Genomic DNA, 54,735 nt, shown 5'->3' with positions numbered 1-54,735 from the left:
AGTTGGATATAACCCTTTCACCCTGTGGGTAAAATTGTAGTATTTCCAGAATATCTCACCTGGCTTTAGTACATCTGCATGTCAGTAGGTGGAAAGAAGTACGGCTTTAGTGCATTTGAATCATTCCTCAGCGGCAGAGAGAAGCTCATCTCCATATCAGTGGGTAATGACCTGGGCAAGGAGGGCTTAGCTATACCTGAGAGGGGAGGGGAGGGCTGGTTTTGCTGCTGCTGGAGCAGGAAAGAGAGGCCTGGGCTGCAGTTTGTAAGCAATAAACAGATTTTAAACTTTATTTCTCCCATTGACTGATTTCGGTTTTCAGAGGTATTTTGCCCCAGAATTTCCTCTCCCAGACTTACACTCCCCAAGAATGTCCTACTGTCATTCCTTTGGTCGCACTGAATCCACAGTGAACTTGCCCGGGGCTGAAGCCCATTGGCAGGACCCTTCCCCTTCCTCCCACCCGCTGATCTGCGCAGGGCTCTTCTCGTTCTTGGAACCTGCCAAGCTCATTCTGCCCATTCTGTTGCTGGGTGGCTGCGGCTGGGGAGCTCTCTCCCTGCACAACAGGCAAAACTTCAGCTTGGGCGGGGGTGGGTTCTTGACTCTGAACGGGAAAGAATTCTCGACCGGGTCGGACAGGTGTAGGTAAGGAAGGAGTTCATTAAAGCGAGCGTGCTGGTGAATGGCGGCAGCCGCGCAGCAGCAGAGAGCCAGGACGTGCAGCGGCAAAGAGGGAGAGTTCACTGAACTCTCTCAGCCTAGGGCAGATTTTCTTGCCAACTCTTAAAGCCAAGGTCACTTGGCATCCTGTGTCCGCTTGGATCTGCAGGGCATGGGGACTAGCCCCGACCACCCCAAGATTTGGGGGAGCCGCAGAGCCCTGGACGGAGGGAGATAATGTTCTAACTTCCCAAGGAAAGGAGATTTTCAGGCAGGCTGCTAAGAGCACACGGCGCAGCTGCGGTTCTGCCCGGGTGGCTCAGGCGAAGTGAACTCGCAGCGCCTCCCTGCTTATCGGGAGTAAAGCGGAGGCAGAGCGAAGACTTGAAAATAGAACGAAGCAGCAGAGCAACAGCAAAGGCACCGCTGGACGGGCAGAGATGCGATGCGGTGAGGTGAGCAGGGAAAAGGCTGTATTCAAAAGCACACGCTGGAAGGGGAGCGTGGACGTACTCAGGAGGCGCGCTGAGAGACTGGGGGTTCCGTCTTAGGCATTTTCAGGAACGTGACAAAGGGCCAGGGGGTATTGACTTGCAAGGTGGCCTCAAAATGCTTATTTCTGGTGAGAGACATGTCTTCTATTATTAGTCCTCCAGGTAATTCTGCAATATTAAATTAACACAAGAAATTGGTCGGTTCCTCTCCAGGATATCACCTTCCCTCTGGGAACATGTCAATCAAGACTGCCCGCCCTGTCCCCAAAGAGGGTTGAGTTATTGTCTGTTTACCAAAGAATATCTTAGGGATCTTACTTCCTAACTTCCTCATTTTTATAATGGAATCTTAGCCTTAAGATGGAATCCTTCCTGCTCTTACTACACTGTTTATATCTTGGCTTTTTTGGAAAATTAATCACAATGCTTGTCTCCTGTCTCTGCCCTCCATCAATTCCCTCCCTAGGGCTTTTCTCTAGGGCTTCCCTCTGCCTGGAATGCCCATTCCCTCCCTATCTTCTCCCAATTAAGAAGTCAGACCAAATGCCCTCTCCTCAAACAGGGCTTGCTGATGTCCCAGCCAAATAACCCAGTACTTCTCTCCTCGTTGCCCTGTTTTGTTTTCTTAAAATGGTCCCCTTGGTGGTGTGTGGTCTCCCCCCAAGAACACATGTGGCCCTAGGTGAGGAGCCCTGTCTGGCTTGCTCATCACTGTGGTCCCCACTTCGTTTTTGGCATGCTTGATACACCCAAGGAATAATCGCTGAATGAAAAGGCCTCTGAGTGAAGGGAGTGTGGCAGGAGAACTGTGTAGACTGGCAGGACTGTCTCTTTGGGGAAAAGCAGGGCCCTAACCAGAGGCTGCTGGGTGGGATTCACATATAAATCAAGTATAAAAATCAAATGAGTAATAATATCTGACTTGATTGTTTATAGTTCATGATGCATGATCAAAACTGAAACAGTCCCTTGCATTGTTCACCAAGTAAGAGCTTGTTCGTGGTGCTTCAGAAGATTGGAGACTGTTGAGAGTTAGGCTTGGGGTTGATTAATGATTGTGTACTGAGTCCCCTATACAGAATTTTATTGTTGTTAACAACCATTTGATCAATAAATATGAGAGGTGCCCTCTCAGCACCACTCTTGCGCTGTTAAGCCTCGAGTTCCCTGGCTGGTCCTTTCAGATCTTCGATATCTCATCGTGTCTCCCCCCTTGTGTGCGGGTCAGAAGCAGGGAGGAACCGGCACTGCGGGGTGTAGGAAGCAGTGTGGAAACTGGCAAGATCCAGGCGTAGGTCAAGGCTCCAACCCAGCACCCGGGGCTGGGAGCGGTCTCTGGGCAGTGCTCTGCTGAAGGACTTCCTGTGATGACCGAAATGTTCCGTGTCTTTTACAGTAGCCACGAGTGGCTACTGAGCACTCAGAATGTAGCTGATATAACTGGGGAACCAAATGTTAAATTTAATGTTAACTAATTCACATTTAAATTAAAATAGCCACATGAGACTCGTGGCTGCTGTATGGGGCAGTGACGCTCTAGAGAGGCCTAACTGGGACCCGCAAAGCCACTCCACGCTGGGTCCTCGGCATCTAAGTGCTGGGAGTCAGGTGGAGCTTGGGACAGCAGCGCCTGAGGCTTCTCCTGGAAGGCCCTCTGTGCTCGGAGGGTCCTAAGGGCCAGCCCTGGAGTGCTGGTGGAGCGTGATGGTCAGGCCACCCCAGCAGCAGCCCTGTCCGTCCCACTGCCTTCCAGGTCCTTAGACACTGCCCAACACCAAGATTCCTTCAGTATTTAAACCCTTTGAATTGAATATGTTAGGTCTGCAGGTCTTTAAAAAATTTATTTCATTGACATATTTATGCCACGCGAGTACCATCGCCATGAAGATCAAAGCTTCCACCCTTTGTACGTGGACCTCACACAAAACCACGTTACATGTTGCACAACCTTTTCCCAGGGCCGTCCTCAGCTGCCTGCTACTGACAGGATTTATGAGGGGCAAGGAGGCTGGTGCTGGTGGCCCAGTGGAGCTGAGACAGGACCATGCTTGGCACTGAGTCTTCATGGCCCAGCTCAACCTGATTCTGAGCCAGTGAGGAAGATGGTGATGGTGAGAAAGGAGGAAAGGGATGAGGAGAGACAAATGGCCAGAGTTGGGGAGCAAACTTTAGTGCTAACAATGTGTTCAAATAGTTGCAGTTTCCAATGATAACCCACAGAGCTAATGACAAAGATTGAGGAGGGAATGGGTGTGCCAAACAGGGTGGAGAGGACAGAGGTCAAAACGAGTAAGAGAAGTGGGCAGGGACTGGTGGTAGGGCCCCAGTATGGGACTACCAGGTCACTGGCAGCCGAGTTACCGCACCTGCTCACGCCAGCTCCACTGCAGCGCCGGGCAGTGTTACTAAGAAGTAGCTAACAAAACATGTACAAGACTGGACTCCCTTTCTTTTCCCCAAAGCCAGTCTTAGTGGCATCTCCATTCATCCGGGTCCCAGCAAAACAACCCAGAGTAGTGTGTGACCCCTTCCCCTCACCCTACCTCAGCACCATCCAACATGGTTCCATGTCCACCTGACTCGACTTATAGATGCCCGGAGCACATCCCTGTCAGACCCAGGTCAGAGAGTGTCCTAAGGCCCAGGAAGGGACCGAATGTGGGGTACTGAAGCATTGGCAAGCAAAGACCAGGAGGTGGGTCCTGAAGTGAAGCCAGGGTCAGACCTGGGATCAGTCTTAAACAAAGTCACCAGTGCAGGAAAGTAAACAGAGGCTGCAGTAATGAGGCCAAAGTCTGCTGTGAGCCAACCCAGACAAGCCAGGAGGGCAAAGGTAGACAAACGTGAGGGGAGGCGGTAAGAGAGAGTCAGAGAAGGGTGGGGAGCCTGATGACATTCTGAAGGCTGGGAACATCTGCTCTGTACTTTCTATGATGTCACCCTATCTTACATAGAATCCACAATAAAAAGTCATCCCTCCCTCTGTCCCCACCAATGTCCTCTTAGAAACGTTTCCCTTTCACTCCCGCAATGGACTCAGACTCAAATGATTTCCAAGTGGAAACATGTTTTTCTAATGTCAGTAAAACACATGAACCTGACTTGCTGTCTAGTTGTTTAATTTGGGAGAAATTGGCCTAAAGAACATGTGAATTTTGTAATGAATGGGTATTACTCTAAAAAATATCTCTATAAACATCTGAAATCCAGTAGCAGATATATTTTTTAGACCACTAGTGTTCGACCTGCAGGCAATCCTGGCTGCTCCTATGGACTCAGGGACCTCTTGCAACAAAGCCACAGACCCCTGGCTGCAAACGCCTAGATGAAGGATCCGTTCTGCCAACTGAGCATGGCACATGCATGGCCCCAATTTGTTGTTCAGTCTCTTCTGCTTTTGCAACAGGAAAGTCTCACAGACACCCTTAATTGTAAGTGTTTTGAATAAGACTGACAACTGTGAAGAAAAATGTTGTCTTGGAATGGAGGTTTTTCAGAGTAGAATGGGGATAAAGGGAGAATTTCCCAATATCAGCTGAGCACCTCCATCCATTCTACCAACAGTTGAACTGTCACGTGTCTCCAAAACTGACCTCAGCATCTTTGGCCTCTCCACCACTACCTGTCGCCCGTCTTCGGGTTCCCTTCACACGGAGACCTTCTGACTCTCCTTCCTCCTTGTTCCTTCGGTGGTGAGTTGACACGTCCGGGTGATTCTGTCTCTACAAATTTTATTTGATGCGTGTGTTTCAGTATGGATCTCCTATAACAGAGCCTGAGACAAGGATCTGGGTGCAGGGGTTTAACATGGAGCTGACCCCAAGATGCAGGAGGAAGGAGGTGGGGAGTATGAGACAAAAACGCCAGGAAAGGGTGGATCATCACTGGTTACTGCTCGGGGCAACTAGGGCTCACTTCCCCTGGGGCCTCTCTGAGGAACTGGGTAGAAACATGGTTCTTAAACCCTGCTGGGCACCTCCTGGGCGTGTTGATTTCTTAGAAAGTGCGCCGGCCAGCCTAGGGGTTCTGGTTCTGCAGCGCCGGAGTGAGCCCCAGGAGTCTGCACATTAAGCAACCACCCCAAGGACTCCTCTGCCGGGAGGTGCACTGCGAAGAGTGTCGGGCGCCTGCAGTGAAGGTTCGGCTCGGCGCCCACGGCCTCCGGCGCAGGCACGGACGCGTCCTGCGTTTCCCGGGCGACGGAGGCGACGGCGCAGCGCGATGACGTCAGGAGCGGTCGGAGGCCGAGAGGCTGCGCTGTCCCCGGACGCTGGCCGCACCCTCCGAGGCGTTGTCTGGGCGCCTGATGTGTGCGCTGCGCGGTTCGGAGACCCAGCCAACCGGTGGGACCCTGAGGTGGAGCCCGCGGCAGCTGGGGACGCGGGGGCGCGGGGCAGAGCCTAAGAGCTGGGTGAAGCTGGGCGAGCGGCGGGGGCGCGGGTGCACGTGCAAAGGCCCGGGGGCACATCCCTGCGGCGCCGATTGGGGACCGAGGCCGCGAGGGCCAGCGGGAAAACGCACACATATTTTGGGTGATTCGGACATTGTCCCATAAGGTCATCGGACAGCTGTCACTTACAGGGAGAATGATCAGGTCTGCATTTTAGAGTCGCCTCTTCCACCGTGAAAATTGAAGGCAACTGTTGGTAAAATGATATTGAAGCCACAGTTCCATGCCAGGAACAGTTCTAAATGCCCCGTGAATTGCAGCGATCTAGGTACAAGGTACTATGTATTAGGTAAGCATTACAGTGTTATCACCCTTGAGGCACAGAGAGGTGAAGTGACCTGCTAAGTTCACCCAGCTTATAAACTCTTATGTTAGCACCCAACTCCTCCTGGCTTTAGAATCCTTGCATGTAACAGCTGTCTCATGCAGTAATATTGGTGACCTGAGGTGGCATGGGGCTCTAGTGGACTTATTGGCTGCTTAGGTGGCGATACTTGGTGTCGAATATGTCTGATAACAGCTTTATGTTTTTGGGCAACTTACTTCACTCCATTAAGCTCCAGTTGCGCCACCGGTAAAATGAGAGCGCTGATAATACTTGGAGCTGACAGCACCACTGAGGTCATGTAGCTGTTTTACACATGCGCCAGCACCCAGAGAGAGCTCAGTAGCTGGAGGTTATTATGATAGATTTAATAGGAGCAGGGAGAAACGAAACGATTCAGTGGGCATTAAAGAGGTGCAGTGGGGGTCTTGGTATCTAATCCGTCTATTGGGCATGAGGGAGAGGGGAATTCCAGGATGACACGGGTTTATAACTCCAGTAACCCTTGGGCTACTGGCAGTGTGGAATGGGGCCTTGAGGAGGACAAACTGGGTCAGGGGTTCAAGGTGAGCTCAGTGCTGAATACCCAGGACCTCTGGGACATGAGAGAGGAGGGTGCCCAGGAACTGCTGAATGAGCATATGGGTCTGGAGGTACGGATTGGGAGCCCTCCGTACATCAGGATGGTTTAAACCGGTGATGCAGTGAGAGCGCCTACAGCCTAGAGTCTTTAAGGAGATGGAGGGAGGAGTACGGTGTCCTGGATCAAAGGCAGGGGGCACGAGTGGCAGGGATGGGGCCATGTGCAGGGAAGGCCAGAAAGATCCAGGGCTCCCCTTGGATTTTATAGCTTGCATTTTTGATGCAAGAGCTGTGCCTTACGGGTTTTTAAAAAACTGCTTTATTGAGAGAAAACTCACCAGATAACTCACCCATCTAAAGTATAAAGTTCAGTTGTGTTTCATATGTTCACAGAGTTGTGCAACCATCACCACTAATTCCAGAACATTTTCATCATGCCAAAAGAAGCCTCCAACCTTTAGGAGGCACCCCTTGTTCCCCCGCCTCCCCAGCTGCTGGTCGCTGCTACATACTTTCTAGGTCTATATATTTACCCATTCAGAACATTTTATGTAAGTGGAATCATGCGATATGTTATCTTTTGTTTGACTTCTAGAATTTAGCATAATGTTTTCAGGGTTCATTCATGTTGTAGCATGTGTCAGCATTTAATTCCTTTCTGTGACACTTAATATTTCATTGTATGGAAAGGCTACATTTTGTTTATCCATTCCTCAGTTGATGGACATATGAGTTGTTTCTGCTTTTTGGCTGATATAAATAGTGTTGCTATGAACATTCTTGTACAAATTTTTGTGTGCATATTTATTTTACTTCTGTTGAGTATATATATTATATGTACATATATTTATATACCCTTCAGAGTGGAATTTCTGTGTCTTATGGGAGCTACATATTTAAACTTTTGAAGATCCACCAGGTTTTTCCAAAGAGATGGCGCCATTTTACATACCCACCAGCAATGTGTCAGGGCTCCAATTTCTCCGCATTCTCATCCATGCTTGTTATTATCTTTTTGATGATGGCCATCCAAGTGGAAATGAAGTGGTATCTTATTGTGGTTTTGATTTGCATTTCCCTGGTGGCCAATGATAGAATCTTTTCATGTGCTTGGTGGCCATTTGTATATATCTGGAGAAATGTCTACTTGAGCCCTTTAAATCAGGTTATTTGGATTTATTATCGAGTTTTAAGATTCTTCATACAGTCTGAATACAAGTCCCATATTAAGATGTGAATTGTAAATATCTTCTCCCTTCTCTGGTTTGTCTTTCACTTTCTTGATGGTGTCCTTTGCAGCAAAAATCTTTACTATTATCCATTTTATCTACTTTTTCTTTTATTGCTTGTGCTTTTGCTATTATATATAAAAAGACCTTGCTTAACCTAAGATTATCAAGATTGACTCCTATATTTTCTTCTAAGAGTTTTATAGTTTTAGCTGTTACACTCAGGTCTGGGATCCATTCCAAATTAACTTTTGTGTATGTGTGTGAATATACCATGTTCCAGCACCATTTGAGAAGAGACTTCCTTCTTCACTGAATTGTCTTGGCACCCTTGTCAAAAAGCAGTAAGTCCTACATGTTAGGGTTTATTGCTGGACTCTCAATTCTATTCCATTGATCTATGTCTTATCTTTATGCTGGTACCATAATGTCTTCATTACTATCGTTTTGCAGTAAGTTTTGAAATCAGGAAGTGTGAATCCTCCATCTTTCTTCTTTTCAAGATTGTTTTGCTATTCAGGGTGCCTTAAATTTCCATATGAATTTCAGGGTCAGCTTTTAATTCTGGAGAAAAAAAAGCTAGCTGGGATTTTGACTGGGATCACATCATATCTGTAGATCAGTTGGAGAATATTGATATCTTAAATCTATTAAGTCTACTGATCCATGAATAAGGGATGTCTTTCCATTTAGTTCTTAGATTTCTTTCAAAAATGTTTTGTAGTTTTTAGAGCATAAGTTTTATACTTGGTCTGTTGAATTTACATATAAGTATTATTTTTGATGCTTTTGTACATGGAATTGATTTCTTAATTTCATTTTTGTGTTGTTCATTGCTGGTGTATTGAACACAGTTTAGTTTTGTGTATTGATCTTGTGCCCTGTAAACTGGCTAAACTAAATTATTAAATTATTAGTTCTAATAGATTTTTAGAGGATTCCTTAGGATTCTCTCTATATAAAATCATACCATCTGCAAATAGAGATAGATTTCCAATCAGGAAGGCTTTTATATCATTTTCTTGCCTAATTGCACTGGCTAGAACTTCCAGCACAAAGTTGACTAGAAAAGGTAGAGCAGACATCCTGGTCTTGTTCCTTATCTTAGGGGAGAGGCATTCAGTGTCTCATATAAACACGACTGTAGCTGCGGGCTTTTGTTGATGTCCTTGGTGGGGTTGAGGAAGTTCCCTTCTATTCCTAGTTGGTCGAGAATTTTTATCACAGAAGAGTGTGTTGGATTTTGTCAAATGGTTTTTTCTTTATCTATTGACATGATCATGTGTTTTTTGTCCTGTATTCTGTTCACATAATGTATTACATTAGTTGATTTTCAAACATTCAACCAACCATACGTTCCTGGGGTACCTCTCACTGGGTCATGATGTATAATCTTTTCTGTATGTTGCTGAATTCAGTTTGCAAGATTTATTGAGGATTCCTGCAACCAAATTCATTAATGCCGTTAGTGTGCAGTTTTCTTGTGACATCTTTGGTGTGGTTTCAGGGTAGTGCCACATTATGGACGTGTTCCCCCCTCTTCTGTTTTTTAGAAGAGCTTGTGGATAATTGACATTCTTCTTTAAATGTTTGGTAGAATTTACAGCGGCAGCCCTCTGGCTTTTCTTTGTGGGTAGCTTATGGATTCCTAATTCAATCTCTTAACTTGTTAAACATCTATTCAGATTTTCTAGTTCTTTGTGAGGCAGTTTTGGTAAATTGTCTTTGCAGGAATTTGTCCATTTCATCTAAGTTATCTCATTTGTTGGCATGTGATGGTTCATAATCCCCTAGAACCCTCTTTATTTCTTGAAGGTTGGTAGTAACGTCCCCTCTTTGAGTCCTGATTTTAGTAATTTGTGGGTTTTTTCCATTGGATCAGTTTGCCTAAAATCGTCAGGCTTTTTCAAACAGTCACCTTTTGTTTTCATTGATTTTCTCCATTTTTTTTCTCTTTTCTGTTCCATTAATTTTTGCCCTAATCTTTTATCTTCCTCCTACTTGCATCAAGGTGAATGTGCACCTCTTTTTCCCAGGGTCTTAGGGTGGTGCTTGAAGGGCATGACTTGGGGTCAGGCATTTCTAAGTTCAGATCCTTTCTCTGCCACTTCTCAGCCGTGGGAGCTCCAGAAAGACAGCTGGCCTCTTTGAACCTCGGTGTTTCCATCTTCTTTCAATAGGGACAATAGAACTTGGCCCACAAGTTTTGGGAGTCAAATAAGACATGGTCTGCAGAGGGCCTGGCCCCTGACACCCAAGCAGGAGCCCCTTCTCATCTTTTCCCTCTCCCACAGAAAAGCAGAGGGTCTTCTACCTGTAAAATTGACCACTTTCCCATTGCTTACCAGTCAGACTCAGAGTCCAATAACCTAACTATTTCGAATTCAACTGAAAGGATTTACAGGTTCCCATGGACTTTACTGAGTTAAGGTGGTTGTGGGGGATCCACATCCAGGACCAGCCCTCCTGGTGTTCCTCCAGGTCTGGGTTCACAAGCCTCTCCCACCCAGTGCCTTAATTAGCCAAAGCACTGCAGAAAAGGAGCCAGTCTACTAAGAAAATTCCAGAATGATTCTTTAGTCAAGATTGCTGGGTTGTTGGGAGACTGCTTTGCCAGTGGGAAGCCAGCTACTTCTATGTCAAGTGGCTCCCAGGGCAGAGCCCGTGTTCAGAGGCTCTGTGGCAGATACCCCCCATCCAGGCGGCTGGAAGGGGCCCTTGGGTACTGTCGTGCATGGCCGGAGTGGACCAGCCAGCACTGCCTGGACTCCAGAGGGAGGGTTCCTGAGCCGCGGGTCTGGCTGAGCCCTGGGGAGGGTCTGGGTGCCCCCTAGAGGGTGGGGTGTTCTCCGGCCAAGCTGTCCCGTACAGAACTTCTGGGCTCTTCCCCAAGGCCCGGCTTGGCCATAGTCTCGTGCCCTCCGTGCGTCACAGAGCCAGCCCCCTGGGACTGCCCTTTGCTCTCGGCGGGCTCCTTGTCGCTCCAGGGCTGGAAGCCAGCAGTGCTCACCTGCCTTCCTCCTGGGAAAGGACGTGAGCTCCTTGCGCGGCGATCCTCTTGCTCCCCCAGCTCGCTCTTCCCTCGTTTAAAACGTCGCGCTTGCTCCGCTTCTCGTGGGTGTTGTGGATAGCAAACCTGCACACCTGGACGCAGGCTGTGCACATTGAGCACACCTGGACGCAGGCTGTGCACGTTGAGCAGGTGGAGGTCACGATGGCGCTCCCCTCGGAGAGGAGCAACGACACCCTGCTGCCTGACTTGCCTGGTGGGCCCCTGTGCGCGTTCCGGGCTCGCGCGTCCTTCAGCTGGAGACAGCTGGCGCTGTTCCTGGAAAGTGAAAGCGAGCTGCGCCTGAAGGTAAGCGCCCACGGTGCGGGCTGTGCTGGCCTTGGGGCTGCTGGGCAGGTGCGGCTGCCGGGCAGGTGGGGCCTTCTAGCACGTAAAGCCACACAGGCCTGGCCCCTCTCTGCCCCCAGGATGAGTTCAGGAGTGACCATGGGCAGTTCACCTCCTAAGCCTCAGGTCCCTCTGCCTGCAGCTGGGAAGGACTTTCACCTGTCCTGAGTTCCTAGGTTAGACTGCATGTCTGTGCAGCTCGGGGCTTGGAGGAAAACTGTGTAAGTGAGCATAGTGAGATCCCACCCTCTGCCTCCAAATCGGCCACTCCCTGCCTCCTGCGTTTGCAGAAAGCCATCTTCTCGACTCTGGAGAATGACCCCCTGTTTGCCCGTCCCTGTGGAGGTGACCTCTCAATGGAGAAGTACCGGGAACTGAGCTTCCTGCGCTACAGACGGATCTTCGAGTATGACTTCCTCTCCATGCAGAACATGCTCACCAGCCCTCTGCAAATGTCCACGTTCATCAGCTGCCTGGGCATGTATGACTGGTCCCTGGCCACCAAATTCTTCCTGAGTGTATTGGTGAGTCGGTGATGTAGGAGAGTAAAGCAGAAGCACTTCACGCCCAGAAAGATGGCTGTGTCCCAGGGCCGGCAGGGTAGGGGACACTGCCCCGCTGGTCCTTTGGACTAAAACAAACAAACACAGCAGTAGGTTTAGAGGACTGCCCTTGGGGGTTGGTGATTGCTAGTGTTTGCTTGCTTTTAATGTTTTGTGGGGATTTATGCATTTGGGGATAAATGCATAAACACAGAACGAAGGGTTCTGTGTAACTTATGTGGACAGGCACTCACCACTCCCATTTGCTCAAGGCCAGGGCAGCTGTCTCTGGAGACCCAGGGCCCAGATAATAGTGCTGTCAGCCAGCCTCTCAGAGAAGTGGGGTGGGCATCACGTGGGCATCAGATGCCCAGAACAGCAGGTCTCTGTACTTCTGCCTTTTTAGACTTTTGGATCAGCAATCTACAGCTCTGGTTCTAAAAGACACTTGAAATACATTCTGCAGCTTCTCAGTATGGAGGTAAGTGGAGGTCCACAGCGAATTGGGAGCCGCGTTCTCCTCCCCAGCCCCCTCCGATTTGTGGCAGGGCAGTGTGAGGTCGTGCCCAATGTAAGAAGGGTGTTCTTAGTCCCTGAAATGGCTGGCGCTATCCGTTACCAAACGGGCATGCTGGGCTCCGAGCACCATGTGTGTTCAGCATTTTCGTGTCCAAGCTCCAGCCTCAGTTTCCCTCCGCTGCGTGGCACAGCTCTGTCACCACCATGCCGACTCAGTGAGGCCCTCGCCAGCTCGTCCCGCCTCTGTCCTCACGAGGTGGAGGGTGTGCTGTCCCGCACAGCAGGGTGGCTCAGTAAGATCTCCAGTTGGTGAGATATGTAAATGGAGGTTTGGGGCTTTGATCCATGGTCCAGTCCTTAAAGGAGAGATGGCAGGGTGCCCCTTGGATGCACAGAAAGAGCCTTTTCTGACTTATCCCACCTTGTGCTTCACTGTTAGATTTTTGGATGTTTTGCTCTGACTGAATTAAGTCACGGGAGCAATACGAAGGCCATCCGAACTACCGCTCACTATGACCCCGCCACCGAGGTAGGTGTCCCCGTCCCACTGGCCTCTGAGCCTCCAGCATACATGATCTGGGGGTGTCATGGGTGAAACGTCAGCAGACCAAGAAGCCCACACTGAACACGGGAGCCCACCAGATAAAGGTCTTGAGAGGCAGTGCCCACCCCCACCACGCGCTTTCTAAAGGTTTGGACTTGTGTGTCGTGTGAATGCAGGGAAGAAGTTAGTGTTTTGTAAAATTCGTTTCTTTGTTCTCAGGCAGCCTGGGTGTTGGGTTGGTGAGCAGCTTGTACTGCTGGTGCCTGAGCACATGACCCGTGTGAAGGGGCCCTCCGTGGCCACGGTCCCTTTCTACTGCTGGTCTGAGTGCCCTGCCTGCAGCCTGTCTTCTGTGTCCCTGCCCGCCCGAGGCTGGCCCCTCGCCATCTTTCCATCCCCTGTGGCCTGTGCTGGGGCCACTGCCTGACATCCTAGCCATCATTTCTCATAGCAAGGCTCCCGTCTGGGTCCTGTGGCCTGGGGACACCCTCTGTTCAGAGCAGTCTCCCTTTGTCTAGAGGAACAAACAGTGCTTGCCCTTCCCTTGGAGATTCTGCAGAGATCATGGAGTGCATCAGACAGGAAGAGACCTCCTTTCCACCATATTTCAGGGGCTCATTGTGACTTTAACTTTTTTGTCTTGGGCAGGAATTCATCATACATTCCCCTGATTTTGAAGCCGCCAAGTTTTGGATCGGCAACTTGGGCAAGACAGCCACTCACGCGTTGGTGTTTGCTCAGCTCTGCATGCCAGGCGGCCAGTGCCACGGACTGCACGCCTTTGTCGTGCAGGTAGGCCGGCCACTGTGCCAGGGCAGAGGTGCTGTCAGCAGGGGCCATTGGCAGCTGGAGGCGGGGGTGCCTCTGGCCTCCGGCAAGCAGGGACTCTCCCTGGGGTGCAGGACCACCGCCCTGCACCCTCCCCGAGCAGCTGTCCAGCCCCAGATGTCAGTGGTCTACAGCTGAGAAGCCTGGCCCAGACACATGCCTTTGAGAGCCACCGCCAGAGGCCATCGGGAGGAGAATCTGTCCTCCCAGCACCCACTTTGGTGGCATCTCTGACATTTGTCACAAATCTGGATTTCCCAGTCTGTGGATTCTGACTCAGCAGGTCTGGGGTGGGTTCCTGGGGTTCTGACACCAAGTCCAACGTGGCAGCCTTGGTGTAGCCTGTCCCTGGGAAACAGGGAGCTGCTGCCGAGCAGGGAGCCTGGAGCTGGTGGTGGGGCCGGGCCTTCCTGCCTCCCCATGAGGCCGCTCTGACCAGGCCTCTCGTCTGGGCTGGCTGGGCACTGAAGGAAGGAAGCCTGCTGCCCCCTACCCTGAGCCCAGGCTGCCATTGTGTTCTGTTCAGACTTTTCTGGTGGGGGCTCCCATGAGAATAGAAATCATCATTTTTAGAATTGATGTACAGTTCCCATAACATGCAATTAAGCATTTGAAGTGAACAATTCAGTGAACTTCATGTATTCACAGTGCTCAACAGCCACCGCTCTAGTTTCAGCATGTGTCCGTCTCCCCAGAGAACCACCCCATACCCGATGAGCCATCACCCCCCATCCCTGCCCCAGCCAGGCAAACACTCGCCTGTTTTCTGTCTCTTGGTGTTGCCTGTTTTGGACATTTCTCAGGGAAGGAATCACATGTGTGCCCTTCACTCTCTGCTCCTGTCATTGAGCATGTTTCTGAGGTCCATCCACTTTGTCATGTGTCATAATTTCCTTTCATTTTCAAGGCTGAATAATCCGTTATGTGGCTAGAGCACCACTTGTGTGTCCATTTGTCTGTTGATGGACATTTGGGTTATTGTCACCTTTTGGCTGTTATAAATAGTGCTGCTGTGAACAAACATTCATGAACGAGTATCTGTCTGAACACCTGGCTTCAGTTCTTCAGGGTCTGTACCCAGGTGTAGAATTGCTGGGTCATATGGTGATTCTGTGTTTGACTTTTTGAGGAATCACCATACTGTTTTCCACAGTTTCCACCAGCAGTGTGTGAGGGTTTCGATCTCTTCACATCCTCACCAGCACTTACTTCCCTTGTTTTTTAAATAACCGCACTGGTGGGTGTGAGTTAGTATTTGTTATGGTTTTGACTCTCATTTTCTTAGTGACCCATGATGCTGACCATCTTTTCATTTGGCCGTTTGTATATCTTCTTTGGAGAAATGTCTGTTCAGTTCCCTTGCCTGGTGGAAATAAGCAAAGAGCCCCCCGATCTGCCCCATGAGAAAGGCAGAGGCTTGCTGCTCAGAGCCGGCTGCAGCGGGGGGCCGCTCACCGTCACCTGGGAGGCTGGGCATCCTGTGTGCCTGGCTGGGGTTGGCTGGGAGCTGGAGCTGGGCAGGAATCAGGGAAACTGTCAGGTATTGATGAAGCCCTGGTTGATGGCTCCAGGGCATGTTGCTCAGCTCCCTGGGCTGGTTGCTGCAGGTCAAGGGTCAGAGTTCCGCTGGCATATGGGCTGACGCCTGTCAGGCTCTCCGTCCATTTCTTAACTGAGTTGCCCTTTTATTGTTGAGTTATGAGGGTTCTTTTTTTCTTTTTTTAAAAATTTTTTTATTAAGGTATTATTGATACACACTGTTAGGAAAGTTTCACATGAAAAAACAATGTGGTTACTACATTTACCCACATTATCAAGCCCCCTCCCACACCCCACTGCAGTCACTGCCCATCAGTGTAGTAAGATGCCGCAGAGTCACTATGTGCCTTCTCTGTGCTACACTGTCTTCCCCGTGGCCCCCCCCACCATGTGTACTAAACATAATACCCCTGAATCCCCTTCTCCCTCCCTCCCCACCCACCCTCCCCCACCCCTCCCCTTTGGTAACCACTAGTCCCTTCTTGGAGTCTGTGAGTCTGCTGCTGTTTTGTTCCTTCACTTTTGCTTTGTTCTTATACTCCACATATGAGGGAAACCATTTGGCACTTGTCTTTCTTCACCTGGCTTATTTCACTGAGCATAATGTCCTCCAGCTCCATCCATGTTGTTGCAAATGGTAGGATTTGCTTCTTATGGCTGAATAATATTCCATTGTGTATATGTACCACCTCTTCTTTATCCATTCATCTACTGATGGACACTTAGGTTGTTTCCATATCCTGGCTATTGTAAATAGTGCTGCAATAAACATAGGGGTGCATATGTCTTTTTGAATCTGAGAACTTGTATTCTTTGGATAAATTCCAAGGAGTGATTCCCGGGTCAAATGGTATTTCTATATTTAGTTTATTGAGGAACCTCCATATTGCTTTCCACAATGGTCGAACTAGCTTACATTCCCACCAGCAGTGTAGGAGGGTTCCCCTTTCTCCACATTCTCACCAGCATTTGTTGTTCTTAGTCTTTTCGATGCTGCCCATCCTTACTGGTGTGAGGTGATATCTCGTTGTGGTTTTAATTTGCATTTCCCTGATGATTAGTGATGTGGTGCATTGTTTCATGTGTCTGTTGGCCATCTGAATTTCTTTGGAGAATTATCTTTTCATATCCTCAGCCCATTTTTTAATTGGGTTATTTGCTTTTTGGTTGTTGAGGCGTGTGAGTTCTTTATATGTTTTGGATGTTAACCCCTTGTCAGATATGGCATTTACAAATATATTCTCCCACACTGTAGGATGCCTTTTTGTTCTGTTGATGGTGTCCTTTGCCATACAGAAACTTTTAGTTTGATGTAGTCCCATGTGTTCATTTTTGCTTTTGTTTCCCTTGCTTGAGGAGATGTGTTCAGGAAGAAGTTGCTCATGCTTATATTCAGGAGATTTTTGCCTATGTTGTCTTCTAAGAGTTTTATGGTTTCATGACTTACATTCAGGTCTTTGATCCATTTTGAGTTTACTTTGTGTATGGGGTTAAACAATAATCCAGTTTCATTCTCTTGCATGTAGCTGTCCAGTTTTGCCGACACCAGTTGGTAAGGAGGCTGTCGTTTCCCCATTGTATGTCCATGTCTCCTTTATCATATATTAATTGACCATATATGGTTGGGTTTATATCAGGGCTCTCCAGTCTGTTCCATTGGTCTATGAGTCTGTTCTTGTGCCAGTACCAAATTGTCTTCATTACTGTGGCTTTGTAGTAGAACTTGAAGTTGGGGAGCATAATCCCCCCAGCTTTATTCTTCCTTCTCAGGGTTGCATTGGCTATTCGGGGTCTTTTGTGGTTCCATATGAATTTTCAAAAGATTTGCTATAGTTCGTTGAAGAATGCTGTTGGTATTTTGGTAGGAATTGCATTGAATCTGTAGATTGCTTTAGGCAGAATGGCCATTTTGACAATATTAATTCTTCCTATCCATGAGCATGGGATGTGTTTCTGTTTATTGGTATCTTCTTTAATTTCTCTCATGAGTGTCTTGGAGTTTTCAGAGTATAGGTCTTTCACTTCCTTGATTAGGTTTATTCCTAGGTATTTTATTCTTTTTGATGCAACTGTGAATGGAATTGTTTTCTTGATTTCTCTCTCTGCTAGTTTATTGTTAGTGTATAGGAATGGCACAGATTTCTGTGTGTTAATTTTGTATCCTGCAACTTTGCTGAATTCAGCTATTAGTTCTAGTAGTTTTGGAGTGGATTCTTTAGGGTTCTTTATGTACAATATCATGCCATCTGCAAACAGGGACAGTTTGACTTCTTCCTTACCAATCTGGATGCCTTTTATTTCTTTGAGTTGTCTGGTTGCCGTGGCTAGGACCTCCAGTACTATGTTGAATGGAAGTGTGGAGAGTGGGCATCGTTGTCTTGTTCCCAATCTTAAAGGAAAAGCTTTCAGCTTCTTGCTGTTAAGTATGATGTTGGCTGTGGGTTTGTCATATATTTCCTTTATTATGTTGAGGTACTTGCCCTCTATACACATTTTGTTGAGAGTTTTTATCATGAATATATGTTGAATTTTGTCAAATGCTTTTTCATCATCTATGGAGATGATCATATGGTTTTTGTCCTTCTTTTTGTTGATGTGGTGGATGATGTTGATGGATTTTCAAATGTTGTACCATCCTTGCATCCGTGGAATAAATCCTACTTGTTCATGATGGATGATCTTTTTTATGTATTTTTGAATTCGGTTTGCTGATATTTTGTTGAGTATTTTTGCATGTATGTTCATCAGGGATATTGGTCGGTAATTTTCTTTTCTTGTGGTGTCTTTGCCTGGTTTGGGTATTAGAGTGATGCTGGCCTCGTATAATGAGTTTGGAATTATTCCCTCTTCTTCTGCTTTTTGGAAAGCTTTAAGGAGGATGGGTATTAGGTCTTCACTAAATGTTTGATAAAATTCAACAGTGAAGCCATCTGGTCCAAGAGTTTTGTTCTTAAGTAGTTTTTGATTACCAATTCAATTTCATTGCTTATAATTGTTCTGTTCAAATTTTCTATTTCTTTCTGGGTCAGTCTTGGAAGGTTGTATTTTTCTAGAAAGTTGTCCATTTCTTCTAGTTTATCCAGTTTGTTAGCATATAGGTTTTCATAGTATTCCCTAGTAATTCTTTGTATTTCTGTGGTGTCCATGGTGATTTTTCCTTTCTCATTTCTGATTCTGTTTATGTCTGTAGACTCTCTTTTTTTTTTTTGATAAGTCTGTCTAGGGGTTTATCTATTTTGTTTATTGTCTCAAAGAACCAGATCTCGCTTTCATTGATTCTTTCTATTGTTTTATTCTTCCTGATTTTATTTATTTATGGTTTAATCTTTATTATGTCTCTCCTTCTACTGACTTTGGGCATCATTTGTTCTTTTTCTAGATGTGATAATTGTGAATTTAGACTGTTCATTTGGGATTGTTCTTCTTTCCTGAGTAGGCCTGTATAGCAGTATACGTCACACTTAGCATGGCCTTCGCTGCATCCCACAGATTTTTGTGGTGTTGAATTGTTGTTATTTGTCTCCATATGTTGCTTGTTTTCTGTTTTTATTTGGTCATTGATCCATTTGTTATTTAGGAACATGTTGTGAAGCCTCAATGTGTTTGTGGGATTTTTCATTTTCTTTGTGTAATTTATTTCTAGTTTCATACCTTTGTGGTCTGAGAAACTGATTGGTATAATTTCAATCTTTTTGAATTTACCAGGGCTCTTTTTGTGGCCTAGTATATGATCTATTCTTGAAAATGTTCCATGTGTACTTGAGAACAATGTGTATTCTGCTGCCTTTGGGTGTTGAGTTCTGTAGATGTCTGTTAGGTCCATCTGTTCTAACGTATTGTTCAATGCCTCTGTCTCCTTACTTATTTTCTGTCTGGTTGATCTGTCCTTTGGAGTGAGTGGTGTGTTGAAGTCTCCTAAAATGAATGCATTGCATTCTATTTACCTTTTTAATTCTGTTAGTATTTGTTTCACATATATAGGTGCTCCTGTGTTGGATGCATAGATATTTACAATGGTTATTTCTTCTTGTTGGATTGACCCCTTTATCACTATGTAATGTCCTTCTTTGTCTCTTGCAACTTTCTTTGTTTTGAAGTCTATTTTGTCTGATACAAGTACTGCAACTCCTGCTTTTTTCTCCCTATTTAGTTGCATGAAATATCTTTTTCCATCCCTTCACTTTTAGTCTGTGTATGTCTTTGGGTTTAAAGTGAGTCTCTTGTAGACAGCATATAGATGGGTCTTGTTTTTTTATCCATTCAGTGACTCTATGTCTTTTGATTGGTGCATTCAGACCATTTACATTTAGGGTGATTATCGATAGGTATGTACTTATTGCCGTTGCAGGCTTTAGATTCGTTGTTACCAAAGTTTCAAGGGTACCTTCCTTACTATCTAAGAGTCTAACTTAACTCACTTAATATGCTTAAAAAAGAATTTAAAAAAGAATTTAAAGGTTCTTTTTTTCTCCTCCTTTTTCTTCCTCCTCCATTCTTTATATATTAGGTATCATATTCTGTACTCTTTGTCTATCCCTTGATTGACTTTGGGGATAGTTGATTTAATTTTGCATTTGCTTAGTAATTAACTGTTCTACTTTCTTTAGTGTGGTTTTATTTCCTCTGATGACAGCTATTTAGCCTTAGGAACACATCCATCTATAGCAGTCCCTCCTAAATAGACTGCAGAGATGGTTTGTGGGAGGTAAATTCTCTCAGCTTTTGCTTATCTGGGAATTGTTTAATCCCTCCTTCAATTTCAAATGATAATCTTGCCAGATAAAGTAATCTTGGTTCCAGGCCCTTCTGCTTCATGGCATTAAATACATCATGCCACTCCCTTCTGGCCTGTAAGGTTTCTGCTGAGAAGTCTGATGTTAGCCTGATGGGCTTTCCTTTGTATGTGATCTTATTTCTGTCTCTGGCTGCTTTTAATAGTCTGTCTTTATCCTTGATCTTTGCCATTTTAATTACTAGATGTCTTGGTGTTTTCTTCCTTGGGTCCCTTGTGTTGGGAGATCTGTGCACCTCCATGGCCTGAGAGACCGTCTCCTTCCCTAAATTGGGGAAGTTTTCAGCAATTACCTCCTCAAAGACACTTTCTGTCTCTTTCTCTCTCTCTCTCTTCTTCTGGTACCCCTATAATGCGAATATTGTTCTGTTTGGATTGGTCACACAGTTCTCTCAATATTCTTTCATTTTTAGAGATCCTTTTTTCTCTCTGTGCCTCAGCTTCTTTGTATTCCTCTTCTCTAGTTTCTATTTCATTTATTGTCTCATCACCATATCTAATCTGCTTTTAAAACCTTCCATTGTGTTTCATTTCTGATACTGTGTTCTGTAATGATTGGATCTCCGACCATAATTCATTCCTGAATTCTTAAATATTTTTCTGTACCTCCAAGAGCATGTTAATGATTTTTATTTTGAAATCCCTTTCAGGAAGATTCATGAGGTTGATTTCATTTTGTTTCTCAGGTGTTGTATTCAACTTTGAACCAGGTTCCTTTGGCGTTTCATGGTTGTATATGGTGCCCTCTAGTGTCCAGAAGCTCTACTCCCTGGAGCTGCTCAGCCCCTGAAGCAATGTCGGGGGTCGCAGGGGAGCGGTACTGGTGCCTGGGGGGAGGAAAGAGCTGTTTCCTGCCTCCCGGCTGCTATGTCTATCTCCACTGCCTGAACCAGTGGGCCGGGCACACAGGTATAAGCCTCTATGCTTTGCATTTGTAGCTGCTGTAGACAGGGCTTCCCTCTGGCTGGCCTAACCCCAGGGTAGGGTTTGCAGGTTTGCGAGCCAGGTGGGGCTGGCCGGAGAAAGGCGCAGTAGGCTGCCTATCACGGTGGGGGTCCTTGGAGCTGTGTAGCCAGCCAGGGAGCTGGAGCGCCTGAAGATCGTGAAAGCTCCCAACCTGCTGGGCAGAATGACCCCGAACAGTTTTATCTACCTGTCCTTTCTCTTGAGCAGCAAGCTCTGTGCAGTCCCTGCCCCTTTAGCAGCCCTCTTGCTGTTAGGAAGTCTCTCAGACTGCCTGCCTTTCTTTTGTCCCAGAGCAGCCGGATATGGATCCCTGCTTTCCACAAGCGGCTGGAATCTCAGTCTCTCCAAGAATTCTGCCTGTCTTAGCTTTCCAACCCCACTAATCTCCAGAGCACCATGCAATGTAGGTTCATGCTCCCAGAGCAGATCTCCAGGGCTAGACGTTCAGCAGCCCCAGGCTTCCACCATCTCCCTGCTCCATTTCTCTTCCTCCCACTGGTGAGCTGGGGTGGGGGAAGGGCTTGGGTCCCACTGGGCCATGGCTTTGGTATATTACCCTCTTCAGTGAGGTTTATTCTTTTCTCTAGGTATATGCAATTTGGCGCAGTCCTCTTTCCTGTTGCTCTTTCAGGATTAGTTGTATTAATTATATTTTCATATTATATGCGGTTTTAGGAGGAAGTCTCTGTCTCACCTCTCATGCTGCCATCTTTAATCCTATTCTGTCCAAGTTATGAGGGTTCTTTACGCATTCTTGATAATAAACTGTATCAGATAGATGATTTGCAAATATGTTCTCCCATTCTGTAAGTTTTTCCATTTTCTTGATAATGTCCTTTAATGCAGATAGGTTTTTAATTTTGATGAAGTCATTTGATCCATTTTTCCTTTGTTGCTCATGTCCGTATTTTTCAATTTGCATTTGAACTACTGCAAACCAAATGTATTTTTTGATACCCAAGGCAGCCACAGTATAGATTTGTACCTGCAGTGAACTTCTTAGGAAAATTGGACCAGAATTCAGCTTCTTTCAGCATTTCTGGTTCTTTGACTATGGAGCCGTGGCAGTGTAGCCCCTCTGTACGTTGTGCTTTAAATGTTCAGGAGGACCGTGTCACTCCCCCAGCCGCAGGTGGCGTCTGGGCAGGCAGCGTGTGTCAGGCGCAGGCTCAGCGGCAGCCCGGCTGCGTGTCCTCACGTGGCTCGCCATCCACTGAGAAGTACTGAGACAAGTAATCACAGAGTGGCTTGATTAACATTGTGACACCTGCTACTGGCTGCAGCTGGCAGGGTAAGAGGGTATTGTTTATTGCAGGGTTTATTTTTTGCAGATAATGTATGGTACCCTATTAGGTCAGCAGTGTCCAAATATTGTGGGATGTGTCATATGCAGAGTGACACAAGTATTTTTGAGAGCAGTATACCATTAATCGCTTCCGCTTCTGACTTTAGTCAGCATCTTTTCCTCGATTGGAGAGGGTAGCACAGCGTTTGCAATGACTACACCGTTTATTTCTGGAGGAACCAGAAACTTCAACCAGTGGTGTTTTTCTGTTTGATTACTTGAAAGACACCAAGTTTGTTTTTTCAATATCTCTTCTCTCCATCTCCCCTTTCTTTTAACTACTTTTTAATCTCAAGAGATTATAAAAAGTTTGTTTCTGAACTTTACTTATGATTATTGTCTTTAGAAAAAGGGAGAGGTGGTTTACATTTGGGCTTTTTTAGCCTTTTATTTTAAAGATCATTGTTATAAAGTTCAATTATGTTAGATGATTGTTCCACTGAAATAAATAAAAACTAGCAATTTATACAAATTGAGACATTCCAGATAGTACAAATTCAGTATTTCTTTAAAGCAGAGCTTCCCCACTGGGGGTGGCCACTTGGGTCTGGCTAGTTCTCTGTTGGGGGCTCTCCTGTGACTGGCTACAGGATGTAGCACTCACGGTCTTCCCTGCTAGATGCTTGCAGTACCCCCAGTTGTGACAACCCACAAAGGGCTCATTTACAAACGTCCCCTGGTGGGGAGCCAGGTGGTGGAATCACACCTGGCTGGGAGTTGCTCCTTTGAAGGTGTTGCAGAATCAAATCCCGTATTTGGATCCTGGAGCTCACGTAGTGAGGAACAGTGAGCTTGCTGTGCCTGTGTTTTTTTGAGAGGTATATTTATTGGAAACTCAGTTTGGGGAGCAGAGATTTACAAAAAAATAATTGTAGGCTGTTTCTCCCACAGCAAGTATGTGCACAGTCCGATAGGACGCCCCATGCCTAAAACTTGAGTATGAATCCCTAACGTCCTCAGGCAGCAGGTGCCAACTGCTTCCTGTGTTGGTGTTCCAGGGCCCAGGGTGGTTACAACAAAACAAAGTACCACACCCCGGGGCTCCAAGTCCTCTCACAGCTCAGAGGCCAGAGGCAGATCAAGGGTGGGCAGGGCCCCCTGCTCCCAGCAGCCCAGGGCAGGTGCTGTTCCCCACCCCCAGCCTCTGGCGGCTCCCACGCTCCTGGGCTGGTGGCTCTGTCCCGGTCTCCATGTGGCCACCTCTCTTCTCCCTGCAGGACACCTGTCACTGGGCCTGGGGCCCACCTGGGTAATCCAGGGTGAGCTATGCTGAGAGCCATTGCGTAGTCACACCTGCAAAAACATTATGTCCGCAAAGGTCGTGTTTAGGAGGGTGTAGTCTGACCGGCTGCAGCTGCGTGGGGGAGCCGAGGCTCAGTCGTGGGGGTCTGAGCGCACCCGGGTTTGCTTCTGTGTGGTTTTCAAAGCTGCTCTTTGCTGTTTTCTGTGGTTTGTACAGATTCGGGACCCAAAGACCCTCCTTCCCATGCCAGGGGTGATGGTTGGTGACCTAGGGAAGAAGCTCGGGCAGAACGGTCTGGACAATGGGTGAGTGCACTGCCTGGCCTCGGTGGTCACGGCGCCACCCCTGGGCCGTCGCTCACGGTGACTGCTTGGGACTTAGATTCCAACCTAGTCCAAGGCTGCTTGTGCTGTGACCTCACTGGGTCCCTCTGAGCGGTCCCCTTAGCCTCCTAGCCTGTGGAGCCAGGCAGAATGTGGCAGGGACACATACCTCCCCTCTGTACTGAGAGCCACTCCACACATGCCTGTGTCACACACATGCCCCATGCCCTGTGGGGACACTGGGAGTTCTGGCTTGCAGGCTGGCCCGCCATTTCTGGAACAGCTTTGTGGGATATTAGAGTGCTTGAAAGAGAATGTGTGACACCTGGCTTTCAGTCATGCTGAAGTGAATGCTTTTGCAAGTGTGACTTGTTCCATTTGGCAAGAGAGGATGAAGATTTTCCACTCCTTGGAAAGGGCACTTTGAGTTTATAGGATCATACTTGAAAAAGCATCCTTCAGCTTTCAGGTAGCAAGCTGGAGCACCCTGGGGTGTCAGACTGAGTCTGGGCACTCCTAAAAAGTGGGGTATCTAGACTCACCATCTGGGGCCTTCCCTGGGCCCCTGCAGTCCCCACAGCAGCCAGTCATTGACCCCCAGGGGCTCTGAAGCAGCAGCTCACTCCTGGGCAGGGCCTGCTCAGGCTGGGTGCAGCCGCCCTTCGTGCAGGAGGGCAGCACACAGAGCCTGCCCTCCTCCCTGGATGACGGTGGGTGCTCCTCGCCTGCAGGGCCCCGGGCTGCTTCCTGAGGGACTGCAGAAGGGCTTCCGGCCTGCCCTGTGCCCAGCCTCAGGTCTCTGCTCTTCCCAGGGGCTCTGGGAGGGGCTCTCGCCAAGGCTACCACGGACTCAGGGTCTGCTGGGGCACGTCCAGAGGGACCACAGCTCACCACTGTGAATTCACTTCACAGCACTTCCTGAGCATCTGCTAGGTGCCGGGCACATGGCCCCATTGTAAAAGGGTGAATAAGAGCCCCGGGCACTGCCAAGGGAAGCAGGTGGCTCAGCGAGGCACGTGGACAGTGGTGGTCACTGCAGAATGGGACCACCTGTATCTACCACAGGGTGGAGTGAAGAGTTGTGTTGGGCCTCCTGGAGGAGGTCACTACCTGCCCAGAGGGTCAGGAAAGGCCTGGTGGGTTTGCAGGTCACAAGCAGGTACAATCCAGCTGTCGACTGTGAGAAGGGCTGGGCTGTGGGAGCAGCGGACGTGAGTCCCGTCCCAGGACTTGCCGCATCCTTCTTTGGGTTTGGATTCTTAGGTCACAGGGTCAGGCGAGCTCATGCATGCAGGGCGTGACTGTTCCGGTTGGCAGGTTGAAAAGGCCTCAGCCCCTGTGTGAGGACAGGCCCAAGAGGCAGGGTCTGGGCAGCGCCAAGGTGCGCTAATGGCAGGAAACCAGACAAGAGGCAGGAGCTGGAAGACAGGGATGGGGGAGGAGGTGGTGGGATGCACGGGCAGAGCTGACGCTGGCTTCCCCAGAGGCGGAGGGGAGGGCGGTGGCTCAGCCAGGTGCAGGGGTTGCAGGGGGAGGTGTGGGGAAGGGGGGCTAAAGAGCCGCTCTCTGTGGGTCGGCTAAGGCACACTCGGATGGCGGTGACCGTTGACTGTGCTCCTAGCGATCGGGTGAGTGGCTCTGGGAACTGCGGATGCTGTCAGGACGCCCGGTTCCCTTGCACCGCCATGCCACACCATTGCTCGCGTACCCTTGTTCCCGGGAGTGTTGGGAGATAGCTGTTATGATCTGACAGCCGCAAAAACTGTCTTCGATTAATACATAAATGGCCTGTGGTGATGTGCGTGTAAGTCTTTTCTCAGCTCTTCAGAAGGAGCTGATTGGCTTGCCCGCGGAGCACTGATACAGTAACACGGTTCTTTTGTTTGACTTGAGAGTTTTAAAACCTCGGTTTGCTGATTTTATTACATCGTTTTGTGGATTCTGATCTGAAATTGAAGTGTAAGGAACAGAGATTCTAATTTTAAAAAAGAACAGCAGTTCTTCCCTTTCCTGTTGAGTACCTGTGTTCCAGTTGTGTGCAGCCGGCCGAGTCCTTGACCCTGTGGTGAGGCCTCCGCCCAGCACACCAGGAGCTCACTTGGCAGCCCTGGGACTTGTGCACAGGCGGGAATGGGGCACCTGGCCTCGGTAATGACCCATATGTGGCCGTTTCGTTTCACACAAGACTTAATACCCACTTAAAAAAAACTCTCCTTTTTAGATAGCAAAGTTTTTTAAATTTCCTGTCTCCTGGTATCCACTCCGATTTTCCTTGTCCTTTGGGGACTGTGTCACCTCTGAGACTCTTGTTTGCTTTTATCTGATGGGTTTCAGGAAGGAGAGGAGATAAGCCTGGGGCCTGACCCATTTAACCCTGAGTCGTGCCGTATCTCTGCACAGATTTGCTATGTTCCACAAGGTTAGGATTCCTCGCCAAGACCTCCTGAACCGGACTGGAGATGTCACCCCTGAGGGCACCTATGTCACCCCCTTTAAGGTACAGGGATCTCTGGGTAGGGGAATTTGTGGGTGGGAAGCCCTCCTTGCCTGCCCACAGGATGCTGCCCCGGGCTTGCAGGAGCTCTGCCCTTCGAGTCCTGGTGGCCCAGGGCAAACCTCTCGGGTTGGGTTCCACTGCCCCCAACAAGGAAGGGGGCACTTGGGTCGGCCACACCCCAGGCTCCCAGGCATGATGACAGACGCTGGCCGACAGATGCCTGTGGTGTCCACTCCATGCACCATCCCTGCGCCTGCCCATGCTGTTTCCCTCAAAGGGTTTAGGAGTGAAGAGTCACCCGGTGGACCACCCCAAATGAGGGTGACAAACAGTATCTGGGGCTCAGATGCTTTTAAACTCTTTAGGTGGTAGACACATGATGTCATGGCTTCAGGCCTTTCCAGGCATGGCCCATGTCAGAGCAGCCCAAGATGGAGGACCTTTCAAGTTCAGGCCCCACAGGTATCATCCCTACATGGTCAGGGGAACCTGCCGGGACCACACGCATCACCTGGTGGGAGCTGGGAGAGCTGGGCTTCAAGCAAGTGTGACAAGTGCGCAGAAAGAGCAGGAGAGAAATCAGCAACATGAAACAGGAGGTCATTTAAAAATGGGAATAGTAGTATAAAAATGAATTGTAACTAATAGGAAAATAAATGAAAGAAAGCACACAACAGATGGGATAAAGCAGTGGCAGAATGAACCAGAGATTGGAAAATCCCAGGGCAGGAGTCCCCCAGAATGCAGCGGGCAGGAGCTGTGCAACAGAGCCACAGCCTGGAGGAATAAATGATGACAAATCCTCTGAATCAGAGGATGGCAGCCTTGATGGCAGGGCGCCGTGGCGTGCCAGGGAGGGGTCGGGAGAGCGCACGCACGCCCCAGGCACACCGTGGAGAAGTTCAAGAATTTCAAAGAGCAAATTCTGCAGTCTTCCTGAGAGAGGATGCCGATCTCACACTCCTTCAGATTTCTGCAGCAAGACACTGAGTGCCGGACAGTGAAATGGCATTTTATGCCATTGAGGGAAAATGCCTGTAAACATGTTTTAAATCCAGCTCGTTCACATGTGAGGATCTAATATTTCCCGGCATGCAGAGTTCTGGAAGATTGCAGAAATACTACAGTGGACATAATTTGGGAAGAGTAGCCGAATACTGGGGCATGAACCCAGGAGGGGCAGCAAGTAGTGAGGGAGGTCAGGATGGTCTGATCACAGGTAGGGCCTTGCACTGGGCGCACTACAGCACCACCCCTGGGCCTGAAGAACAGGCTGCTGTTGAAAGGTGCGCTGAGGTTTACACAGAGGATTACAAATAGATGCGTACAAGGTAATCACCACTTGAAAAGAACACAGAGAAAACACCACCACCACACCCGTTGGAAAGTGTCCTTTGATGGGGAGACAGGAATTCTGGGGTCAGGGTGGCGGGTCAACAGGACCCATCTTGTGAATGAACGCGGGCACCCCCAGTGATATCTCGCTCCTTGCTCCCAGCCTGTGCTCAGCATGGGCTGTGTCTGCCTTATTTAGAGGTTAAGAGCTGCACTCAGGGGCCCCAGGGGGCAGCCTGCAGGTCCCTGGAGAGGCCCCTGCACAGCGCTGTTCCCTCGGCCAGGAGCCCCTTGCGTTGCCAGCCTCCCCTTCGAGGGCCCTCCCCACACCATCCTGACGAATCTGACAGCATCTGTCCACAGAGGCCTGTGGCTGGGGCCACCCTGGGGCAGGGCCTGGCAGACGGGCCCTTATCAGGGCTGCGTGCATGAATGGGCATCCCTCCATCTTCACACCTTAGCCTGTGGTGGCCCTGCTGTGCTCACCGCCTGCTTTGCTTCCGCAGGACAGCAGGCAGCGCTTTGGAGCTTCCCTGGGCAGCTTATCCTTCGGCCGGGTCTCCATCATTTGCATGTCCGTCAGTAACTTAAAGATGGCCGTGTCCATAGCGCTGCGCTTCTCAGCCACTCGGCGTCAGTTCGGCCCAACAGATGGGGAGGAGATACCGGTGCTCGAGTACCAGATGCAGGTACTAGCTTCGCAAGGATGACTGCATGTTCTCAGGAATTCGCACACTTCCGTTCGGGAACTGCTGCCTGGTTACTGGGAGTTGATCAAACCTCCTCAGGCGGTTCACAGAGCCGCTGACAGGAAGTTACCAGGAAGGGGGCAGCGTGTGGGTGGGAGGCTTTTCGCAAATTAAAAAGTTATAAAGGAGTCTGTGCGACTAGCCAGGTGAGGGAACCAGAGGCACGTGCTGTGCACACGTGGCGGCTCTGCACATCCTCGCAGGCGGCCTTGCATGTCTGGGCCGTGCTCTTTGATTCACTCGCCCCGTCCCTGAGAAGTGACCCCAAGAGAAGCAGCGGCTGAGTGTGCAGCTCCGTTCCCGGGAACATCATGAACAGCAGCAGGTCCCCAGAGGTGAGGCCACCCTTCATGGGGCTGCAATGCAGGAAGCTGGTTGCCACCAGGAAGGGGGATAAGTGTTACTCCAGGGCTGCTCCTGGTGCTTCCTTACCCACCACAGACGGGGCTTCACACCGGCAGTGGTGTAGTTCTAATCCCCAGGTTATGGGTCAGAGACTGAGGATCTCCTAAGTGGCTTGTATCAGCGGTCAGCGGCTAAGTCTGGCCCAGCCTTGGGCCACACTCTGTAAGTCAAGGTGCAGTGGTGAAGGTTGAGGAGATGATGACAGAATTGTAGTTTCTGTTGATGTTTTTCTGCTATGGCTGTGAGCCCATATTAATAGTAAGTAAGGAAAAACAGGGTGTCCTGGCTCCTGTGTGGCACACATTGCCTGCCACCACCACTGATCCCATGGCTTGTGTGAGGTCACAGTGCACCTGACCACCCGGCATCAGGGCAGCTTAGCGGTAAGAGAGTCCACCCGAGCCGCTGTGCCTGGACCCCGACCTCCAGGCCACCCCTCCTGGCAGTGGGCCCTGGGCGAGGAGGCACTTAGGCTCTGCGTTGTGGTGTTCTCATTCTAAGTGGTACTGGTTAGGATGCCTCTCCATGGGGCAGGGGTAAGGATTGAATATGCTGGTCCCTGGAAAGCAGTTGGCGGTGCCCAGCTCTCAGCATGCAAATGGTGGGTGGTCGTGTCACCATGGTGGAGACTGTCCCCACCCCTCCATACAACAGCGGATGGGCACAGGCTGCCTCCTGGGACTTCTGGCTCTCTGCAAGCCTCAGTTTCCCCATCTGGCTCAGATGAGGGTGATCACATCATCCCTCGCAGGCCCACGAGGCACCAGCCGTGACCTGTGCATCCCGCATACGGCACAGCAGCCTGGTTCCTTAGTCCCCGGCAGGCAGACATTCAGCCCGTTCCCGCAATCCCTGCGGTGGGACAGCCATGGGCAGTGGGCACTCAGCTGTGACTTGAGACTGTGGGGGCAAGCACCGCTGAGTGGGCAGAGCACCTGGTGCAGGTCACACAGAACCGAGGCCTGGGGGCCACCCAGGGTAAGGGGCAGGGCCAGCGAGCACCCCTGGGTCTGCAGGGTGTGCGGGATGCGGCTGGGTGCCCGTGATCTCGTCTGTCTTGTCTATGGCAGCAGTGGCGCTTGCTCCCATACCTGGCGGCTGCCTACGCTTTAGACCACTTTTCCAAGTCGCTGTTCGTGGACATGGCAGAGTTTTACCGAGACGTTCTGAAGAAGAACTGGAGCGCCAGGCAGGTGAGAGCGTCCTCTTTCCTCCACAGCGTTTGTTGTTTCATTGGCTGGATCAGCGGAGAGCCAGCCTTTCTTCAAAACAAGCTCAGTCAGCCGGCTGGTGGGAGGAGGCTCTCCCTGGGCTGTGTGGCCCCGAGGCCTCTCACCGTGGCTGGGGAGCTTGGGCCTGGGTCCGTCTCCTGCTTCTCAAGGCTGTGCTGACATGCCTCAGGCTGTGAGTTCAGCTGTTGTCCTTTTGAGAACATGATGGTTTTGCAAAATCCACATTCCTGGCCCCTAGTGGCTTTCATGCTTCTGATCCTTTCATAAACAACCCTACAAAGGTCTGAATTCTGGATTTGAGTTGACAGACAAGGATTTGTGCCAGAAATGAGCGTGCAAATCTACTGAGATCAGCTGCTACGTAAAACAAAGCCCTCTGCTGATTTCTGTGTGACTGGTTTATGAATTGTTTTTCCATGGTCCCTGATGCTGCCTCCTGGCCACAGTACAACGTGAGTCACAAGAAACAAATACGCTTGAAAACAGATTAGAAACCCTGCAGATTGGGGTCAATACAACACCCTAAATGCTTGTATCAAATCAGCTCATTTTGGAATAGTCGGCACAAACAGCCTGGTGCCAGGAGGGGTGGGTGAAGGGCAGCAGGGCGACCAGCAGGGTGCGCTGCTGGGCAAAGGGGGTGCCTACAAGGGACCTTGGCGGAGAGATCAGGAAGGCGCATGTTCCCCAGCGTGAGTCATTGAAACTTTGCCAGCTGACGTTGGAATTGTTCTCCTGTTTATAATGTCAGAAAGTATAATGGTGCTTTATTCTCTCTGAAACTCAGTGTTTTAATCCTGGTACAGTGGGACCTAAAAGTAGCCCTTATGTGAAGTAGGAAACGCAGGTAAACAGATCATGTCATTCAGTGGGTGTGTGTGCGTCTCTTCCTCTTAGTTGGTCTTATTAAATGTCAGGTGGGAGCAAAAGCATAGGTAGGAGCCGAACCACAGAGTGCCCGGGGCCACTGGCCGGGAGCTCGTCCCTCTCAGGGTCTCCTGTGGATCACCAGGGGCTGTGCTCTCCGGGGCCGTCCCGCCCACCCTCTCCTCAGAGGTAGCGCTGTCTCCACTTCGTGTTTGCTTCCTGGCTTTCCTCTGTCTCACCACATGGCTGGAGGCTCAGCATGTTGCCTGGCCTCCATTGGGGAACTTGATGTAAACTGAGTCAGACGCGCGTCCTGTGGTTTGCCTCCCCACCGCCTCTCGGCCCTGGGGTGATTCGCTGCACAGAGCCATGGGCCGTTGTCTTCACTGCTGGGGACCATATGCGTGAACGCAATGCTCCCATTCCTAGAGGAATCCCTGTTCTTCAGCTAAAATTGGGGCTCTTTGTCCACAGTCATCGGGTGTCTTGGATTAGACTGGAGGGGACGTAAACCTCTGACGCTAGGGCTGAACTGATTTGGCCCCTGGTGTCACCTCTTCTCGTTGGATTCCCTCTCTCAAGGCAGAGCTCGGACGTGAGATCCACGCCTTGACGTCAGCTGGCAAGCCCCTGGCCTCGTGGACTGCCCAGCGGGGAATTCAGGAATGCCGGGAGGCGTGCGGTGGACACGGCTATCTGGCCAGTAGGTTTTGAAGAAGTGTGCCTGCCCTCGCCCCTATCATTTGACTCGAGACCAGGGGTCAGCAAACTATAGCCTGTGGGCGACACCGGCTGCCATCGGTTTTTGTGAATAAAGCCATGGCCATTCGTGTACACGTTTTCTGTGGCCGTTTTCACACTATGATCACAGAGTGGTTGTGACAGCCTAAAATGCTTGCTGTCTGCAGAAACGAGTTTGCTGGCCCCTGCCCTGGACAGGTCCCTCGGCTGTCTGATCATGCCTGACGCTCCCCTCAAAGTCTGGGGATATGAAGTGAGGAGAAACCACATAAAGGAGCCCACAGAAACCGGAACAGAAAGCAGATTATCTGTTCGTTTGAATCGTAACTTTTTGGTTAATGTCTTGATAGTAAACTTGCACAAGAAGTTTTGCTCTGATGAAAAATGCTTAAACTTAGTTTTTATTGGCACTAGCTGTCCGGGCAGCTGGTGTGTGGCTAAGGGAGCAGGCACCCGACAGCCTAGGCCGGCTGCTTTGCCGCTCTCACTGCCTAACGGTGGGCGAGCTGCCCCACCTCACTGTGCCTCAGTTTTCTCATCTGTAAAGCAGGCATGGTCATAGGAGCCAACACAGGTTCTCACCATGACTAAGTTAATACCCATGAAGTGTTTAGCACAGTGTTGGCAGGTGGCATGTGCCCCATAATGTTTATCTATTATTGTTATTAGTAGAATCACCATCATCATTATAGTCGATGTTATTATTTGCAGCTTACCCACGGAACTTCCTGTGTGCTAGTGTTAAATAACTGATCGGGAACATCTAAGTATGTTCCCAACAACTCAAGCGGCAGAAACCTTATGGACGGTTTATAGCTGCAGAAGCATTTTGGGCTTTGGCCAAGTTTGAGTGTTTCAGTGACAGTCTGTAGGTAATTATGCGCTTTCAGTGACGGTCTATGCCAGTTACTTCTCGTGAGGGGTGAGGGGTGGCCGGCAGTGTGGCCCCTCGGCTCCCCCCACCCCCACCTTCTGTCATGAGAGGCCTCAGAGGGAAACCGCTGCGCTGCCCAGCTCCCCGCCTGCCTGTTTTGTTCTCTGCGGTTGTTGTTTGTTGGTCTAACTCATTGAGATGCCGTAAATAGTTTAGAGTCCTTCCAGTTTTAAACAGAATGAGGGAATTGAATCGTATGGCCCTGCAGACAACAAAATAGACTGAAAAATGTCATTCCATGTACAAACGCTGGGCTGCAATCAGCAAGCCCGAGCTCAGCAGGGATACACGTAAAGACCTCTACTGGTTTTAACATACATCAATTGCCAATTATTTCTCTAAGGTCACGCCCAGCTCTTCATGTTAAGTAGTCTGTGGCATGGCACAGTGAGTTAGGAAAACAATCAAGGTGTTACAGGCGACGCCAGCCTTGTGGCTGCTACAGAACACCTTACACACTCGCGGGATGTGAGCATGGGAAGTTAGGTCCCACTCCTTTTCCTGCTGATCCCCCCCATCCCAGCCTCACACTGGGAGAACACGCTCTGTCAGAGGCTGGAGGCCCAGGTGAGGACCGGCTGGCAAGCATATTTTATAAAATATTCAAAGGATCTGGGACACTCCACTGGCAGGAGAGACAACAAAAGAAAAATGAGAGTTGTCTTCAGATATTTGAAATTTCTTGTTTAAAAGAAGGTTCATTCAGATGTAGAAGAAAGAAGGGCCCAGGGCCCTGGGTGTCAGCCCCCCGGAAGCGTCCTCTGTCTGTCTGCGGCCCCCACTCTGGAGGGAGCTCATGCCAGGTGACCTTCAAAGCCGGGTGGTGACAGTGTGCTCAGTGCTCACCAGCACCGTGCTGGCTCTTTCCCGGGGGCGGGGGTGCCCCTTCACCTGCCCGGCTACCTTACCGGGTGTCACCACTACGGTTGGCCCTTGAACAACTCAGGGTCAGGGTGCTGACCCATGTCATTGAAAATCTGCATATAACTTTTGACTCCCCAGAACTAAAACTACTAACTGCCTTCTGTTGATTTTATGGTAGCAAACAATAAAATAGACTAGTATCTATAGATGCTTTATGCATTCAGGACATACCTAACCTTTTCTTCATTTTTTTCAATATTTCTTGGCTGTGCGGTTCATATGCAAGTTTTTTCAAATTGTCGCAGATCCCCAAAACCTTTTCTGGTGTGTTTATTGAAAAGAATCCACGGCTAAGTGGCCGCAGCACAATTCAAACCCAGGCCGTTCGGTGTGAACTGGAGCGGCTGATATCTGGAGGCTGGGGGCTGGGCCGGGTGGGAGGCAGGTCTGGAGTCCAGGCCCAGAGGGGTCGGCATGCTCCTCACGTGCGTGCCCCCTGGGATGAGATTCTTGGCTCCCGTTGCAGTGAATCGCCTGGGCAACCTCAGAGACGACAATGACCCGAACTGCACATACGAAGGTGACAACAATGTCCTGCTGCAGCAGACCAGCAACTACCTGCTCGGCCTGTGGGCTCGCCAGGGCCAAGGTGAGCCGGGCCGCGGCCGAGTGAGCCCCGGCCAGGGTGCCCTGAGCTTGCCAGGAGGGGACTGTCACTCAGCGGTGTCGGCCAGGGCAGATGCTGGGGCACTTCTGGGATGCGCTCTGGTTTGGGGTCCACAGAGCCCCTGGGTGTGCTCCTAGGTGGCGCTCGCTTTGAGAGCCCTCTGAAGACCGTGAACTTTCTGGAAGCCTCTTCAGACATCCTTGGCCGGAGGTTCGAGGGCCCCAGCGGCGGCGGCTGCCTGGACTCCTCAGGTGAATATGCTCTCTCCCGTCCCCCTCCTGTGGGACCGCGGTGGGCGGGCCTTGCCCCGGGTGGGGCCTCTGGCCATCACAGCCAGCAGCAGGGCCGGGGGAGGCCCTGGGCCCAACGCCCAGTTGGGCTCCGACTGCAGAGATGGAAAGGGGCCGGACTGCTCCCCATGGGTGAAGACTGGCAGGCGTCGGGGGGCCAGTCTCTGTCCCGCCCACTGCCTCTGGGTCGGGTCCCCTCACAGGGGCAGCTGTCTGCTCAGGGCTCCTGCTCCGGGCCTGCTCTCTGGGCCCGGTGGTGCCTCTCTCCCTGCCCCCGGCTGCCCCCCAGCACCCCCCGCCTCATTTGCTGCTCAGCTCCTGTTCCAGCCTCGGCTGCGGTCAGCATTTTGTCTCTCTGCTCCTCTCACTTGGACACAGTTATCCCATCTGCGCAGGCAGTGGCCCCACTTTGCTGTCATGGCGCCTGTCCGTGGACAGCGGGGGGCGCCGGCCATAGGTGGGCAGAGGCGCAGGTTGCAAAGCTCCTGCCAGAGCACCTGCTCAACCTTGGCCTGCGGTCTCTCTCTGGGGGGCACTTGCTCTTGTGTTTTTGCCCACTGACTCTACACATTTCACTGAGCTCTTAAGGGGTGAGGCGAGGGAATACATCCTGAGCAGGTGGTGGGGTGGTGGTGGAGGGGGCGGAGAAGCCTGCAGGACAGGGCCTAGTGCGGGGGGGCCTGAGGGGAGGAACTGGGGTGCTGCTGCCTTGACCCCAGCCCCTCCTGTCCCCATCCCCATCCCCACCCTGTACTGTACCCTTCCGCATCCCTGTCCCCCCACCTGTGTCCCGTCCCTGGTATCCTCCGTTTGTGTGGAGCACGTCACCCTCCCACAGCTGGGGCTCCGGATGCCCAGTGGCCCGTCCCAGGTGGAAGCCAGTGTCCGGGTCTGGGCCCACACCTGTTGCTATCCGGAGTGCAGGGTCTCGGCCACAGTCCCTGGAGTCTCCCCGCGGGCACTGAGACGAGGCTGTAGGAGGGGCAGGGCTGGACCCTCTCCCTGGCTCTGTGTCCCCACTGCCTACTGCCTGGCTCCGAGGACACACCTGCCTCCCATGCTGTCCCACTCGCCCTTAGCTCCTGTATCAAAAATGGCGGCCTTGAGTCACACCGACACCATCGTCACCTTACCCGCTAGCACGAGTGCACGTGCTGCTCGCTGCCACCCGAGCACTTGTTTCCCAGCCCCTTGAGACTTAGCGTGGAGCTGGGGCTGCATCATAGAGCACATACTTGTGGGTCGGGCGTGGCTGACTCTCCTGGTGAGTCACCCAAGAAACCGGAGGCGCCGCTCACCTGCCAGGACAGCGAGACCCCTTCCCTGGCCCCAGGTCTTCCCCTGGCCCCTCTGCACCCCTGCTGTGGGCATAAGGTCGGTCCTGTACCCTCCTGCCACAGTTTCCTGGCCTGTGCCCTGGAGTAATAGCAGTGCCTGGCTCAAAGGCTTTTCTGAGGTAGACAAGCTGACACGAAGCGCTTGGCACAGTGCTCGTGCCCTAGACGGGCTCAGTAACTGCCGACAGCTGTTCAGACCCACAGCTGTGTAGGGGTCTAGCTAACCATGGAAATCACCGTGGAGATGTCGTTCATTCCACCACACACTGCCGCAGAGGCCCTTTGGCGTGGCAGGAGGGCACTGGCTCTGCAGCCTGGAGGCCCCCGACTGAGCGTCCCTGAGGGCCTGGGGCCACTCGGTGCCCTGGGTGAAGGAGCTGCTGCCGTCCCTTACGTGAGGACGGAGAGCAGCAGGCCAGCCCTGCGGGCCTGCATCCCCTACTCACGTCTTCCAGAGAGACTGAGGTGGACAGCAAGATGGCGCCGACCCATCTGCCAAGCCTGCAGCCCTGGCGGGGTGGACCCCAGCTGCCTGTCACCCTCCTCCTCCTCCGGGAGACCTTCCTGCTAGTAATGACTTGATTTCTCACTGGCCACCGCACTTTGTTATAATTTTTCTGGCAATGACTGACCTTACAGTTTGTCATCTGCCGTTTTTTTAGCACCTAGAGGAAACAGGACACGCTTGAAGATCTGTTCATCATGGGTACAGAGATCTCCAACCAACAGTTGCTGCAGAAAGCACTAAAAAACGACCTAGTCATTCTAATAACATCAACCCAACCAGAATTTTCCCTAAAACCATCACCTTTGTAAAATCAAAAGGTAAACAAGTGGCCCGCCTGCCTCCTGACTGTCCGCCATGCTCTGCTCGTGTTCTTCCCACTCGCTGAGGCTGTGGGAGGAAAGGCAGTTTTTGTCAACCAGCATCAGGGAAGTGCCTGGGCCACACCAGGTTGCTCCTGGGAGCACCCTCATTTCTGCAAGATCCGTCTAACAGTGGAAGCATTTTCTGGAGGAAAAATGCAACAGTGATTCCTCATTTCCAGAAGAATTCTGTGGCTCGTCCACGTAGCTAAAATTCATTTGGCGAAAGCTGCTTGGCACTGAGCACGGATGTTTTCCACGCCGAGCAGAGAGCTTGCAGTGCCACCAGCCCCTTGTCTCAGGCCTCGGCTCATCAGATCCAAAATCTCGGGGCGGGATTGCCACTGGACCTTTGGTAAAAATTACATAAAAGACTTAGGACCCCCAAGCTCTGCAGGACTGGGCGCAAGGCCATCTGGTATTTGAGGGCGGCCTCCTTGGAAGTCAGAAGCTTTTTCTTCAGGGAATAAAATGTTCATTCGGAGAGGGAAGGGCAGGCCTGGCCCCCGTTCAGGTTCCTTGGGTCTACGCACAAGCATGTGCGCTGGGGATGGGTTTTGCCGAGGGTCCCGCGCACCTGAGGACCATCACTTCACGTGAGGCCCATCACCGGCGTGGCGGGACAGGCTGTGCTCAGCTCCAGCCACAGGATGACGGGCAGTCGAGCGGTTCGGAGGGGGATTCAGTGGAGTCCCGAGGAGTCCCTGTGCCCGTGGCACTCCGAAAGCAGCTTGTGACCCAGGGCGGGCATAGGACAGATGCCGTTAGCAGCCCCCGCCAGGAGCGTCCTGCCGAACCGTGCCAGAGTTTGGTCATAAGTGGTTCCTCACTTCCGGATGGATTCCGTGGCTTGTCCACACAACGCCCTGCTCATCGTCACCTGCGTGCGCTTTCCTGTGTTTGCTACGGACTCTTCTCCCTCCCGTGCAAACATGTAGAAGCAACGTGATGTACTTTTTTATAAAAAATTAAGAGCTGAACGTGGAGTTTCTAAAAAAATAAGGGTTCAAACAACACCTGCTTCGAGCTTGCTTTCCATGAAGCACAGAGCAGACCCCGGATCTGTCATCGCTGTCAGGCACCGTGGGTTACATCTGCTGTGGACACCACCTGGACATTCAGGAAGCTTCCGCTGTAGCGTGCCCACCGCAGAGGGATGCCTTTAAGGGCTGAGTTTGGGACGAGCTTCGACAGACGGTGAGGGACAGTGGGCTGCGGGTGAGGCGTCACTGGGCACGGGGGCCTCTGGCTCCCATGAGGACTCAGCACCGGCCATTTCTGGCCTCAGCAGCTTCCTTGGGCTTTGTTGCTATGTACATACGTCATGGAAAATGCCAGTCTCCCGACACCCCCTTTCACCGCTTGCGACGGCCCACCCCCTGGCAGTCAGTGAGGGAGCGGCAGTCTCCGGGCCTCCAGAACAGGCCTTGGTCAGAACGGGCCCTGTCCGCGTCTGCTCTGGTTCCGCGCTGGCTGCAGGGACGCCCTGAAGGACGGCGTCTGGGCTCTGGATGCCCGTGGGCTCCGCGTGTCGGTCCCGGGCACAGCCTGGGTGCGGAGTACAGCAGGAGCTGCTCTCCCTGGGCCTGGGCCGACGTCCAGAGTTGAGGCATGGGCAGGGCTGCCTCCCTCTGAAGACCTGGGGGACCCTTCCTGCCAGCTCAGCCTCGAGGGCCCAGCGCTCTGGACTGTGGCCGCCTCACTCCCATCCCTGCGCCACCCTCACTGGCCTCCCCGCCTCTCATATGGGCGCTTGTGTTGGACGCAGGGCCCACCCACTCCAAGATCTCATCTTGACGCCCTTAGCTGGTTATATCCGCACAGACCTTCTTCCCAAGGAAGGGCACATCCGCAGGTTCCGGGGCAGGACGTGAACTTGTCTGTTGGGGGCCCCATCCACCTGCGGGTGCTGGGAAGGGTGCCTCACCCCAGGGCCCCCTCCATCTGCCTTGCTGGGCTCCCGGAGAATGGCTGTGCAGATTATGTGTCCAAGGAGCCTGTGTTCCCTCAGCAATCCCTCTTGGCAGCTGTGCAAGCTGGGGTGGCTGCTTGCCATCTCCAAGCCTTCCTCTCCTCAGCCCTGGTAACTGTTTTACTCTTTAATGGAGCTGTCAGTTGTGCTGTGAGGATTGACTCAGAATCGCTGTGAGACAGCCGGGCCTGCAGCAGGCAGGATCCCAGCAAGGGCTGTGACCCTTCCCCGGAACAGCTGTGACCAGAAGCCCCAGACCCAGCGTGGCCAGATCCCTCTTGTCCTGGGAGCTCTGAGCCAAGAGCAGCTGCCAGGCTGAAGGGACCCCTGCGTCCTGCACACCCCAGTGCCAGACCTGTGCCCAGGTGGGGGTGAAAGCGTGGACTCAGCCACACGGCCAGGTCATAACACCTCTTGCTCACCAGCTGCATGCTCTGGGCACCCCCTTGTGCCCCACATCCTCAGCAGCACAGCTGGGCAGGGTGTTTGAGGAACTGTGAAATTCTTGGAGCATGGCTGGTCCACAGGAGGTGCCATGGACGTGTCAGCCCCAGCTGAGATGTGACGAGAACGACAGGGTGTGGGCAGGCGCCTGGGGCAGGGTGAGGCCGGGGGCTGCGCCCCTGGGCCCTTCCTGCGGTCTGCCCGCTCCAGCCTGGCTGTGGCTCTTTCCCCTCTGCGGCTGCCTCTCTTCCTCCCCTTGGGGCTGCAGGGAGGAAGGGGCATGTGGGGTGAGGCCTCAGGGAGCCTGTGTGCGCTCCTGGCTCAGCGGCCTGCCAGCAGCAGGGAGGTCGAGGGTTGGGCCAGCCCAGTGGACGGTTGCCCCTTCCTCCCGTCGTTTGTCTGCCATCTGCCCTAAAGTCGTCCTGCTGTCCATGCAAATATGGGTGGCACTGAGGGCACGCGCCCCCACTTCATGCAGACTAGCACGTGAGCGCCAGCCTGAATGTGCAGCCATTGCCAGTGGGGTGTTTGCCCTCACCTCGGGGTCACGAGAAGAGTATGGGACTCCTGAGGCCTTGCAGCAGAGCCAGGAAACGTCCTGTCCCTGGTTAGCCCCTCCCCCTGCCTCAGTTTCTGTGTCTGTGAACTGGACTCACACACGTGTCATGGTTTCTGTGTACACAAGGTGCCTGCATACCATGTATCTATGTGAACACAGGACACATGTCAGCCGCTCTACCGTCACCTTCTCTTGTGTTTCCTGTTTTGAAGTCCCCCTGGCAGCCTACGAGTGGTTGGTTTGTTACCTGCTCCAAGAGAGTCACCAAAAGTTGGATCAAGAGAAAAGGTCAGGAAAGAATGACTTTGATGCAAGAAACAACTGCCAGGTAAGTGCTTGTGTCCGCCCCTGCCTTGTCATTCCTGGCCCCCAATCCCTGTGTCAGCCGGACGTCCTAGTGGTGGCAGGCCCCGGCCCTCCAGCCCTGTGACCTCAGGCCGTTGCCTGGCCTCTTTGCACCGTGGTTTGCCGTCGGATGGTGGCAGCTCCCAAGCCAGGCTGTGGAAGAGTGTGGGCCTCCTGGCAGCCAGAGCCACAGGAGTGGAGTTGGGACATCAGGTTGTAGGAGCCTTGGACATGCGGTGTGACTGGGACACCGGCCCGGGTGCCCCGGCTGGCACAGTGACGGCTCGATGGCTTGTGGCGGTCATGCTGGTGTTCAGCACCAGATTCTGCTTGTCTGCTGCCCTCCACAAGGAGCTGTGGCGGGGGTGGGCCCAGCTCACCCCTAAGCCGGGAGGGGTGGCTTCACCTGCAGGCACACACAGCTGGAAGCAAAGCTGCCAGGGCCTCTGGGGACCTGCTGGTCACACTTGCCCAGGGGTGGAGATGAGATGAGATGGGTCTTGATTGGAGAGGCTCCTGCCAAGGGCGAGTAGACCAGGATCTGTCCCACAGACTCAGCAGATGGCCAGCGTCACCGAGCTCCATTCAGCTCCACAGGGACCGGCCACAGCCTCAGAGAGGACCCTTCAGAAGGGGCCGGGCCACAGTAGGCTTGGCATTTGGAAACTGAGGGGTGAGTGTTAATTCATCCCACATCACCACTTTCTCTGCTGTTGGATGGTCTCTCCAGAACTGGGAATAGAGATCCTCCCAGGTTATGTCATGACCCGAAGAGACAGAGGGCACGGAGGTGCCCGTTCCCACTGCAGCTGAGTCCAGGGAGCCACCCAGAATGTCTGTAAGCTCGGCACTCTCTCTTAGCACCCATGCCCGCTGCCTAGGGCCTGGGGCCTGGCACATGCTCTCTGACAGCGGAACCCTATGGGTGGCTCACCTGTTTGAGACATAATTTGCCTTTAGATGTTTGTTGAAGAACTTCAGGACAGCATTTCAGTGGTTCATGTGGCAAAGTAGGGTGGGGTGCCAGCCGGCCCAGGACTCCCTGGGGAGGGCGGTAGAGCTGACCGGCACACAAGCTGAGAGGCAGCCACAAAGAGCAGCTGTGACCATGGACAGCAAGGGGGCCCTGAGGCCTGGAGGAGAACGTAATGACCCAAGAGGGGTCTGCGTTTTGCGCACCTGGTCTGGGTCACGGACCATTTTGAGAGCAAGCGCTGGGTCATTTCTGACAGCCGAGAGCTGCCCGAGGCCCGAGCTGGGCGTTCAAGGGTCCCAGGGAGGCCGTACGCCTCCCATGTGGTCACCCCAGCAGCAAGAGCGTGCGAAGAAAACTTGAGAGAGTATCTACATGACCTTGAGGTGGGACGAGCCTGCTAAGACAGGAGACTCGGAATCTGTAAAAAAGAAACTGTTGCCTCGGACTGCATAAACGTTCCCTCTTTCTGAATAGTGGAAGATGCCACAGACAGAAGGCAGAGCACAGATCATAGGCTGGGGAGCACGTGGGACTCGGAGCTCACAGAGCGTCCGCGGTGGGGAAAGACATCCCGCCATCGAGGGCGGCCTGCCTGGGAACCAGGGCCAGGGGCACGCAGGCTGGCAGACAGCATCCAGAGGCCAGCGGCCATTCCCTTCGCTGTCACTGGCTGTGAACGGCTGTGTCCCTTTGGGGCAGTTTCTGGCTGCGTTGGTTGAAATACAAAATTGCTTACCCCTGACTGAGCTGGGGAAGTTTATTAGCCTTTACCTATGGGTTCCTGCCAACAGCTGCCATTTACTGTCTACTGGCTACAAGCCAGGCACACACAGGTTCTTAAAAAAAAAAAAGGTGTATTTGCTGCATCTTTTGGTTAACACCCTCACATGTTCCAAGTGAGAAGATACAAAAGGGGGGTGGTGGCGTCCCCTCCCCTGGAACCAGCCTGCCACAGGTTCCTTGGGACTCCATCCAGAGCTGCGTCCAGTGGCAGATGAGAATGTTTCTCCCCCAGCCGCACACGAGGCTCCTTGCAGCCGTCACACACCAGGGCATCTCTGATGCGTAAGGAAACTGAGGCCAAGAGAGGTGCCCAAGGTCACCTGGCCCAGCTGTGCAGGCCTCCATTGAGCCCAAGTCTGTGGACCCCAGACCCGGCCCTTCCCTGAGCTGCGCACCTGACCCCTAAACTTGGACACTTTGGAGTTTGTTTTGCCTGAAGTCCCCATTACTTGCAATCAGAGCACTCCAGACATCAGCATCTGCATCCTGATTAGTTTGTCACGCCTTCCCTGGGTTACTGCGGGTCGGGGCTCGAGAGGAGAGCCTGGCCCGGGGCACCCGGGTGTGGCAGGGAGGGCTGGCAGTGGGCCGCCCCCTGGCATCAGGTGTGTGTCTCTTCATGCTCGTACCCTCGTAAAAGCCTAGTGGACTTCGAAGCCGGCTCTCCCAAGGCCAGGTCATTATCTGCCGCGTTGTGAATCAGGCTCAGCGGGCCTCAGGATGGCAGCAAGCTCACACAGAGCTGCGTTTCCAGGCCTGCTGCTGGCCTCTGCTGTAAGACCTGGTCAGGGGCGCTGCTGGGCCAGCCTGGCCTGGGGGATTCAGGAGGCTCCCAGGAGGGGAGGAGCCGGCAGCGCCTGAGCACCTTGGGGCTGGTGCACGTTCACCTGTATGATGTGCTCCAGTGAAGTAGTTAAGTCGTTAAGGGCGGGTGCTGGGGCCAGACCCCTGGGTTCAGGCCCTTGCCAACTGACCGTATTGCAGCCCCAGGGTTGAGGCGAGGTCGAGGCGATGTGCTGGGAGCATTTAGCTTGGTCCTTGTCACCCTCCTGCTTCGTCAGCTGTGGCAGGTCCTCTCTGTGAGCACCCACATCCCCCAGCACAATGGGACACCAGAGCAGAAGGGGGCACAGACGCTCTGCAGGCCCAGGCTGGCCCTCGTGTGGAGGGCAGTGGGAAACAGGGCACGTGTCCTCTTGGCACACAGCAGCCCAGCCAGGTCAGGATGGGCCAGACTGGCAGGAGGCGGGACAAAGCATCCTCCCCGGAATTTTCTCCTGGGCCTCTTTGTGTCAGGGCCCCGGGAGGGCCTTGAAGGTGGCGGCCGGTGCTGGCTCTGAAAGTCAGAGCAGGCCATGGAGGCAGAGTCACCCTCCATCGCCAACACGCCCCACCACCCCGGCACGCCCTCCTCACCTGCGCCGTTGAGTGCTGGCTGGCACTCGGGGCTGACGCTGGGGGCAGAGCCATGCCAAGCGCTTGGCAAGGGCCTCGTGTCAGCTTTCCCCATCTTCCCCGTTCATCACCGAGAAGGATTATTTTTTTAATTTCACAAGTAACACATGCTCATTATAACAAATCAGGCAGTGCATGTACTGTTTTTCTAATTTAAAAAATCTGGTAAAATGATAAATTGGAGATGGGGAAGAAAAGCTAGTAAATGAAGCTAATGATTATCAGGTGTTTTCAGTATTGGCTAAGAAAAGAGTTGGGACCAGAAGCCCTGTGGTGAGCCCCTGCCCTCACAGACCCAGCTGGCACCAGAACCTCTGTGCAGACGCAGCTCAGCTGGGGGTGCCCCACCCCGGCCTCCAGTCAGCGGGCCCCTGCTCCTGGATGTGAGACAGGAGTGGGAGAAAACTGCCGCTTCAGGAACCCGAGGAGAGGGGCCGGGGTCACGGGCACAGCTCGCTAGCGCCTTCTCAGCGGCCCTAGGGGCAAAAGTCACTGGATCTTGTGTCCTTGGGGAGCCCACTGCAGGGCCAGGCCAGCGCAGGGCAAGCACCGTTGTCCGTGGCCCCCACCCGGGCGGGACCGAGCAGGGGGCTGTCACCTGTTTCCAGAGCGGCTGCAGCCCCAGTTTGTTTCCGTGCAGCCTTCCAGTCCCGTTTCCACAGTGATGCTCCACGCTGCGTATCTGTACGCTGCCTGCCCCGGTCTTAGTGCCCTCCTGGAACTGGTGCTGTGGCTGGGCCCAGCTGCCCGCTGGCGACCGCGGCCCTGTCTGTGGTCTGTTTCCAGGTGTATTACTGCCGCTCCTTGGCCCTGGCGTTCCTGGAGCTCACCGTGGTGCGGAGGTTCCATGCGTACACACATCAGCCCAGCGTGCCGCCCTCGCTGCGGGCCGTGCTGGGGCGGCTCAGTGCCCTCTACGCCCTGTGGTCCCTGAGCCAGCACACGGCGCTGCTCTACCGAGGTGAGCCCCTGTGGCGGGCGCCCTCTGCTTGTCCCGGAGCCTTGGCCTGTCCAGGGAGGGCCCACTGCTGCATGGATTTCCTGGCGGAAGGGCCCAGATCCGAACTGGAAAGCGGCTTCAGATGCACAGCTCCCTTCAGGCCCCTTGCAGGCCGTGCCCAGTTGGGTTCAGAGAGCACTTCCGGTGGTACACTGAGCAGGAGCCGGTCAGAGAGAGCTAAAGCCCACAGCGCTGGGCTCCACAGAGCACAGATACTCACTGGCCCAGGCTCCTGGGGAGGGGCCTTCAGGAATGCCCTGTCTGGGGACCCAGGAGGGCTTCCTGGAGGAGGTGATGCCTGGGCTAACTCCCGGAAGATGGGTAGAAATGGGATTTTCTCAGTATTGTCCTCCAAAGAAGCCCTTCCGGACACTTTCTGGATTGTCCCATAACACATTAATGCTACAGCTGACCTGCACATCTGTTCACATCCTGGGCTTTCTTCTGGGCCTTAGGAAGAGTGAGGGGTTTTGCCCTACCCCTGGCCAGGAACCCAGGTCTTCCCCCTGTGGGCTGGTGCTGCCCCATGGAGGCAGAGAGAGCACAGGGTCAACAAAGGGAAGGGTGGGCTTGGCCGCAGAGAGAGTGGCAGGCAGGGCAGGGTGCAGGGCAGGAGACTCTGAGACGGGACAAGTCCGAGCAGCCAGTTTTCTTCAGCAAAAATCAGAGGAGCAGGTTCTATGTCTGCAGGTCTGTGGTGCACAGGCCAGGTCCCTGGGCCTGCTGGACACATGGCAACACCCGCAGCAGGGGGGGCCACCACCCGGCCTGGTACAAGTGCAGTGGCAGGGAGGGGCCCCAGAACACAGCCCTGTGAGGGGGCCACCGCTGGGCTCAGCAGCAGGACATTGTCACAGGAGAGGGGCTCCACGGGCTCCTGCAGGACTAGTTCAGAAGCCGTGTCAGGACGATTAGTGTTTCTGGGTGGTAGCGGACCCCAGTATAACCGGCGGTGTGTTTACAGGTGGCTACTTTTCTGGCGAGCAAGCAGGTAAAATGATAGAGAACGCCATCTTGGACCTGTGCTCCCAGGTGAGTGGTAGTCACCTTTATATTATCGCGGTTTCCACGCATCGACGCAGCCACTCTGTATTAATTCACACGCGCCTTTGCTTCTCACCTGTTTCTGTGCATGCCGTGTTAACGAGAACAGGAAAATCACGAGATTATTCTGGGACAAGAGTGGCTTTTGGGGAATGCCACAGAATCCGTGCACTGATGAGCTTTATCTCTTGCATTTCAAGGTGCACCACCTCCAACTTAAGGTCACGGTATTTGACCTGTGTATTGTATGCGTTCACTTTGGTCACCCAGAAACCTCAATGGCCTGGGCCTACTTCATGGCCTGGTGGCTCTGCCCAGCCGAACTTTCTACAGGCACGGTCATGGTCTGGAGCTGCACCGACCCACATGGCCACCGTGAGCCACATGGGGCTGTAGGCAGTGGATTGAGGATGTTCAATTTTCTTTCATTTTAGCTGATTTACACTTAACAAGCCATGTGTGTTGGTGCTGCCTGCCTGGCCGAGCAGCCGCAATTGCTGGTACTGTTCCTGGGATGGTAGGAAGTGAGGCAAAGCTCTGCCAACCTTTGATCCAGCGTCTCAATGACAGTGACATGCCACTGCGTTCTCCTCGTCAGGGCTCCGAGTGGATGTCGTCAGGCAGTAGCTTTGGGGTGGGTTCACGCTGCCCTCTGGGTCCACTTCATAAGCAGCATGCCTCTCTCTCTGTGGGATCTGGGTAAGGCTGCATCTGTAATCACTGCACATATATTGACCACACTTACTTTTCTTTAAGTAGAACCAGTGGCAGGAAGGGAGTTTCCTTCAGGTGTTCCATGGTGGTGAATTGTTTATAAATGCTACGGTTGTTTCCCTTGCCCTCGAAGGCAGCCTCCCTGGGCACTGCGCAGCTGCGACTGAGGCCCGCGGTCATGTCCCGAGAACAGCCCACACCTTGTCTCTACCCCCTGGCAGATCGGGTCCTTTCACCAGGGAGGGCTGGTCAGCTGGATGGAGGGGCGCCCACTCTTAGTCCTGGACAGGGCCAGCAGTCCCAGTAGTGTCCGGCCCCGTGTGCCATCTGTGGGTGCATCCAGGCTGCCTCGGCTCAGGCCAGCAGCAGGGCAGAGACCCCTGGCCTGAAAAGCCAGGCTGTCCTATCTGGCCCTTCATAAAGTCTTGCCCTGCTGGTGGTTCCCCTCTGGGGCAGCTGGGCCTGCGGGAGCTCCCGACCTGCAGTGAGAAGTTATGCGTGGCTGTGGGGCGAGTACTCACCTCCCCCTGTTGTAATGTTGGCTCTGTGCCAGCTGGCTGCCCTCAGCCTGTGTCACCGAAGTTACTGCATTCTGGTGCTTTCTCCAGCACAGCCGTGGTGTCTAACAATTACTTTAAGGAAAAATTGTTTTTGCATTTCAAGAAATTCTTGGGAGTCTGCTCATATAAATTCCACTTGTCATACCAAAGAACGATTTGAATAATGAAATGAGAGAGTAATAAAACTGAACGGAAGAGCGCTTGCATGACTTTTCCAGGTGCCCATAAATGCCTTCTCTGTGACTTTTCCTGGGCATATTTCCTATGTTGGAACAGCCACTGCCCAGATAAGTCAGGGGTCAGAGACGGACCTGAGGACAGTTGCCAGTTAGCGAGCTGCTGAATCGACACTTCTACGAGCAGCCCCTGCCTGTTGGAACAAATAACACGTTGGAAGTCTTGAGTGAATAGCAACATGGTGAAAATATTCAGCACTCACTGAGGGAATCTGTCATCCAGGCCAGTGAAAAGACCATGCACTAGTAACCCAGCCGCCAGCAGGCCAGGGTTACTAAACAAACACCCGGGGCTTTGTTACTTGGTCTCCGTGGAGATCTCGGGGCGTTGCCAAGTGTTAGGACTGTGTTTCCCAACAGCTGAAAGACGATGCGGTGGCCCTGGTGGACGTGATCGCCCCTCCCGACTTTGTGCTGGACTCACCGATCGGCAGAGCCGACGGCCAGGTCAGAGCAGCCTCCCCCCCCCGCCCGCCCCGCGGCCGTGGGAGCAAGTTGATCCAGGGCAAGCTGGCCACTCGGGGGGCTGACAGCCGTTGCTGCAGAGCCGGAGATGACGGCGGGCCAGGCAGTCCTGGCGCCTTCCGGGAGGTCCTCACGCAGGCAGGAGGGAGTGGCTGGGAGAAGCCGGGTGGTCTCGGGCGAGTCAGCATTCCCCAGCCCGCCGCCCCCTAGAGCTGGGCAGACTCACTGCCCTGTAGGCCGCATGCCGAGGTGAGGCCCGTGCGCCACGCCGCCTTCGGATCCCTGTCAGCCAGGCCGCTCTCGCCCTGCTGTGCTCCCGAATGATTCCAAAGAGCAGAGCTTGTCGGGCAGCTCCCGACTGGGCCCCCCACTAGCGCCCCCGTACCTGGGACCGCACCTGTCCCCTTCCTGTGCCCCCAGCCTGCCTGGCCTGACCCCTCTGCCTGGCTCCCCGCCGCCATTTCACACCAGGCGCCCCCTGCTCTCTGGGCTCCAGCCTCACTGCCCTCCTCTCTGCTTGTCCATCGTGCTGGGCACATCCCCACCGCAGGGCCTTTGCAGCGCCCTTCCCGCCACCAGGGCCCTTCCATTCACCTGGGTCTAAGCAGAATGCGCCCCTCGAGAGGTTTTCTCTGGCCTCTGGCTGCAGGGCCCCCCAGGCTCGCGCCCCCACCTCTTCTGCTGTGTGGTCCCTGCAGCATTTGCTCCTGAGCCCACATGTATCCCCACATGCTGGGCAACGCTCACAGGTCTGCTCAGGGCCTCCCAGCTCTGCACTGTACCCCCTACAGGTTGTTCTTACCATGGGGACGTGGTGTTTCAGAGTGTTGTAGTCACATGCCTGATGTCTCACGGCTGTGAGCAGTGGGGCAGGCTTCAACCCCACCCAACCCCTGCCTCCTAAGGCCACATTCTTTCTGCTGAGACACCTGCCTCCAACTCAGGCTTTGCTTCAATGGAGACTGAATGTAAGGGGATAGGAGCTGTCCACCTGTCCTCAAGGAACACTGGCATCCAGCCTTTGTGAGGGCATAACAAACTGACGGGAGGGGCAGGTGCCCCAACCTCTGAGGGCCCAGGCCACACTGGGTTGGGGTGGGTGCAGCAGGCACAGGGTGGGCAGGAGGGAGTCAGGAGGGGTGGCGATGGTCATATCTGTGGAGGGTCTGATGTCTTCTGGCTGCAGGGCTGGGCACCTGCCATCCTTCCACAACCACTTTGCCAGGGAGAAACCCAGTGTCCCGAGAGGCCAGGTGGGTTACCCAGGGTTACCCAGCCAGGACGCATCCAAGCCAGGACTTGGGACAGAAAACGGAGTGAACCTTGGTCACATGGTGTGGCCAGGGTCCCCGTGGGAGCGTGGAAGAGAATGCGCCCGTGAGGCCTCACCTGACAGGATGGTTTCTGCAGTTCCATTTCTCCCAGTTTTAGGAGTGATGTTTTAGCCAGGTGCCACTAGGTGAGAAATTCATTTTAAATGAAATAACAGCTGCAGAAGATTATTGAGGACACTTACCGAATGGAGCATAATACTCCAGATTGTGAAATGTAACCTCAGATTTATGGCCTGCGGTGGGAAAAGCCTGAATCTGTATCTTTGGGAGCTAGGGCAGCAGGGTGCTGGGGAGCGGCTGAGTGCAATTGCAGGTGCAGCGAGAGTGGCTGCTCCAAAGAACATCTGTGGCCATCAGATAGGATGCAAAATAGGCACCACCACCCCCCGCATGGACCAGGGCCTCGCAGGTGGGTGGGTGTGGCACAGTTCAGAGCTGCAGGCGGTGCACCGTGTCTGTGGCCGGTGAAAAACCAGCCACCAGCTACCCAGGATGCTGACTGCCTTGCTCCGAGACAACAGCCGCTCTCCCAGTTTCCTGGCCAGGTGCCTGAGCTGAAAGCAGTTCAGGTTTGAAAGCCCTGGAGGGGAGGACTAGGTAGCCCAGGAGACTCAATCTGGTGGGGCAGGCAGAGGGGGGTGGTGAGCCAGGCCTGGTGGCCCCGGGACCACACAGCAGGGCCCACCAGCCCGGCACGCTGTCATCCTGCTGCCCGGCTGCACCTGCGCCATGCCAGCTGGCAGCCACACGGTGTGAGAGGACAGACTGCGGAACAGGTGGTGACGCAGGCTCGCAGGGTCCCCCGATGGCCGCCCTGATTAGGAGACAGTGTCCGCCTTCCACAAGGATTCCCAAAGAAAAGGGTGCACGTGATGTTTTCATCATAAGTGCTCTTCACAGTTCTTCATAGTTGCGTTTTGCCAATTGTTTTCTGCTGAAAAGAACAGGGTTTATATAAATTTAAAATTATCTAAAAATTTTTATAAAAAGCAACAGGATAGAATTTCCTATATTTTTAACAGAAGCTCCTGAGAGGAGGTGCGTTTACCCTCTCAGCCGCTAAGGAATCTTTGCTCTAGGGCCCGTGTGTTTGTGTTTCCTGCAGCTCTACAGAAACCTCTGGAGCGGTGTCCTGCAGCAAAGCCAGGTGCTGGAGCGGGCCTCGTGGTGGGCGGAGGTCTCCACCAACAAGTCTGTCGTGGGCAGTCGGAAAGCCAAGCTGTAGCTACGCCAGCACAGGTCCAGCCAGTCTAACTGAGCAAATCAAGCTAATGACGACATTGACCTCAAATTCTAGTTCCAGGAAATACGATTCCTTCCACTCCCTGAACGTGCATCCCCGCGCTTACCTGCTGGTTCTCCCACTGCACCCGAGCCCACGGGCCCCTCCTGGGCTGGGCTCACCTGAGTCGCACCAGGAGGAATAACACCTGAAGCACAGGACTGGTTTGGAAAAAGCCTCTACAATCGCATCTGCTTGGTGGACTGTCGATTTTTGATCATTGGAACTTTACACATTGTATTTTCACATACTAAATATAATGCTGACTGCTCATAATCAGGGATTTTCTGGTCAGATACTCTGCATTTATCTGAGGTGGTTAACAAAGTGTGCTTCACTAAGCACTGAATGATGCCAATCTGATTCTTTACTAACCCCAGTTTGACTTTATCACATAATTAAATTATATTATAACCTTATTAGTTTGCACTGTTGATCACCTAAATGACAATAGTTTGAGTTTTGAGGAAAAGAAAAAGAGTTTTATTACTTTGCTGTGTGGAACTAGAAGTTTCCTTCAAGGAGATGTTTCCAAAGGAAAACAATGCATAGTAACTGGAACGTCTCGTCAGTTTAAAGCGTGACCTCGCAGCCTCTTCATGGCTGTGCATCACTTTGTTCCTTGGCCAGTGCGGTGCCCGCGCTCCTTGGCCCCAGCGAGGGTTTGCTCTGCACACTCTTCTGCACTGTGAGTGTGCGTGTCCTCAGCGTGGCCAGGTCTGTGGAGACCAGACTGAGGGGGGTTCACAGACATCTCCATCCTGTCCCTCGCCTGCCCGAGGTCGGGATGGTGGGCCGGCAGGTGGGTTCTCACCCTAAACCCATCTCCGCTTCCCCTGGGCCCCTGATCGGTCCAGGCCCTTGTCATTAGCAGCCCCAGTGCCCTCCTGATCTCCTGCCCTGGAGGCCCACAGGCACCCACAGGGCAGAGTGGTGCTGAGCAAAGGAGGATCGGCTCTTCTCAAAACAGCCTGGAGGACCCCGCACACATGAAGGGCGTGGGCAAGAATCTGTATTTAAAGACTGAATTTCAGGCTCCAGAAGTCATGTGGGCCGTTACTTCTCCAGCCTCAGGCTCATGCCTGCAGGGAGGGTGCACATCACCCCACTGGGGCCAGGAGATCTGCGTGGGTAGCTTAACCGCGTGCTGGAACTTTCTCTTCATTACCTCACTGGCTCCTCAGACAGCAGCGAGCTGTGTTGGGTTATCATGTTCCCTTTATAGATGAGGAAACTGACCCTGAGAGGCTAGGCCACGGCCACGGCAGACGGCCAGGAGGTGGCTCCTGCACGGACGCCCTGACGTTCTCGGGTCCCGGCAGGTCGCTGCCAGGATCAGTATTATAGTTTAACTGGGGAGCAGTCCCACCTGAATTTAAGCCCTTCGTGTTTTTAAGGATATTGTGTCCATTATACTCGTGCCTGATCTCAGAATGGGAGCAACAGAAGATGCCACAGACCCTCAGCAATTTAGATGGGCCGGTTCTGAGCTCAAATCCAAATAGATTGGAGCCTACTGATACCAGGAGGGGTTGTTCCTCAACCAAGAGCCCCTCAGGGGCCCCCAAGGCCGACCACCCCGACCCGGGGGCCCAGCCCCAGAGTGCGTGTGGGACCAGGGGCCTGCCAGCTGGGGTCACGCCAGTTCCTACCAATGTCCCCTTGTAGGACCAGGGCGTCATGGACGGCGCTGCTCTACCCAGCCTGCGGGACTCACTGCTCCTGCCGCCGGTGTCTGCGTTGCCCTCCGCCGTTTCCGTCCTCTTCCTGTCGCCTCTGGAGAAGCCCCCAGGCCCTTAGTTCTGGGTTCTCATGTTTTGCCTCTTTTATCCACCTTGCTTTATCATGAAGGCTTGGGTCTGAAACCACCTGTACTAAGAAAAAGGTCAAGGAAGTTGTCTGGGGTCACGAGTATGCTGCGCCCGGGAGGGTAACTCACCTGGGCCCTGGCGTCGGGCAGGCCAGGCGCTTGACTCGGGAACCCTTTGCCAAGCATGGCTGCAGCCGTCACTGCACTACCTGCCTGTCCTTACCCACTGGCAATGTCCTCATTCCCAAAGCGCAGAGCTGGCACCCGCGGCAGACGGAGCGTGTTAGCCAGCTGGGCGCGGAGGCCGTGCATGGCAGGGGCCTGCGGGGCTGCCTCAGTCCCCACCCTCGCCGCCTGTCACTGCCTTAATCTGTGGTGGGGCCCCTGCCCGCAGTCCGCAGCTCCTGAGGGCAGGGCTCTGCCTGGCGGCAGGGGTGGAGTAGGGTGAGGTACAGACGTGGCACGCAAGGTCCTTTACAAAATAAAACATTTGGAAGCACTGCGGTAAAAACTTGAATAATTGGAATAAAACTTTAATCTCATTGCTTTGTACCACTTTTTCTAATTATAAACCAGCACGTGGATGCAACACAGACAAGTTCAAAGAAGAAAATGTCACTTATAACCCCTCTCAGAAATAATTGCTAGTTGCGTATCATTTACTTTGAGGCCACAGGGCCCAGGACCTGGTCTGCCGTAACCCTGGGGTTGTGTGGGTTTGCCCCGCCGGCCCCACGGCCAGGCGTCCACAGTGACTTGCGGCTCCGGGCATCCTCCCCTAGCCTGGGGAGCCCTCTGGATGGCCTCATCCCCCTATGGGTGACGCTCTAGCTCTCCCCGCTCCAAATGCCTTCCTCCTCTGGGTATTCGTGTGCATGTGGGTTTTCTAACAGAAGTGGGTCATGCTTTTGCTGGACTTTTTTTTCCACTTAAAGGCATGCCACAGGCATTCCCCCCTCAAGCCGCGGGACTGGACAAGGTCAGCAGACCCCCTGAGGCTCATGGGGCTTTAGGGTTTCTGGCCTAAGTGCTCCTTGGCCGTCATTCGTGCACATGCACCTCTGGGCACCGGGTGGTTCCTGGGAAAAGCCTTGCTGAGACTGTGCGCTTGCTGGTGGCCTTGTGGTAAGGCCTGAGTGGGGGCGGGAGAGCCGGCGTGGACGAGGGTCGGAGGAGAGTGGGGAGGCAGGGCCAGACTGCCTGGGCGGATCCGAGGGCACCACTGAGGAAATGGGCCCAACGGAGCGTCCACCTGCTTCCCGCCCTAAGCCCAGCACGGGCCAGCATCGCAGCAGGGAGAGCGGGGCTGGCACGGAGATGGCGTGCCCCCAGCCGGCTGCCCCCAGAGGGCCGCAGCGTGCATTCTCTCGAGGAGCTAGGCTCTCGGTCCTGCACCCTCGCAGACAGTGGCTCCGGGGTTCTCCCTGATGCCCGTCTGACGGGTAAAGTGAACTGGCGTCTCCAGGGCAGGCTGGCTTTTCTCTGCTGCCAACTGTGGCTAAGCATGTCTGCCCTCATATTGATGGCCTATTTCTGTTGTTCTCCTGTGGTCATTGCTGTCTTATTCTTTGTCTAATGGATGACTTTTAAAAATATTTTTTGATTTTAAAAATTTTGTACATATCAAGAATAATAAACCTTTGACAGATCCATTTTAAATTGTTTTTCCTCATCTATCTTTTACCTTTTAGTTGTATTTTTTCTTTTGATTTAATGTGAAGTTTAAAATTAGGTACAAATATGTAGATATACGTGCCTAAGTATAGATACATGTGTATTTCTATCTATCTAACTATCTATCTGTCTGTCTGTCTGTCCGTCCGTCCGTCCGTCTGTCTGTCTGTGTCTATCTAGCTAGCTAGCTAGCTAACTATCTCTCTGCCAAAAAATTAGGAATCATTCATGCCTCTGCCTTTGAGGTCACATGGAAAGTCCTGTCTCCCAAGAAGGTCATTTCTATGTTCATCGATTTTAACTTGAGTATGTTAAGTAACTGACTGGCAACTGTTCCAAGCTGTGGTGTGAGGTCGGGATCTAAATGGCGAGCACATCGAGTAGCGCGCCGGCCTGAAGCACCCGAAGCACCCCCGTGTCAGGTGCCAGGATTATCTGCGCTCCCGGTGCCGCCCAACAGGCCCCCGGTTTGCTTTTATAGTCGACTCTGGGGCCACTTGCTGTCACAAACTTACACCGGGGACTTTTCTTGGGCTTTGGGCTTTGATCCCAAATCCAGGAGGTATATGTAGATATACGTGCCAAATCCAGGTGAGACTCTGAGATCCCAGGGTTCATGCCGGCTTCTAGGCAGGTTCTTCCGCCCTGTTCCCATTTGGCACAAGGACCAATACGGCGAAGGGAGAGTAGGAAGCAGCTCGTCAGGGTGGTTTCTCCCAGTACACTTGCTTGCAGGATGGAGGCTTGCTCACTCTCAGGTGCTCAGTCCTCACCATCTGCACTGTGCTGGGCGGGAACGTGCTCAGCCTTGCATTGGGTTCACATGCCCCATCCAGCCAAGCAAGGGGCCCCCCTGTGCCAAACTGTTTTCTTTGCAGGAGAAGAGTCACTCTTCGTCTTACAAAGGCTGCACGGTTGGGACATGAAAACAAAACCTGAGAGCATCTTCTGGGCATGTGCTGGGTGCTAGTTGGCTTGCAAAATTCCTGACCTCTCTTGAAATTCTTCATCTTGGCTCCAGAGCATGGCTTATAGAAACAAAATCAGTTTTTAGGAACATTTTCATATGTCACCATCCTTAAATGTCTCTTCTGGCAGCCTGGAGGGCTTGGTGACAGCTTTTAAAGAGGCTTTGGAGTTAGGCCAGGTTCAAGTCTCAGGTGGTCACTAGCTGTGAGGCCCTGGGCACGTCTCTTGGCCTTCCCAAAGGTGTCTCCTCCTTTACAAGTTGTGGCGCCCACCTCCTGAGCCTGTAGCAGCTGACTGAGGTGGTATATCATGCAGCCCCGGACTTGTGCAAGGGCCACTGGCCTGAACCCTTGCAGCTGGGCCCAGGAATTGGCACTTTCTATAGCACTGCGGTTAGCCCTGATGTGGACAGTCTTGAGGACCACCACCTCTATTATGGACCTGAGTTCTGGCGGCAATGGGGTGGTCAGTGCCCTGGGGCTGGGGGTGGGGCATCCCAGGAAGCTTACAAAGATGCTGAGACAGACAATGACCATGGCTGGTCCCA

General features: G+C 52.6%; 1 protein-coding gene and 1 long non-coding RNA gene across 9 annotated transcripts; both read left to right on the top strand.

Annotated features, from left to right (window-relative positions):
* Nucleotides 1-1,018: 1,018 nt before the first annotated feature.
* LOC130683759 (uncharacterized) lies at nucleotides 1,019-2,310 on the top strand. The gene is made up of 2 exons (XR_008997648.1): nucleotides 1,019-1,118; nucleotides 2,094-2,310. It is a non-coding gene; the product is annotated as an uncharacterized LOC130683759 (long non-coding RNA).
* A 3,062-nt stretch (nucleotides 2,311-5,372) lies between these two features.
* ACOX3 (acyl-CoA oxidase 3, pristanoyl) lies at nucleotides 5,373-50,154 on the top strand. 8 transcript variants are annotated; one of them, XM_057501996.1, is made up of 18 exons: nucleotides 5,373-5,513; nucleotides 10,946-11,101; nucleotides 11,431-11,664; nucleotides 12,089-12,163; nucleotides 12,641-12,730; nucleotides 13,394-13,537; nucleotides 23,675-23,763; nucleotides 26,182-26,278; nucleotides 28,120-28,302; nucleotides 29,841-29,960; nucleotides 31,449-31,569; nucleotides 33,932-34,054; nucleotides 34,210-34,323; nucleotides 39,754-39,869; nucleotides 43,887-44,061; nucleotides 45,065-45,132; nucleotides 47,015-47,101; nucleotides 49,559-50,154. In XM_057501996.1, exons 1-18 carry the CDS (start codon nucleotides 5,379-5,381, stop codon nucleotides 49,676-49,678), a joined length of 2,247 nt encoding a protein of 748 aa, XP_057357979.1. In that variant the 5' UTR covers nucleotides 5,373-5,378; the 3' UTR covers nucleotides 49,679-50,154. The 8 variants fall into 8 exon arrangements, with proteins under 8 accessions (XP_057357979.1, XP_057357983.1, XP_057357985.1 ...); XM_057501997.1 differs by having other exon boundaries at nucleotides 5,374-5,513; nucleotides 11,569-11,664; nucleotides 29,838-29,960; XM_036921304.2 differs by having other exon boundaries at nucleotides 5,374-5,513; nucleotides 29,838-29,960.
* The last annotated feature ends 4,581 nt before the right edge of the window (nucleotides 50,155-54,735 follow it).

The sequence above is a fragment of the Manis pentadactyla genome, chromosome 5, assembly GCF_030020395.1.
Source record: "Manis pentadactyla isolate mManPen7 chromosome 5, mManPen7.hap1, whole genome shotgun sequence".
Taxonomy (NCBI): Eukaryota; Metazoa; Chordata; class Mammalia; order Pholidota; family Manidae; genus Manis; species Manis pentadactyla.
The sequence above is the reverse complement of the archived record's forward strand: the minus strand, read 5'-3'. Positions and strand labels throughout refer to the sequence as shown.

Excerpts from the sequence above, each read along its gene's own strand:
- ACOX3 (XM_036921304.2), top strand. The coding sequence starts at position 5,379 with ATGACGTCAGGAGCGGTCGGAGGCCGAGAGGCTGCGCTGTCCCCGGAC. Across the intron at positions 12,164-12,640 it reads TGCAGCTTCTCAGTATGGAG|ATTTTTGGATGTTTTGCTCT; the intron begins GTAAGTGGAGGT and ends CTTCACTGTTAG. Across the intron at positions 29,961-31,448 it reads AGAACTGGAGCGCCAGGCAG|GCAGAGCTCGGACGTGAGAT; the intron begins GTGAGAGCGTCC and ends CCCTCTCTCAAG.